This window comes from Gossypium arboreum, chromosome 10 (genome assembly GCF_025698485.1).
Source record: "Gossypium arboreum isolate Shixiya-1 chromosome 10, ASM2569848v2, whole genome shotgun sequence".
In the NCBI taxonomy this organism is placed as follows: domain Eukaryota; kingdom Viridiplantae; phylum Streptophyta; class Magnoliopsida; order Malvales; family Malvaceae; genus Gossypium; species Gossypium arboreum.
Window position 1 is genome coordinate 11,784,246 of NC_069079.1, and position 60,948 is coordinate 11,845,193.

General features: G+C 36.3%; 2 protein-coding genes and 1 non-coding gene across 3 annotated transcripts; 2 read left to right on the forward strand and 1 right to left on the reverse strand.

Moving 5' to 3' along the window:
• The first annotated feature begins 16,546 nt into the window (after window positions 1–16,546).
• On the forward strand, window positions 16,547–16,653 carry LOC128282781 (small nucleolar RNA R71). The gene has a single exon (XR_008273135.1). It is a non-coding gene; the product is annotated as a small nucleolar RNA R71 (small nucleolar RNA).
• Window positions 16,654–36,337: 19,684 nt separating this feature from the next.
• LOC108487969 (uncharacterized) lies at window positions 36,338–40,149 on the forward strand. Its single transcript, XM_017792295.2, has 15 exons — window positions 36,338–36,691; window positions 36,777–36,871; window positions 36,970–37,083; window positions 37,157–37,261; window positions 37,346–37,417; window positions 37,553–37,665; window positions 37,835–37,954; window positions 38,190–38,258; window positions 38,501–38,588; window positions 38,681–38,752; window positions 38,837–38,937; window positions 39,062–39,179; window positions 39,295–39,354; window positions 39,437–39,547; window positions 39,624–40,149. Exons 1-15 carry the CDS (start codon window positions 36,580–36,582, stop codon window positions 39,735–39,737), a joined length of 1,464 nt encoding a protein of 487 aa, XP_017647784.1. The 5' UTR covers window positions 36,338–36,579; the 3' UTR covers window positions 39,738–40,149.
• A 293-nt stretch (window positions 40,150–40,442) lies between these two features.
• Window positions 40,443–42,445, reverse strand: LOC108488508 (UPF0496 protein At3g19330). The gene is made up of 2 exons (XM_017792785.2): window positions 42,116–42,445; window positions 40,443–42,023 (listed from the first exon to the last, which is right to left on the reverse strand). Exons 1-2 carry the CDS (start codon window positions 42,225–42,227, stop codon window positions 40,960–40,962), a joined length of 1,176 nt encoding a protein of 391 aa, XP_017648274.1. The 5' UTR covers window positions 42,228–42,445; the 3' UTR covers window positions 40,443–40,959.
• Between the last annotated feature and the right edge of the window lie 18,503 nt (window positions 42,446–60,948).

Consider the following 60,948-nt stretch of genomic DNA (forward strand, 5'->3'; position numbering starts at 1 on the left):
ATACGAATTTGTTGTGGGATTGTGTAGATTTTGTTAATGAAAGAATAAATGTGGAAATGCAAATTAGGAAAAACGCAGGATTGAGTACGTTCGTATCGTGACGTGTGATGAATTGACGGATAAGACCATGGTTGTTCCATGGCAAAGTGTGAAATGTAGGTATGGTATCATCCATACTGAGTTGTGAAATGTAGGTATGGTATTATCCATACTTGAAATGTGAAATGTAGGTATGGTATTATCAAATCCATCTTGAGTTAAGAAATGTAGGTATGGCATTTCCCATACCGAGTTAAAAAAATGTAGGTATGGTATTTCAATGAGGAAAACCATACTGAGTTGTGAATCGTGGCATTGAGCAACGACGTACTCAATTTCGTAAGCCGTTTCCTAATTTGATTATAAGAAATAAAAGAGAAGTGATCCAAATGAAAGAGATTGAGTAGTTATTCTTGTTGAGCTCAACTATGTGAATTATTATAACAATGGTTGTGAATCGCAGAAACTTTAGTAAATGTTTTGGTATTGTTTGGAAATATTATGTTTGGTAAGCATTACTTTTAACCTATGAACTTACTAAGCTTCAATAAGCTTACTTGTGTGTGTTTAATATTTTTATGTAGATTGACTTGAAGTGAAGTGGGTAGATCGGATCAACACAACAAAGCACACTATCCGGATCAATTCCGGTAGCTTTTGTTTTATGTTTGAAGATTTATATGGCATGTATAGAGTTTGAATGAATTGAAGTAAAGATGTTATAAACTAGTTAACAATATTTGTACTAAAATAGTTTTCTGTAAGTAGCAGTAGTTTGACTTTGAAAAATCACTAAAAATAGTAGAAATGGAATTAAATAATGAATAAATTATGGAATCGAATCTCGATGAGTCTATTTTCATATGGAAGAAGCAAAACAGGTATATGAGCTATATTTTATGAGATGTTTAAATTTTTGTGAAACAGGGCCAGAGAAATTTCTGGATCCCCTATTCTGACTTTGGAAATTCACCATAAATTTTACAAAGATAATTAGAAGTCATACTTTATATGTACAGATTCCTTATTGAGTCTAGTTTTATTAGAGACAAACGGCATAGTCATTGAAGCTCTGTACAGAGAGATATCTGATTCGTAATACAAAAGGTCAGAGTAGTCAAACCCTGAAACAGGGAGATTTTAAATAATAAACTGTACTAATTGGCTTGACCAAAATTCTAGAAAAAATTGGTAAGTAGATATATGAGTATAAATTCAGAGAAAATTTACGGATTTGGATTTCGAGTTTTATAACTCGAGATATGAATTATTTAGCAACTATGACACAGTTGGACAGCTTGTCTGGAAAGTGTGATATAAATTGTTTGAATTTGTTTAAGTGCTCAAATAAGTTTAGTAATGCCTCGTGCTCGACTCCGGCGACGGTCTCGGGTAAAGGGGGCGTTACATATGTCATTGCTAAATCCCCTTTTTTGTTATCTTATGTTAATTTCAAATCATGTCGTTCGTTTCCAAAAAAATTAATCATTTTCAATTCGATATTCAATTTCCAAAACGTTTTCCATTACGAAAGCTTTTAAACAGTTTGTGTATTTGTGGTATTTTTGATAAAACATCATTTTCATTTGAAAACCTGAGGTTTACCTAACACTAGCAGACATGAATCATAAACAGTGTAAAAGGAGTCGTGTGGCCACCTTGAGTCCTCCGCTGCACCAACCCGCCTATATTTGGGGATTACCGGTACAGATTAAACAGAAGGGGTGAGTTTACGTAAACTCAGTGTGTAATCCCCATACAAATGAACAGACAATAACCAGATAATCACAGTCTGGGCTTAAGCCCTTTTCGGTATCAGTAGTAGTAACAGATATGCAGTCATAGAAATCTTACCCGTCCAGCTTCTACACACCATCTCCGTCCAACCCTACACTCAATGTGGGGATATAATCGACCCACCCATCCCTACACTCTAAGTAGCATTGAATGCGGCACTAGACAGTAGTTTGTAGCTACCAGTAAATTAGGCTCGAAGCCTTTCAGTACACTTCCTCTGAACAATATCAACCCCCAACCCAATCGATGCAATGCAATATATAAATATGACATGCTATAACATAATATCATGAATGTAATCAGGGCATACAGTATCAAATCAGTGGGACATCATCATACTTTTTCCATATCAGTCATACAATCCTTTCAGTTAGTTAAGTGTCTAGGTAATGCTTACCGACCTTACAGTAGGTTCACAGTCGACTTGGGCAACCTTAGAAAACATTTCAGCAAAATGGCCTCACACGCCTATATGGCTTGCCCGTGTGGGCCCATACCCCCGTGTGGCCCACACAGGCCAAATTGGCTTTGGCTGTGTGGATCACAGCCTGGCCCAGTATCCCACATGCCTATATGGTTTACCAGTGTGGGCCCACACGCTCGTATAGCCCACACGGACCAAATCAGTCGAGCCATGTGTTGACACGGCCTACCTAGCCATCACACGGCTGTGTTTGGTGTACACGGTCTGGCCTCGTCAATCACACACCCATGTTACGGCACACGGCCTACCACACGACCATGTGGCATTGACAAAATGGTTTTTGGCTTTCGCTGAAACCTTGTTTTTCAAGTTTCCCAGTACACACCTAGTATCGAATTGATGCAATAGGACTCCCTTAAAGACCAACACCCTAAAAAATTATAGCAACTTCTAAAATCAGTCAGAAATCTCGATTAAACTGAAATCTCGAAAACGAAAATAGTCCAAATAGGGTGTTTATCACTTACCCTAAACACCCCAATCGATTCCCACAAAAGTTCCACCAAAGAGGAGCTTCGAACTTCGCAAATCGTTGCAGCCAAAATTTAGAATTAAACTAATGAAAAGCACTGACACAATAATGGTCTAAAAAGAAAATCCCCCCTTAAAATGAGTAAAACCTTACCTACACTACCAAAGCACACGCAGTTGGAAAACCAGAAAACTGGAGTTGAACACCACCAGAAAGACGAAGAAAGAAAGAAAAGGAAGAGACGAGAAAAAAAAAGAGAAAGAAGATGTCAGGGAGGTTGGGAATTTTCGGCAGAGAGAGAAAAAGAATGAGCAAAAGAAAAATCAAGGGATATTTCCATAATCCCTTAATTCTCTCCACTACCCACACAATGATAACTTCCGCAGAATTTTGGTTTAATAGAAACTCTCACCGCCACACTGGGCAAAAACAAACTCCCTTGCAGGGATTCGAACTCAGGACCTCTAGCTCACTAACTTTCCTCCTATCCACCAGACCAGTAGGCCCATTTTGATATGAGATTACAAGTATTTAAATAAAAGCCTATTGAACAAAGTTAAGGCTTTACTCAGAAAAATCCAAAATTTTACCAAAGGCAAGGCTTAAACTTGGAATCTCTCACACACACTCAGAACACTTAACCACTGAAGTAGATACATAGTTGTGTCACAAACACACAGAAATAAATATACAAACTTTGAGGCGTTACAGAGGGTTAAGTCTCATCATTATCTCATTCTAGTTGAAACTATTATCATTGTTCTTGAAATCAACCATCGTTATATTGAAAAGCATCTCATCTATCTTTAATAGGTTTTCTCTTGTTCTCTGTTGAATGGGCACCCAAAACTTGAATGTTTAAAATCTACATCTTTGATACTACCTTCAATGAGCCACTCTTTTAAAACCAGGTGGCAGTCCATAACAAAGTATGGGACGATACCTAGGGCCTTCATATTATCTTTTTTCACTTTTGAACACTAATAGAGATATGTTCCTTTCTAACTTGTACACCTCGAATGGTCGTTCAATGGACTCTTATCTCAGTTACGAAGTCGAAGAGTCTGGTAGGAGCCCCGACCCTAATAAAATGGAAATTTTTTTCTTTTAGGCCTCTCTATAATTTATAAAATTTTAAATTGGTAATGATAAAATTGCACTTTGGCCTCCCAAAATGATAAAAATTTGATTTAATCCTTTAAAAATTATAAAGATATAGGATTTTAAAATGGTGAAATTTTGTTTTTACTATCATAAAAATATACAATTTAATTTTACCCCCTAAATTTTTTTCTAGCTTCGGCCTTGTAACACCCCTCACTTGGCTCGGTTGCTGGACTTGAGTTACGAGATCTACTTCTGTTACTAGAGCATTTCATATTCAAATCTCAATAGTAAATCATTCAATCCCTAATTCTTAAAGTAAATGCATGCACAACGCATTATACCAATAAGATTGAAACTCAATCAAGCTTATGAAAGCTCTAAAGTTGACTCGAGCATGAATGAGGACCAAATTGCAATTTTTTCAAAATATGAGTATAGGCATCAATATCCAAGTTAATACCGATAGCATCTTTAGCTTCGATGTTTCAAAAATCAAGTTAAATCATATGAGTATCGATACTAAATTTGGTACGCTACCGTTTTGCCATTCTGCCACTTTCAAAATTTTGAACACAAGCCAATTCGTATTGATACCTTTATAAAATGTCGATCTTTGGGGTTAAATATCAATAATTTATATTGTTATCGATACCAAATTGGTATTCTGTCATTTTAAACTAATATTCATTTGGTAAAGCACCAATATTTCTATCTATAGTATCGATACTTTTTGCTAGTAGGTCAAAAATCTCATGTTTTGGTACTCTTCCATGCCCAAATCAACATCAAACATAAATAGTGCCTTAACCATACTACAACTTGCATAAAACCTATTCTAAAGCATACAATGTAACACCTCTAACCCGTATCCGTCGCCGAACTAGGGTGAAGAGGTATTACCGGACTTATCGGAACATTTTATAATCAATTCCCAATCATCATCCACACATCATAGCTTCATAGTCACACATCATCACTAAGTCCCTTTTTTAGATCAACAGAACCTTAAACATGCTTTAGGAAGGGGTCGGGACTAAACCACACGCCCGTGTGAACAGGCCGTGTGACTTACACGGTTACCAGACACGCCGTGTTATAGGCCATGTAAAAATAGGGTATACATACTGACTTGTACCACACGGCCAATGACACGCCCGTGTGTCAAAGCCATGCTTAAAACTGACTTGGGTCACACGACCGACCACACGCCCGTGTGTCTAGCCCATGTACCCTTCGAAATGGCCATACACAGTCATATGCCAAGGCTGTGTGCCTCACACATCCACCAGACACGCTGGTGTGTCTAGGCCATGCTCGAGACTGACTTTTAATTGTAGGACTACCCCAGGGGACACACGACCGTGTAACATGACTGTGTGTTGCACACGGCTGAGACACACGCCCTTGTCTCTACCCGTGTGGACAAAAATAGGCCATTTTCAAAGCCAATTTACCACCCTATTCACAAGGATTCAAGTAAACCAATATAGCACTATTGTCACACACTTATAGACAACCAAACATATCAATTCATACACAAATTATACCATTTCAACATGTCAAAATCATGAAGCATGAATAATTCTCAAATGCATTTATTAACATAGTATTACCTATTTCATGTCATATAACTTATCATATTCAAGCCAACATAAAAGACATTATAAACATCATATAATTTACTTACCAAGCACATAACTTAAGCCAACTTATAAGGCTAAAAACATAACAACATTTCCAACCAAAAATAAGCCAAATCTCATGGCTTTAATCTTAACGCAAAACATATCATTTACTCACAAGCCTATACATGCCATACATTAATATTTACAATTTCAAAAGTACCAAAATGTCGTTCGATAGTGTGACGATGATCCTTAACAATCCCCTAGGTTGCGGTAGCTTCGATAATCTATGAAACAATTGAAAAACACACAAAGTAAGCTTTCCAAAGCTTAGTAAGCCATATACAAATAAACTTATCACATAAACAATTATAGACCAATTTATTTATATGAATCATGGTAAAATACAATTACAAGATCATATTTCTCATATAGCTTATTTGTTCATAATCACTTGCTTATAAACACATTACATTTTCATATAATTCACATATCAATTTGATCATATTCATTTTTACCTCTCATTGCCAAATTTTATATGCCTTACATGCGTACCTGAATCGAATACACATTCACTTAGTCACTTATTTCTCAATAATGCCCATTGAACTATTCGGAAACAATAAGGATACTCGGATAGCTCGAAAAGCTTGTATAATGCAATTGTCCCAGACGTGGTCTTACATGTAATCAAATATCGATACCACTGTCCGAGATAGGGTTGTACACGAAATCATATATGATGCGAATGCCTCAAACATGGTCCTACACGTAAACCACAAGTCGATGCCAACGTCTTAGATGTGGTCTTACACGATATCACACCTCGGAATCCTATGTCATGACATATGTATCCTATACTATTCCTATGGTTCATACGGGGCTTTCGGATGTTGTAACTTTGTCGATACTTTCTCGGATTCAATTATTCAGCTCTCATAGCAATTCAATACATTTCCACAACAATCAAACATATATTATTCAATTGAAATACGTTTATTTGCATATGAACTTACCTTGGAAATGAGAACGACTAAACAAGTCGGTTATTCTACAACCTTCGACTTTCCCCAATCTAATTCTAATTTCTTTCATTTTTAATCTATATAAATTTAAATTTCACTAATTTAATCACACATTTATTCATTTCAATCCACAAACACATAATTAAGGTATTTTACACTTTAGCTCCTAAAATTTCACATTTTAACATTTTAGTCCTTATTTTATAAAATCACAAAATACACATAATTTCATATTTCTCATGCTTAGCCGAATTTTCATATAGTCTCTAGAAACTCATAATTTTCATTTATTTCATATTTTAACCATTCAATTTCTCATTTTCACAAATTAGCCCATAATAATCAAATTTATTAAAAATCCCAATACAAAACATATTAACCCAACACCAAACTTTCATATTTCATCAATTAACATCACAAAGCTCACAAATTCAACTATAATATCTTTCAAAATCATAATCAATTTCATGAATTAGGTCATGGGCTTGATAGAAAACAAAGTAACAATCACAAAAACGTAAAAAATTATCAAAAACAGATCAAAAACCATACCTTAATCACAAATTTTCTTAACCGAACCCTAGGAACTCTTTTTTTTTCTTTTTTTTTTTCAATTTTCGACAACAAACATGAACATAACCATGTTTTTATGTTTTATTTTATTTAATATCATATTAACACATAATTTAATATTTTAACCTTTTTAATTTTATTTAAAATCCACTAACCTTAGGCTTTTGTTTCCATCCATAATTTCAATGGTATTATAACAACATAAGGACCTCACATTACAAAATCCATAGCAATATAGCACTTTAACAAATAGCGAGTCACTTTTGCATTATACGCGATTAAATCATTTTAGCAAATTGAGCACACAAACGATAAAATTTTCACACGAAACTTTCACACATATCAATTAACATACTTTAAACACATAAAATAATATTAAAATAATTTTTTCGACCTTGGATTTGTGGTCCCAAAATCACTGTTCCGACTAGGGTCTAAACCAAACTGTTACAACTCTCCCCTCTTAGGGATTTTTGTCCCCGAAAATTTTACCGGCGAATAGGTTTGGATATTGTTCTCTTATAGCATTCTCGGGCTCTCACATAGCTTCTTCAATCCCATGTTAATGCCATAAGACTTTCACTAAAGAATTTTTTTTCTCAATTCTGTAACCTCGCAAGCTAATATTCTGATCGGTTTTTCTTTGTATGTTATATCAGACTGAATCTCGATCTTAGACGGGGAAATCACATACGAGGGATCGGATCAATATCGTCGAAGAATCGATACGTGAAACATGTTATGAATCTTTTCTAACTCAGGCGGCAACAATAGTCTATAAGCAACCGGCCCAATTCGCTCGATAATTTCATACGGCCCGATGAACCTTGGACTCAATTTGCCTTTTCTGCCGAGTCAAAGTATTTTATTCCACGATTAGACTTTCAAAAACACTTTGTCTCCAATATGAAACTAAATATATTTCCATTTCAAATTTGCATAAGATTTCTGACGATTTGACGCTGCTTTCAGACTTTCACGAATCATTTTCGCTTTTTATTATGTCTTTTTAATCAAATCGACCCCGCGTATCTTATTCTCACTGAGCTCAGTCTAATACAAAGATGTTCGACATTTGCAACCGTATAATGCTTCACAAGGTGCCATTTTAATACTCGATTGAAAAACTATTATTATACGCAAATTCAATCAATGGCAGGTATCGTTCCCACGTACCTTCAAACTCAAGAATACAACATCTCAACATATCTTCAAGTATCTGAATAATTCGCTTGGATTGACCATCCGTCTGTGGATGAAAAACAGTACTAAAGTGTAATTTTGTACCTAATGCATTTTGCAATTTCTTCCAGAAACGCGATGTAAATCTAGGATCTCTATCTGAAACAATAGAAATAGGCACTTTGTGCAATCTCACAATCTGAGAAATATACAACTTAGCAAGTTTATCAAGCAAATAATCTATACGTACTGGAATGAAAAGAGCCGATTTAGTCAGTCTGTCAACAACCACCCAAATTGCATCTTTCTTACTAGTAGACAAGGGCAAGCTGGATACAAAATCTATAGTGATTTTGTCCCATTTCCACTCGGGAATCATAATCGGCAGAAGTAACCCAGACGATACTTGATGCTTAGCTTTAACTTGCTGACATATTAAACATTTCAAAACAAATTCAGAGATATCACGTTTCATACCATGCCACCAGTAGAGTTGTTTCAAATCATTATACATTTTCGTACTTCCCAGATGGACAGATAAAAGACTATTGTGAGCTTCGTTCAAAATTATCTAAATCAATTCTAAATTTTTTGGAACACAAATTTGATCTCGAAATCTCAAACAATCATTATCATCAACTCTAAATTTGAATCAGAATTCAATTCACACTGAGCTCGTTTTACTATAATCTCATTCTCAACCTTTTAAGATTCGCAAATCTGTTGCATAAATAACGATCTCACTTTCAATTCGACTAATACGGAACCATCATTAGATAGAACTAATTGAGTATTCATCGCACGTAGCGCAAATGATCGCGTGGTTTCGTGATAGGTTTTAAATATTTATAATTAATTGTTCTTGAAACTAACTATAAGTGTGATGTAGGCAAGTGTACCTATCGAACAGTAGTATAGTTTTAGCAATACCAAATTGTCAAACCCAAAGGAACTAAAAGTACTAGTAATGACTGTCTTTTTATTATCTAGCCTAAGAATAAAGGGGTTTTGTTTTCACTAACTAATTAACTAATCTAAGAATTTACAGAGAATGAAATTGGGGGATTACTTTTGGAAAGTGATTGAATTAAGACAATACCTAAGAAAAAATCCACCTAGACTGTACTTGTTATTCTGGCTCCGAATCGGACGATTTATTCATTTAACTTGTTCCGTAGATATCCCTAAGTTATGTTATTATCCCTATTCAAGATTAATAACATCTAATCCCTAGATTGAATAATTGAGACTTTTCTCTAATCAACGCCCTAGGGTTGTATTAACTCGATCTATGGATCCCCTTTTTAGGTTTCACCCTAATCCGACAAAATCTTGTCACCCTATGTCTAGGCACGCAGACAACTCCGCTTAATTATGACAAATGTACTCTTAAACAGGGTCTATTCCTCCTTTGAATAAGAGCTTATCTTGAATCAATATCCTGGGATATCAAAAAAAGAATTAAGAATACATAATTAAGAACAAGTGAAATATTTATCATACAATTCAGAAAATAATAACAAGATTCGTCTTAGGTTTCATCCTCCTTAGGTATTTAGGGGATTTAGTTCATAACTAAAAATGAAAACATCTCAGAAGAATAAAAAGAAAACATCTCAGAAGAATAACGAATACAAAACATAAAGAAAACCCAAAACTCCTGAAGAGAAATTGAGGGGAGATCTTCAGTCTTGATGGTGACTCTGACTTTTAAGATGGATCAATCGGCTTCCTCGAGTAATTCCTTCCTTCCTCTCTGTGTGTCCCCTTTAGTTTCCTCCTCTAGGGTGTATTTATAGGCTTTAGAATGCCTAGAAACCCTCAAAATTGGCATTTTCTGAATTAGACTCAACTTGGGCTGGGCAGGGACACGCCCGTGTGAGTTGTGCTTAGAATCTATCAAATTGACAAGGCCATGTGGTCTACCCGTGTGAGGAGGTCCAGGCCGTGTTGAATTCGTACTTTGGCCTATTTTTCTCTGTTTTTGGCTCGTTTCTCATTCCTTTCGCTCTCCTATGCTCTCCTAAGTATAAAACATGAAATTAAAGCATTAGGAGCATCAAATTCACCAATTCTAATGGGAAATCATCCATAAAATACGTTAAGCATGGGGTAAAAATATGTATAAATTACGGTTTATCAAATACCCCCACACTTAAGCATTTGCTTGTCTTCAAGCAAAATTCTCAACTCATAATCAAAATAAATTCTTCTCAATTTATATTTTCTATTGATAATATCTCAAAATAATCCATAGGTAATCATATATTGAGAATTCAACTAAAAGAACATAAAAGTTTCAAACATTCCAAGTTGAGTATTTAATCATGCAAACATAGGTGTCTACCCTTATCTAAGTAATTACCTTTGATTCAGAATATCACAGAGTTTCATATCCTCACTAAAGATTCACTCAAATCACTCGAGGTGTTTAAGGACAATAATTGAAGCACTCAATAGTCAATAATGAAAAATTATTACCATAGGCTTGCATGAAAATCAAATATCTACCACTAGAAATTGAGATGATACATCAATCAAAAGGTCTTTAGAGGGTTGTAATGAGGCTTGGTTAGGGGGTGTGGTCACAAGGTGAAAGAAAAGGTTAGAATCGAGATTGACTTGAAAAATTTGCCTAACTAGAAAAATGGCTAGTCATCAATTGCGTACAACAGAGCTTTTCTCAGAATATGGAATTTTAACTTCTTTAGCTCAGAAGATTACTACTATTAAGATCTATACACATTTTTTTTAAGAATAGGTTAAATACAAAGTAGAATAAAACTTAGCTAAGCAACTATTTCAATTCCAATCTCGACAAAAAATTAAGGATCAAATTATTTTAAGGGATTTCAACAATAATGGGTTAAGGGTTAATATTAAGGGTAATACAAGAAATGGCTTGTTAGCTCAACGGGGTTTACTAAGGGTTAATTGTGGAAGTAGGCTTTTCATGGCACGAGTGGGTTAATCCTAAGTGCCTTAATCATTTTGACATATCAAATCAAATGGTGTGGACTTGACAGGCATAATCAAGCAAGTTCTAGAATAACAGTTTAATACTGACGCTCTCAAAGCAATAATAAAAGGGAGCATGAAAGAATTAATAGATGCTCAAAAGGCTCAAAAATCTCACAAAAATTATGGCTTTTTGATGTTTAGAACTTGTGAATTCCAACTAAAAGTAATACCTAAACTTTGGGAAAACAACCTAAGATTTTAAATTCTTAAAAATCAACTTATCATACTTGATTCTCTAATGTCTTAAAGTTTAAACAATCAATGCATAAATGCCTATGTTTTAATTCAAGATAAATCAATCAAAATCATAAATCAATCAAAATTTATCCTAAATATGATATGAGAGCTTTTCAAGAGAACAAGCCAGTCATTCAGGGATTTTTTTGATAATGAAATAAATACCCCCCACACTTATGATGTATATTGCCTTCAATGTACAAAGATAGATAGGAAAAAATAAATTTGTAATCGTAAGATAGGGGGAGAAGTGAAACTTCCTGTATGATGAATTCCTCGAACTGGAGTTTTGGAGAGTGATCGGTGCGAGAGTGGAGGAGGATACTCCGTCGGTGGTAGAGGTTCATTAGTCTATAAGTCTTGCACCAAAAGAATATTATATCTAGTGATAGCTATGGTTGTGGTCGACCAGGACATGGCAGTCGTGGAGAACCTTCCGCGGTGGAGTTTTTAGTTCCTATGCGATGAGGAGCTTCGGAGCTCTATATAACTGTGATAAAATAAGGAACTTTTTTTTTAGGGGATATTAGGAAGAATAATTACTCATAAAGAAATAATCGAAATTGATGATTAAAAAAAATAAAATTCTAAAGTCTAATAAAAAATAAAAAGTAGTTTTAATAAAAATTAAAAACATAAAATAATAAATAAATATTTTTAAACATCTTCATCACTGGATGGTTCGCGAGGTGGGACTGGCGATGAGATGTGGAGGTGCTGACAAATTTGCTGGAGAGTAGCGTCAATGTTGTCAAATTTTTGAAAACACTGCTGCTCAAATCGAGTGAGGCGCTCAGAGATGTCAGCATATGAAGCTGCCGCATGAACTGGACGAGAAGGTGGTGGTGGCTGAGACGGTGGGTCCTCGTGCTGTGGAGGGACATCATCATGAATGTCCTCGTAGGCCTCTTCCTCGGTAGATTGGGCGAGACGATATTGAGGAGGGTAGGTTCCTCGGCGCTTTTCGATCATCCTCATACTAAGCATGCTCGAGATGCCTTGTGGAAACATCAGGCCAATGAGGGTTAAGGATGATTCTTGGGTTGTGGTGCTGAGGAGCACAAAGTGTTGAGCCAACCGAGTAACATAGGGGCCAATGGAGATGACCCCCTTCCTATGCCGCTCCGTCTGGTGCTGAATCGTGAGGGCGATGAAATAGGCATGGTCGATGATGTGGACGTGCAACATACACCTTAAAAAGTGGCGTCGTGAGTGTTGACGACGCCAGTGCTTTCTCGCTGTCCTGTAATCGTGTGAGCCAAAATGGCGTGTAGGTACCTCAGAGATGGATGGAGAGCCGATACCTTGGAGTGGTTAAGATTGTAGGTGGCCCCAACTGGTACTAGTGCATCCCAGCATCGTGAAGGAGAACGATAGATGTGGCGGTTGAGAGCATGTAAGTCATTCTCCTCCTTGACTTCCTCCGTATATAAGCCCGGCACAGTACCTAATTCTGGGACGCTGAGCTGGCGGACTAATCCACCTAGGTAAAATTGGACAGTGCCAGGATCATCATAGATCGTCATCACGGTCTGAAGATAAAATGTGGAGCATAATTCTATCGTAAGCTCGAGATACATCAGCTCGACGATCCCAAAAAAAAGCTCCCAAGGGTCAGTGGTTAGGAAGGCTTGAATCGCTTCAGCCAACTGAACTTGTTCTACCGCAGCCTAGTCGATGCAGCGGCCCACAATTAAAGGTCAGGCCCAGAGTATTTGGAATAGTTCTTCTTGGGGCCTGACGGGGAACCTCAAGAAAGGATGACGAACTTTCGCGCTAGGACCGGAGGAAAATGACGCTCCCTTCCTTTTCTTTGAAGCAAGGACAACGACCTTTTTACCACGTGAAGATGACATGGTACCTTCAAATAGAATCATCAAGTCGTCTTGATGAGTGGTCAAAGTAAAACAAAGACAAATTTTAAATAAAAATCATAATTTCAGCCACAACTACTGAAACTAACTAAAACAATAAGTTCAATGACATACTTTTGTGGCACTAGCATGGTGATATGAGTAAAAATGGCTAGGAATTTAATGGAAATATAAAGAGCATAAATTTAGCACATGGCATGAGTTGTAATGCTAAATAACAAGAAGCAATTGAAAACTGTGAATATTGATTTAGAATAAGAATAAGGCATGAGAGTTTCATAAAAATATGTCATGTGGAATAAATGATAACTAATCTAAAAGAAATGAAACTTGAATGATAGTATAGTGTGAGATACATGAAGATTATAGCATTAAAAATAAGTGGAGTTAAAGGGGAAAGAATGAACAAACGCTAAAAAATAGAGAAGTAAGCGTCAGGGATGAAGTTGAAAGCGGCGCACGGGCGTGACGGAAAGACGTGTGGACTTGCAGCGGCTAGGGTTAGGGTTTTTGGGTGAAGAAAACAATGAATAGTGTAGCCTATTTGTAGATTTTGGGGCACACAACCAGGTAACACACCTGTGTTCCCCAATTTCAGCCCGTGTGATTCGCGAATTTTGAGTTTGGGCATGTCTGACATTTAGTACACGCCCGTGTTCCTTGGGCATGTTGGCGCACACGGTCGTGTCACACGGCCGTGTCTGGTGTTGTTCGCTTCTCCCACGCCTGTGTAGGTAGACCCATGCTTGTGTCAATCTAACAGGTTCGACCATGGGTGCTAGATACGGGCGTGTTGCACGCCCGTGCTGTTTTAACAAGTTCACCCACGGTTCTTCCACACGGGCGTGTCACACGCCCGTGTTGTTTTGGCAGGTTCGACCACGGTCATGTAGCAAGACCGTGGCATTTTATCGTAGCTTGTGTTTGGGAAAATTGTTGCCTTGTTTTCACAAGGCCCTAAGTACGCCTGTGCTCTTGGCTGTGTCTCTGTGGAAAACCTGTATTCAAGAGATCCGTTAGTAAGTTAGGAGTTGATGACTAAATTTTAAAGAAGTTAATACAGTTAGTGCTCGGGTTGCCTCCCGAGAAGCGCTTATTTATAGTCTAAGTTCGACTTACCTCTCCGTTCAATGATCATGGTGGTTTAAGGAGTTTATACTCCTTATTCCTGCTATCAAGCTTATCAAAATAATGTTTTAAATTGGTGTTGTTTACCTTAAAAGTGCTGAACTTGGGATGATTCACCTTGACTGTACCGAATGGGAAAATGCTGAGTACTGTAAGAGAGATTTCTTCATTCGGTGTGGTAGTGACAATGTGGGGATCTGCGGCATCTAATAAGACTCTATCTCCAACCTTAAGTTGATTTGGAAAGGTATTGAGCTCGTCCTGGCGTAGTTTTAGTTTATCGTGTGTTCTCGGTTTATGTGCTCGCCATTCATCTAGCTCCTCGATTTGTAACCATCGATCTTCATGAAAAGGTCCTTTACTATTGCTCTAGAATGACTCATGTGCTTCCTTCAGACTTATTTCCTGTAAAGTAGGTTGTACCATATTGTCAGTTTTAGTAGAATGGGTGAAATGATCACCTTCAATTTCCGATGCGTTGCCAGAATTGCGAGCTTGAAGAGTGATTGTTTCATCTCCCACACGGAGTGTGAGTTCACCTGTGCCAACATCAATAATCATTTTAGCAGTTGCTAAAAAGGGCCTTTCTAAGATTAAAGGAGTGTTGCTATCCTCTTCTATGTCTAGAACAACGAAGTCAACAGGAAATATAAGTTTATCTATTTTAACTAGCACATCTTCAATAATACCCCTAAGAAATCTTCTAGTTTTATCTGTTAATTGAATGCTCATCCTAGTTTGTTTAGGTTTCCCAAGACCTAATTGCTTAAACATTTTGTAAGGCATGATGTTGATACTAGCACCTCAATTAGCTAATGCATTATTAACATCCAAACTACCAATTATGCAAGGAATCATAAAACTCCCTGGATTTTTTAGTTTGTTGGGTAGTTTATTCTAGAGAATAGTTGAGCAAACTGCGTTTAGCTTTACATGCGATGCCTCGTCCAACTTCCGCTTATTTGCTAAAAGCTTCTTTAAAAATTTCATTGCGTTTGGCATCTGCAATAGGGCTTCAATAAACGGTAAGTTAATATGTAATTTTTTAAGAGTTTAAGGAGTTTACCAAATTGTTCATCTGAGTGGTCTTTCCTTGTCGCGTTGGGGTATGGCACATGAGGTTTATATTCGACATTCACTGATTTGTTTTTATTATGACCTACCTCACCTTGACCTTTGTTTACCATAGTTTCTTGCCTCGGTTCTGGCTCAGGCTGAATGACTCCTTCGTCATATTGAATATTAATTGTGTTGAGCTATTCCCTTGGGTTGGGTTCAATATTACTTGGCAAGCTACCTTGTGGTCGTTCGAAGATTAGTTTAGAAAGCTGGCCTATCTGAGTTTCGAGCCTTTGGATTGACGCTAGTTGATTTTTAAGTGCTGTCTCGGTGTTCTGGAAATGGGTTTCTGACACCGAGATAAACTTTGTGAGCATCTCTTCAAGGTTCAGCTTCTTTTCCTGTTGATTGGGTGGTTGTTGAAAACCCGGGGGATGTTGTGGTCTTTGATGTCCTTGACCGCCCCACGAGAAATTGGGATGGTTCCTCCAACCTACATTATAAGTGTTACTATACAGATTATTTTGGGATCTAGAGTTATTGTTACCCATATATTGGACTTGTTCATCTCGATGCTAGGGTTGAAGGGTTTATACTCTGTGCATGCTCCTCTTCCATTCGTCCCGTACCTCATTACTGGATATACCTGTGTAGAACCAAGTAAACCATCAATATTTTTATTTAGAAGTTCTACCTAGTTTGACAGTATAGTAACTGAATCGACGTTATAAACGCCTACTGTTTTAGTTGGTTTTGTCCTCATGACTTGCCACTGATAGTTATTCAGTGACATCTCCTCTATAAATTCATAAGCATCGTCAGGTGTTTTATTATTGGTGGTTCCCCTAGCAGCTGCATCAACCATTTGCCGAGTCGAAGGATTCAGGCCATTCTGGAACGTTTGAACCTGTAGCCAAAGCAGTAACCCATGGTAAGGGTACCTTCTTAGTAAGTCCTTGTATCTCTCCCATGCATCGTAAAGAGTTTCTAAGTCTATCTGTACAAACGAAGAGATATCATTACATAATTTGGCCGTTTTAGCGGGCGGGAAATATTTTAATAGAAATTTTTCGTTCATTTGTTCCCAAGTAGTGATTGACCCTCATGGTAACGAGTTCAACCACTATTTAGCTTTGTTCCTCAGCGAAATGGGAAACAACCGAAGATGTATGGCATCATCAGAAACGCCATTGATTTTAAGTGTATCGCATATTTCCAAAAAGTTTGCTAAGTGAGTGTTGGGATCTTCATCCTGCAAACCATCAAACTGAACAAACTGTTGTATCATTTGAATTGTGTTAGGTTTTAGTTCAAAAGTATTTGCAACTACAACAGGTCTAACTATGCTTGATTCAGTTCCTGTTAAAGAAGGTTTAGCATAATCATACATTGTGTGTGGAGCAGGATTTTGATTAATCGCAATTACAGGAGGTAGCTGATTGTCTTGGTTTTCAGCCATATCTTCGGTTGGGGGTTGAGTATCATCCTGTTGCTCGTTCTCTGTGTATCTTAAGCTTCACCTTATTTCTCTTTGGTTTCTGCAAACTGTGCGATCGATTTCTTCTTCAAAAAGTAGTGGTCCTGACGGGTTTCTTCTAGTCATAAACTATAAAAACCTGCCAAGAGAAAGAAAAAGTAAATAAATAAATAATAATAATAAATAAAACAAAATTAAATTTCAAGAAAAATAAATGGCTAAAGTAATAAAAATTGAGCGTTCCTAATATCTTAGTTCCCTGGCAACGGCGCCAAAAACTTGATCGCGTGATTTCGTGATAGGTTTTAAATATTTATAATTAATCGTTCTTGAAACTAACTATTAGCACGATGTAGGCAAGTGTACCTATCGAAGAGTAGTATAGTTTTAGCAAGACCGGATTGTCGAACCAAAGGAACTAAAAGTACTAGTAATGACTGTCTTTTTATTATCTAGCCTAAGAATAAAAGAGTTTTGTTTTCACTAACTAATTAACTAATCTAAGAATTCACAGAGAATGGAATTGGGGGATTACTTTTGGAAAACGATTGAATTAAGACAATACCTGAGGAAAAATCCACCTAGACTGTACTCGTTATTCTGGCTCCGAATCGGACAATTTATTCGTTTAACTTGTTCCGTAGAGATCCCTAAGTTATGTTATTATCCCTATTCAAGACTAATAACGTCTAATCCCTAGATTGAATAATTGAGACTTTTCTCTAATCAACACCCTAGGGTTGCATTAGCTTGATCTATGGATCCCCTTATTAGGTTTCACCCTAATCCGGCAAAATCTTGTCACCCTATGTGTAGGCACGCAAACAACTCCGCTTAATTATGACAAATGTACTCTTAGACAAGTCTATTCCTCATCTGATAAGAGCTTATCTTGAATCAGTATCCTGGGATATCAAAACAAGAATTAAGAACACATAATTAAGAACAAGTTAAATATTTATCATATAATTCAGAAAATAATAACAAGATTCGTCTTAGGTTTCATCCCCCTTAGGTATTTAGGGGATTTAGTTCATAACTAAAAAGGAAAACATCTCAGAAGAATAACGAATACAAAACATAAAGAAAACCCAAAACTTCTGAAGAGAAATTGAGGGGAGATCTTCAGTCTTGATAGTGACTCTGGCTTCTAAGATGGATCAATCGGCTTCCTTCGAGTAATTCCTTCCTTCCTCTCTGTGTGTCCCTTTTAGTTTCCTCCTCTAGGGTGTATTTATAGGCTTTAGAATGCCTAGAAACCCTCAAAATTGGCCTTTTCCAAATTGGACTCAACTTGGGCTCTGCAGGGACATGTCCGTGTGAGTCGTGCTTCGAATCTACCAAATTGACACGGCCGTGTGATCTACCCGTGTGAGGAGGTCTAGGCCGTGTTGAATTCGTACTTTGGCCCATTTTTCTCTGTTTTTGGCCCGTTTCTCGTTCCTTTCGCTCTCCTATGCTCTCTTAAGTATAAAACATGAAATTAAAGCATTAGGAGCATCGAATTCACTAATTCTAATGGGAAATCATCCATAAAATACGTTAAACATGGGGTAAAAATATGTATAAATTATGGTTTATTAGGAAACAGTGATTTTTGACTTAAAGCATCAGTAACAATATTTGCTTTTCCTGGATGGTAATCAATAACTAGCTTGTAGTCTTTTAACAATTCTAGCCATCTTCTCTGTTGCAGATTCAAATCTTTCTAAGTCATTAGATATTTCAGGCTTTTATGATCTGAAAACATGTGTCATTTCTCACCAAACAGATAGTGACACCAAATCTTCAAAGCGAACACAATCGCAGCTAATTCCATGTCATGTGTTGAATAATTCTTTTCATGCGGCTTTAATTGTCTCGAGGCATAGGCTATAACTTTTCCTTCCTGTATCAAAACACAACCTAGGCTGTTCAATGAAGCATCACTATAAATCACAAATTCTTTACTCGATTCTGGCTGTACTAACACTGAAGCTTCAGTCAATAGGGCTTTTAATAGATCAAAGCTTTTCTGGCACTTATCTGACCGTTCGAACTTAACATCTTTCTGAAGTAATCTCTTCAACGGAGTCGCAATCATCGAAAAGCCTTTCACAAATTGTCGGTAATAACCAGCAAGTCCCAGAAAACTGCGGACTTCAGACACATTTCTCAGAGGCTTCCAATCTAAGATAGCTGAAATTTTGCTCGAATTGACTCGTACACCAGGTGCTGACACAATATGCCCCAGAAAACTGACTTCTCGCAACCAGAATTCACAGTTTCTAAACTTTTCAAATAACTTTTTATCACGTAGAGTCTGTAACACTATTCTCAGGTGTTCAGCATGCTCGGATTCATCACGAGAATATATCAAAATATCATTAATGAACACAACAACAAATTGATCTAAATATGGTCTGAAAATTTTATTCATTAAATCCATAAAGATTGTAGGAGCATTCGTTAGTCCGAAAGGCATAACTAAAAATTCATAATGCCCGTACCTCATTCGAAAAGTAATTTTCAGAATGTCTGAATCTTTTACTCGCAACTGATAGTAACCCGGCCTCAAATGTAACACCCCTATCCCGTAACCGTCGCCAGAATAGGTAAGGGGCATTACCGGACTTGTAACTCATGTCAGAACAGTAAAATTTTGAACTTTTTCTTGAAATAAAGATCATTCATTTAAATAAGTACTAAGCACAGCCAGAGATAAAATTTAAACTTCATTAAGTAAACATTCAAAAGATGCCATTTTCGCATGGCTTATATATACATTAACCAAAAATATTCTTCCGCCACTAGTCTATTCTATACATGCTATAAAATAATTCTAAACATAACAATAACAAGCAGTGGATAGTGATAGTGTGACTAGTTGCTGACGATCCCCGAGCCTGTAGCTTCACAATGAGATCTATAAAACAGAGAAAACAAAGTAAACGGAGTAAGCATTACAATGCTTAGTAAGTTTTAAGCGAGGTCGATAATAATCAAATTATAACATAGTTGTTCGTATTTTATTTCACTCTTCCTTCGGGCATACCATCCCTTTGCCGAATATGCACATCTCATCATATACAATAGGCGGATAAACTTTCACATAAAAGTGAGCTCATGTGACATAGATATATTGTATGATTTCACATAACCTCTCACATCGATCCGATGTCACATAATCATAGGAATAGTCTCATAGATTGCTCTCGTATGCATCACATAACTACCTTATGATTTAGTTCAAATCAAGCTCACATATAAACTTGGAGTACATACTGCTTAACCTTTCGCATTGAATATATTTATAAGCAATTCTTATTACGTAGTCTTATAGCTTTAACCTCTACTCGGATTATCGGTGAGACCTTTAGCTCGCACAAAATCTCCACACGGTTATCGGGTCTTACCGGACAAAATCTCCACACGTAGTCATCGGGTCTTACCCAGACATAATCTCCACATGTAGTCATCGGGTCTTACCCGGACATAATCTCCACACGTAGTCATCGGGTCTTACCCGGACATAATTTCCACACGTAGTCATCGGGTCTTACCCGGAATATATTTCCAAGTTTCATGTACATTTTTTCACATGTTACAACATTCACATCGACTGTCATATTTGTAATTCATTTGCCTCATCAAATATCTAATAATACACACCTTTCACATTTGGTCGTTCGGCCACAATATACGCACATCGCCTACATATTTCACACTAGCCATTCGGCTTTACCACATATACATATCTCACACATATTTCACACTAGCCATTCGGCTTTACCACATATACATATCTCATACATATTTCACACTAGCCATTCGACTTTACCACATATACATATCTCATATATATATTTCACATTGACCATTCGGCTTTACCACATATACATATCTCATACATATTTCACACTAGCCATTCGGCTTTACCACATATACATATCTCATATATATATTTCACATTGACCATTCGGCTTTACCACATATGCATATCTCATACATATTTCACATTAGCCATTCGGCTTTACCACATATATGCATGTTCATATTCATCACATTGGCCATTCGGCCTTATCACACATATGCATGCTCACATTCATCACATTGGCCATTCGGCCTTATCACTTATATGCATGTTCACATTCATCACATTAGCCATTCGGCCTTATCTCATATATACACATTCACATTCATCACATCAAATCCTAAATCAGAATATAAATTTGCAAGTATTCACATCACAATTATCCAAATATACTTCACATACCACATATACTATCATGTATACACTTTGTCTTGGCCGAATCTACATCAATCATTTTCCAATGAATAATTCAATTTCACGCCATACTATCATTTCATATTCGAATACTCATATATCGTTTTACAATATCACGATTTAGAATTCACGTATGGGTTTAATCAATAGCTTATGAGCAACTAAAACAAGTTTTATCCATGTTTACAACAAAATCACATATTCACTACGAGCTGTTTTTCCTGAGCAATAGTCACTAAATTATTTATAACTGGAGCTACAAAACTCCAAATCATTTGCCGTTAATTTTCCCTGAATATAGACTCGTATGTATTCCATCCATAAAATTTCCAGAATTTTAGGTTTGGCCAATCAATACCAGATTTTTCTTAAAGTTTCCCCTGTTTCACTGTTTGACTAATCTGACCACTCTTCACTACGAATCAAATTTTTCATTGTACAGAATTCAAAATGTGTTCTATTTGATTTAATTTGAAACTAGACTCATTAAGGAGTCTAAGCATATAAATTTTATCTTATAACCATTTTTGTACAAATTATAATGATTTTCTAAATACCGAATAGGGGATTTCGGAGTCATTTTGACATTGTCCCACACAACTTTAAATATCTCTTTATAGGGAATTTCTTTGCTTACACGGTCTCTTTTATAAGAAACTAGACTAACTAAGATTTGATTACATATTTTATTCAGCCTGTAATTCCGCACCAACAATTTATAGTGATTTTCTAAAATCACGTTACTGCTACTGTCCAAAGCAAATTATTACAATTTGCTCTTAAATTTCCAAGTCCAAACACTTATGAACTTACCATTTGAGTTTAAGACATATCATGGCCACATCATATCTTATCAAATCAACTCATTATGTCCTATTATGATTGAATTTACTCAACGTTTAATCACTTAAAACTTACCTCGGATGTGGTCGAACGATCTCGGCGGCTATTCGATCACTTTTTCCCTTCCCTTATCCAACTTTGGTCCTCTAAGCTCTTGAGCTAATTCAAACAAATTTAACTTATTAAAGTCTCATTATGCTAGCTTATGGCTGAATATGACAAGGAGTTTGATAGGTCATATGGCCACCTTTAGCTCAAACACAAAATGGTCATACGCATTTTTAATCACATTGAGCAATTTAATACAATTAATCTAACATTTCCTCATGTGCACCTTTATGACCGAATACATGCAACACCAAGCTATTTATTCATTCATGTGTGCATCTTATTTAAGCATGTATATCCACAATCAATTCATCATATAAATATCTATGATTTCACTCAAATAATCTCATTACAACACATGGTGCTCCAACCATTATTTAAATTCAAAGCTCGGCTAGTACACATATATACACTAGAAATCAAATACTAACATTTGCACTTCATCTTAATAGCTAGCTTAGCAAACCTTAATTTAACACATAATTCATACATATCACATTCCAAGCATTCACTCAATTCTATCACTTAAAACACACACATTACTCAATAACTTCATAGTTCAAATTCGGCAACTACACCACTAATATTCAAAATCATATTCGGCCTTAGTACTCCCTTGTTAGCCGATTTTTCTTCATTTAGCAACTAGTGCACATATGTGCTCATTTGCTAGACTCTACTTCACCCAACTACCCTTTCTCATCCAATTAACATGAACAGCATTTACTCATGACATCAAGCATTCTTTAATTCGGCTATTACTAGTATGAGCTTTAACCATTCATATTTTTAGAAAGACCAAGTTCTTTCCTCAATACATTCATCATCAAGATTCAAGTAAAGCAATCAAAATTTCTTCCTTATAACCTTAGCAAAGGCTCTATTCACCATCATTAGTGGAAATTTTTGCATGGGCTAAGCAAGAACCATGATAATTTACCTAAAACAAGTAATTATTTCACAATTTCAACACAATGTACTAACCTTCCTAAGGATTCAAGTGACCGAAATTTCTTCCCCTCCTTTGCTTCTTCTATTCGGCCAAGTTGAACAACAAAGAAAGAACTTTGTTTTTCTCCTCTTTCACTAGTCACGGCAATGGGGAGTAAGGGGGAGACAACTTTGGTTTCTCCTCCCACTCACTTCATGTTTTATCATTCTTAATTCATTCTTTTATTTTCTAAACTCATAGTGCTAATAAAAGAATTCATATTATCATCAATGACCCATCCATGGCCGGCCACTACTCATTAATAATGGATATTTGACATGCAAACCCTTTATTCATATGACATGCATTAATTGATCCTTATAGATTAACTATCACATTTTAAAAGTGTCATACATAAGTCCTATTAACTAAATTCACATGCAATTAACTAAATCGAAGCTTAAAACTTTCACACATTCATATTCAAATATTTTAGACAATAAATATCATATTCAAATAATTTGGTGACTCGGTTTAGCGGTCCCGAAACCGCTTTCCGACTAGAGTCAATTTAGGGGTGTCACATCAAATCTATCTTTGAAAACACGGTAGCCCCTTTTAACTGGTCAAACGAATCATATATTCTGGGTAGAGGATATTTGTTCTTAATAGTCACTTTATTTAATTGATGATAATCAATACACATTCTCGTTGTGCCATCTTTCTTTTTCACAAACAGAATGGGAACACCCCAAGGCGAATAACTCGGTCATGCGAATCCTCTATCAGTCAACTTTTACAGTTGGGCTTTCAGTTCTTTTAATTCGGTCAGTGTCATTTTATATGGAGATATTGATATCGAAGTAGTTCCCGGCATTAACTCAATACCAAACTCAACCTCTCGGATCGGTGGTAAACCCGATAACTCATCAGGAAACACATCCAGATACTCACACATAATAGGAACTGATTCAATCTTCTTTTCAGTCATTTTTGAGTTAACACATAAGCCAAATAAGCTTCACAACCTTTTCTCACATATTTCTGAGCTAACATTAAAGAAATCACTGATGGCAAACCATTCAACTTATTAGACTCAATCCAAATTATCTCATTATTCTAACATATCAGATCAATCGTCTTTCGTTTGCAATTCACTATCGCATCATACAATGTTAACCAATCCATCCCATAATTGTATCAAATTCGTTGAATGGCAACAACATCAGATCGGCTAGAAAACAGAGATCTCAAATCATCAACGGACAGTTCTTACAAACTTTATCATCCAAGACACATCTGCCTAAGGGGTTTAATACTCTAATAAAGAATTCAGTAGACTCTACATGTAAAGTCTTACTGGATACTAAAGTTTCACATACATATGAATGAGTTGATCCTGGATCTATCAATGCAATCACAGTAGTATCATAGAGAGTGAAAGTACCGGTAATAACATCTGGAGATAAAGTTTCTTTGCGAGCGCGAATAGCATAAGCTCTGGCAGGTGCTCGGGCTTCAGATCTCACAGCTGTGTGTTTAGTCATTCTCTGACTGCCACTCACATTACCCGTATTTCTGGGTGGAATACCTCGAGCTGTCGTGTTACTCCGCCTCTTATTCTGCACTATCTCTTGCTCAACCAACTCGAGATAATCACGGATGAAATGATCTAATGATCTATATTTGAAACAAGCTCGATCATTCAATCTACACTTTTCGGGATATCGTTTACCGTAATGCTTGCTCTCAGGTTGATTAGGCCTAATGTTACCAACACTAGCTACTAAGGTAGCTTTCGAACTCAGTAGTGGTCTGTCTCGATCACGTCTAGAATAACCCGCTGTAGCCTTTGAACTGCTAAAATCATCCCGGAATTTTTTTGATGCTGAATGAAATGACTTATTCATTGATCTTTTTTGCACCTTTCTAGCTTCTGAATCGAATTTTCTTTTCTTTTTCCTAAGTTCCTCAGCTTTACACGCTCGTTCAACAAGCACAACGAACTATTTTATTTCCAGAATCCTGACTAACAAGCGGATATCTTCATTCAACCATCTTCAAATCTCTTACACATAATTGCTTCTGTCGAAACACATTCTCGTGCATATTGACCCAATCTCACAAATTCTCGTTCGTATTCTGTAACAAACATACGACCCTGTTTCAGCTCAAGAAACTCTTTGCGTTTCTGATCTATAAATGTTTAACTGATGTATTTCTTTCTAAACTCTGTCTGAAAGAACTCCCAATTAACTCGTTCTTTTAGAACCACAGATATCAGTATTTTCCATCAATGATACGCCATATCTCTCAGAAGCGAGATGGCACATTTAAGACATTCGTCCGGAGTACATGACATTTCATCAAACACTCGTATCATATTCTCGAGCCAAAACTCAACTCTCTCAGCATCATCATCCGTAGTAGCACGAAACTCTTCAACCCCATATTTTTTAATTTTTTCAACCAGAGGCTTACTCAACTGAATCGGATTCATAACTTGGGGCATGACAGGGACTTGTGGAGGATTAGGCGAGGGTGAAAGTTGTGGCACAGCCGGATTGGTTCTAATGTACTGAGTGAACAAATTATTCATCATTTGGTAAAAGGCTTGCTTAGCCTCTCCCTCGTGGATACTCGAAACAAGTCTAGAATTAGATTACATTGCCCCTTGAGTGGGAGCGGGTACGGGTTTATTACTTTCAACATCGACAGCTACGGCTCGATTGAGTTCCATTTGCTATATAAAGACACATTTTTAACTGTCAGGAATCATCACACTATCGTAGTTTATATATATGACATGTATAGCTAGAGTTTCACACGTTACATTAGTCCTAGAATCGACTAAATCATAGCTCTGATACCAATAAAATATAACACCCCTAACCCGTATTCGTCGCCAGATTAGGGTTAAGAGGTATTAAAGGACTTATCAGAACATTTTATAATCAATTCACAATCATCATCCACACATCATAGCTTCATAGTCACACATCATCGCCAAGTCCCTTTTTTAGATCAATGGAACCTTAAACATGCTTCAGGAAGGGGTCAGGACTAAACCGAGTACATACAAAAATTTTCTGAAACTTAACAAATTTTTCTAAGTTACAAAAGTCACACGTTTGTGTAAACAGGCCGTGTGACTTACACTGTTACCAGACACGCCCGTGTCATAGGCCATGTAAAAAGAGGGCATATATATTAACTTGTACCACACGGCCAAGGACACTTGCTTATAAACACATCACATTTTCATATAATTCATATATCAAATAATCATATCCATTTTACCTCCCATTGCCAAATTTCATATACCTTACGTACGTACCTGAAGCAGATACATATTCACTTGATCACTTATTTCTCAATAATGTCTGTTGAACCGTTCGGAAACAATAAGGATACTCAAATAGCTCAGAAAGCTCGTACAATGCCAACGTTCCAGATGTGGTCTTACATGTAATCAAATATTGATGCCACTGTCCCAGACAGGGTCTTACACGAAATCATATACAATGCCAATGTCCTAGACATGGTTTTACACGTCAATCACAAGTCGATGCCAACGTCCCAGACTTGGTCTTACATGATATCACTCCTCAGAATCCTATGTCATGACATATGTATCATATACTATTCCTATGGTACGTACGGGGCTTTCGGATGTCGTAACTTTGTCGATACTTTCTCGGATTCAATTATTTAGCTCTCACAGCAATTCAATACATTTCCACAACAATCAAAAATATATTGTTCAATTGAAATACGTTTATTTGCATATGAACTTATCTCGAAAATGAGAACGGCTAAACGAATCAGTTATTCTACAACCTTCTACTTTCCCCGATCTAATTTCGATTTCTTTAGTTCTTAATCTATATAAATTTAGATTTCACTAATTTAATCACACATTTATTCATTTCAATCCAAAAACACATAATTAAGACATTTTACACATTAGCCCTTGAAATTTCACATTTTAACATTTTAGTCCCTATTTTATATAAAATACACATAATTTCATATTTCTCATGCTTAGCCGAATTTTCATATAGTCTCTAGCAACCCATAACTTTTATTTATTTCACATTTTAACCCTTCAATTTCTCATTTTCACAAATTAGCCCATAATAATCAAATTCATTAAAAATCCCAATACAAAACATATTAACCAACACCAAACTTTCATATTTCATCAATTAACATCACAAAGCTCACAAATTCAACTATAATATCTTTCAAAATCATAATCAATTTCATGAATTAGGGCATGGGCTTGATAGAACATAATGCAACAATCACAAAAACGTAGAAATTATCAACAACAGATCAAAAACCATACCTTAATCACAAATTTTCTTAGCCGAACCCTAGGAACTCTTTTTGTTTTCTTTTTCTTTCAATTTTGGTAACAAACATGAACATAACCATGTTATTATGTTTTATTTTATTTAATATCATATTAACACATAATTTACTATTTTAATAATTTACTATTTTAACACATAATTTACTCTTTTTCTTTTTTTTCTTTCAATTTTCAGTAACAAACATGAACGTAACCATGTTTTTATGTTTTATTTTATTTAATATCATATTAACACATAATTTACTATTTTAACCCTTTTAATTTCATTTAAAATCCACTAACCTTAGGCTTTTGTGTCCATCCATAATTTCAATGGTATTATAACAACATAAAGACCTCACATTACAAAAGCCATAGCAACATAGCACTTTAACAAATAGCAAGTCACTTTTGCATTATACGCAATTAAATCCTTTTAGCAAATTAAGCACACAAACAATAAAATTTTCACACGAAACTTTTACACATATCAATTAACATACTGTAAACACACAAAATAATATTAAAATAATTTTTTTGACCTCGAATTTATGGTCTCGAAACCACTGTTCTGACGAAGGTCTAAACCGGACTGTTAAATACCAAAAACCTCAATTCACCAAATCCAACATAACTCATTTTGGCAATTACATCATCACAGTCAAACTTTTACCTAAGCAATTCATACCAATTGAATTATGCACTTATTCAATACATGACAATTTCATATACCAACCACGCATACCATTGACCATTTACAAGTCAATCAAACCATTGAATATCAAATAAGTATTTTGCTAAACATGTCAACTTATGAAATCATTAACCATTACTGACATAGAGAATTGATCTGTCGTAATTTGATATAGCAAATTAGGCTTTCTTGTTATATTTATAGAACTTATTTTCGAGCAAATTAGTATCTTTTTTTAGTTTTTAGAATTTTGATTTAATAAGTGTAAATGTCTCTTTTTACTTATTTTGAGACCCAAATTGGCCAATTGTGCCATTGGGGGTCTTAACATGTGACTGAGTGGATATCGCGATATCCTACCTTTGAAATTGAGTGGGTATCACATTAGAGGTCAGATCGAGTAAAAACATCACCAAATGAGAGGCTATCGTGATATCCTACCCTTAGAATCACAATATCCCCGACAGGTCCCAAAGATGAAGGCTACCTACAGTGGTATCGCGATATCCACTTTGGGTATCATAATACTTATTTACCAAAGGAGCACTCCATGTCAAGCCTGTCAATAGTATTGCAGCATCCTATCCTTGGTTATCGCGATACCAACATCATGAGGGTATAAAAAATGATGCCAAGGGTTGTCTTGTTTCAATCGAAACACCAATCATTAAAGGCTCGTTAAGGGCATTTTGGGCACAAAGAGGGTTAAAACATTCTTGTTAAAAACTGCCACACCTAGTTCTCTTAAGGATTTATTTTTAAAGAAGAGATGGGAAGTTAATTGAAGAAGACAAAAGTTAGCGGGATTTTCTAGGAAATTGAGAAATTTAAGTGGTTGAATTGTAAATAGTTGGATTTCAATTTTGGTTTGGTTACATTTGAATCCCCTGATCCATTAGTGGGGGAGAAAATGATTAGCGATGGATGGCTATGATGAACTATAGAAATTGTGCAAAATTAGGATATATATATGTACGTGTGTAAGAAAGGAATTCTTCTCAATTAGCTTATAATTTCCTTCTCATTTGTAACATCTTCTTCGGTTGCTCTGAAGAAGAAGAGATTATGGAAGCTATGTATAGGGTGATAAATGTGATACTCAAGTCTGGAAAGTAAAGAATATAAGGAACTTGTAAGCCTTCTTACGTTTTTTGTACTTGTGGTTTTGAGGAATGGAGAGGGTAAGGATTCTTGATAAGTTTTTATAAGCTATGTTTTGGGATTTAAGGTTTGGATTACTTTGGTTTAACCGATAAATGGTTGTTATGCTTAGCTGCTAAGACAAAGAAGGCTCTAGTGTTTGGACAAACTAAGCTGGCGAGGACAAAGGATATAAGGTAAATTTTTGTACTCTATTCTTGGCTGATTAGGGATGATTGTTGCTTGAGTAATTTGTGTTTTCATTTACTTTGAGTTTCATTTGAAACTTATGATAGTATATGATTTCAGTGTATAAGCATGACATGCATGTATAAGGTAGTTTGAATTCATGAAAATATGCAAGTATGTATGTATGATAGAACTGAATATGGTTGTAATATAGTATGGCGTACTCCTTAAGGTAGTATTATCTAGATTGTAATGCATGATTATGTCATATGCGGAGTACGGAGGGAAATAAATTGGCGAGTTAGTTGAAGATAGGAAAAATTGATGTATTGGAGGAATGGGCGGATTATTTTAGGACTCATGGGAGTTTGGGCGGAAACGTGGAATGATATCTATTAGCTCGCTAGAGCAACATCGTGACAATGGTCTATCGACTCTACGGAGCAACATTGTGGCAATAGTTATCGACTGGTCTTTCAGGGCAACACTGTGTAAACAACATATAAGTCCTTCGGAAGGACACCTGAAAAGAGGTATACTGATTCTTCAGAATCATAGGTGCATAGAACCATATTGTGTAAGACCATAGCTGATAGCTAGGCTATGGCAACATATGAAGTCCGCCAGGATATTGAACCAGAAAGACCGCTAGGGCATAAAAGGGGGAATTTTTGTATAACTCGCGCAGTGAGTAGTAAGATAGAATGATCGTAGCATGACTGAGAACATGAAGAAATGGAGTAATAAGAAGTCTGCTAAAATGTGATGGTATGGGAATTGATAAAAGTGTCTTGACGCAGTTATTTGTAAGAAGAAAGGGAAATTCGTTTAATGTATTAACAAATCTAGTGTTTGCCATTAAGAGTCCACCTAAGTTGATGTAGAACCATCATCACCTTAGAAAATATAGAATGAATCATCATAGTTGAAATCCTATTTGGTGGTCGATAAAGTGGTAGCCAGAAAAATGGGTAGATTGCGAAAGGACCCCGAAGAAGTGAATGTCTCAAAGCTAAAGGATCGATAAAGTCCATCAGGGATTTTCAAAGAAAAAAAGGTGTCCGTTAAGACTTTCTAGCATGGGATAGTCCATAGGGGACTAGTAGATGTAGAAGTTTGCCAAGGAAAACTTAAGAAAGAGATAGTCCGCGATGAAGGCCATCTGACATTGGGAGTATCTTAGTAGGATGAACTTAAATAGGGAAGTCCTATGGGATTATCTGGTAGGTAGGAGTCCGTCGAGAAAGTGACGTACCACTCTACCATACATGATCCATATCCAAGGCGACCAATAAGGGTGTCATTAAATAAGTTATCCTTTAAGGAGAGATTCGTACATAAAATAGGTCACAAGAATTACATTGTTGAGAATAAGCCGACAGACTTGGAATTAGGCTCGGTGTGGAATAAGGGGATTAAGGTAAGAAGCCAATAGTCATGGCGAGTTATCTGATTAGTTTTCCAATAGTGGTCGTCAATATAGGTATTCACACATATAATTACTCTACGAAGAGTAAAATCAAAAAAGAAAACATGGAGGTCTGAGCTAACGCCACATGGGTCAAGCCTCATAAAAGGGCGTTTGGAAAAGTATGGTTATGACTACACTTGTTGACATGTCTGCCGATGGTTAGTTCAGGACTCGTAAAAGTGTTAGCGATGCCATGTCAAACATGCTAGATCTCTTAAGTCATTCAAGGAGTTTCAACTCTGTACATTAATTCTTATTTACTCGTCAAATTAAGAGTTTTCTATGAGTACTGTTGTATAGAACCTCATTAAGTTCATCTAGGATTTCTTTTGTACTGTTCAGAATGCAAGATTAAGGAATGATTCAAAGACCATGGAGGGACCAAGCCAGATACCCCAAGTCCACTCAAATGGCACTGTAGCTGTATCATGTATATAGAGGGGCACCCTTAAAGGCTGTACCTTGGACTTTAAGTTCCAAGTCATTGTAATTTTATATATACAAGTCCAATAGGGCAAAATAATTGTAAGAATCCTAATAATTGTATAATAGGGAAATTAAATTGAAGTTTTAAAGTCAGGAAAAGGTTATCATTTAAAAAGTTAAAATAAAGTTGCATGGATTACATTGGGCTTGAAAATTCGCATGGTTTAAATTGTAATTAAATCATGTTAGGAAGTCTGTTAACTAATACGATTTAATTGTGACATTGGTACCCAGACCTGACGATTAGGTTGGGTATAGGGTGTTACAAAAACAACCAAATTTTTCTAAGGAGAGAGATAAGACACACTTAGGCTTAGTTTTTGATGGTGTTCTCTTATGATTTCTTTAGTTTTCTCTACACTTTTCTAGGGTTTCCTATTTTCCATCTTCCTCCATAGTTGTAAAGTTTATTTTTCTGCATTTTTTCTTATTGTTCTTGTTGTCCTTATAGCTTGTTAAGTTAGTTAATATTGTAGCTTAGGTTTATTTAGACCTTTAGTCTTTTTTTTTTCTTGTAATGACATTTCAACCTTTTAATTTAATGTATTTCAGTTTCTTATGTTTCTTAGCTTTCATTTCACCATTGAATGCTCATCTTTATTTTTATTTCAAGTTTTATAGTTTAAAAATCCAATTTTTCATCTTTTTCTCAAGTTTTATGTTAATGGCTGCAATGGTTTCTTTTTTCATTTTTATTAGCTTAGTTTTTAATATGGGTAAGTAAACTCTAAATGGGTTGGTTGATGTAGATATGGATAAACTGATTTTTGGATGAAAGACTAAATTGTAATAAATTAGACTAATTTGAATGAACCTAAAAACTTAGGGTTGACATCCTTAAGGAAAATATAAGGTCTCAGGTTAGCTGTTGAGATCAAGAGATAAACCGAATTAACTTGTCTAATTTGGTAAAATAGAGATCGAGAGGTAAAATGGAACCACTTTAGGAGTTTAAACAATATAGATCCCTAATTCGAGGATTGGTGAATCACATCGAAATCAATCAACCACCGTTTGTTATTTATCTGCTACTTTCATAACTTTGCATGTCTTACAATTTAGTCCTTGGTAGCTAGCTCATAATTTAGTATAATTGTTATTGACTTTATGGTTTGTTGTATTATAATGTTTAGCGACTAGTTGGTTAGACTCCATATTTTTCATGCTCATTAGTAGAAAATGTTCAATCATCGACTCTCTTGAGTTCGATCCTTAGAGTACTCTTTTACTTCATTTTACAATTATATTACAACTGACCTGTCAAACTTGCAGATACCGCACATAATATTATATTCAATTGTTTTCTTTATTTTTTTATTTCTTTATCCCCTCACGAGGACAAGGTAGAGGCGGTCAAAAATGCCATTTACTATCAACAAGTATTCAAACATCATTAGACATTCAAAACATATATATATATATATATATATATATATATATATATATATATATATAATCATTTGAAGTTAAGCCACAATTGAGATTCAAAAACACCATCATTCAAAGTAAATACACATGAACATAACATTGCCTATATACATGCCACATAACCGTATTCAAAACATTTAAAGATCTATCGATTTAGAAGCTAGATAGTATGAGCTCCAAGGTGATCTGATCGACACATTCCATAAAATGACCTCTACAAAAAAAAAAAAAAAAAACAAAGTAAGCATTATGAATACTTAGTAAGTTCATTGGTATTTAAGCGGTAACTTACCTCAATTCATAACTAAACATATCAAAATAACTATGTTAACCCAATTTCCTGTTATAAAATTTCACAATAACAATATGAGCTCATTAGACATTCAAAACATGTAACATTTCACATTTACATGTTATTTTGATTTAGTACTTTTCAACAGAGTAAGCAACTATATATCATTAAAATCAATTCATCATCGCATAAACATATCATGTCTGATTACATGTTAACAATTAGTCATTTTCCCTTTTCTTTAACTGTTTAATCTGAGGTAATAAATTAGACAGATATGGATACGCGGGTAACTACATCATGCTAGGTTTCTTGTCAGAGTAACTATACCACAGCGGGGCACAGAAGTGCAAGGTCCGTAGGCACCCATATCATATAATAGTACATCTCTCCACCACACCAAAGTCTCTGTAGAGACATAATTCAGTAACCCGCAACAAATGCAAGATTCCGGTATAATCAATGATTTCTCTATACATAAAAAAACTTTATATCATCTCTTTTACAATCTCGTATAGTGCAAAAATAGCCCTATTGGCATGCCAATTGTATCCAATTCTTTCTTACAGTCATCCAAGTGCATTTAACACATTAGATCAATTCTTTACAATTTAGTCCATTTCTAACCGTTTTTGTATCAATTTGCATACAATTCAAAACACATTTACAAAATATAAATTCATAATTCAAAATAATATTATACTTACAGATATAACTTACCATAAAAACTTACCTGATCAAACCAACAATAAGTGCGTTGTTGGGGACTAATTCATAATTTTCCTTTTTCCTCGATTAATTTTCGGTTGATTCAAATATTGATCTATATGGTAATTCATTACAAATTATCAGTTTCAAACACCTTATACCATCTTATTTCATGCATATGATAATTTACTTTAACTTTTCACAAATTCCCTAAATTTTTGTATTTTATTCAATTTAGTCCCTAAAACCGAAACAATCATATCTTTCACATTCAAGCATCATTTTTTTAATCTGATTTCAATCATATCCTTTTACAACCTGCAAATATCTATAATTACATAAATTTAACATAAATTACAAATTGTTTACAATTTGATCCATATGTCCAAAACTAACAACTTTCACTTTATAAATTAGTCCTTTTTCATAACTAAGCTTAAAATCTATCAATTTAGTATCAAAAGCTTCAAAATAAAACAATGAAAAATTTTAAATCTTTAACAGTTTTGCGAAATAGTACCAGGATTAACTAAACCAAACTACAACTTTATCAAAAACATAAATTTTACGAAAAATGGACTTCAAAATTACTTACATGCAAGGGCCAAATATTATGGAATTTTTGAAGCTCTCTCTTCTTCCTTCAATGGTGATTTTCGGTGGAGAAGATGAGAATGAAACTCTTTCTCTTTCTTTCCACTTTTGTTTCTTTTAATTAATGTCTTGATTTCAGTATTTTAACTTTAATTATTTTTTAATAAAACAATGCTAAAATTATGCTCTAACCGTCCATGCTATTATATTATGGCCTAATTTCTATTTAAACTCTTGACCAATTTCTATTTACTAATAAAAATCAATAGCGATTAATTTTTACGGCTTTTATGATTTAGTCCTTGTACCTTAATTACTTACTGTTCAATAAAATTATCGGACCTTAATTCAATATAACACTATAATATACTCATAAATATTAATTAGTAATATTTACGAACTCGATCATTAGAAAAACGGGGTTTCAAAATCGTCGTTTCCAAGACTATTAAAAACAGGCTGTTATAAAAAACAGGCTGTTATAACCCCTGCCTCATCTCATGTCTCTACCAGATATCATTCCCAATGAGAGATAAAGTTGTGATGCGATCGTGCAATCTAACATTGGTCTCTAGATTGAAAGTAATGAGATAATTCTTTGGTTTCCCATCATAATAACGTTCATCACTTCCTCGTTGTCATTATCTAGAGCCATGTAGATAAAGAGAATGATTGTGACTAACGACAACAAAATAACACAAAATGAAAACATTTAAAAGAGACAATGACAAGCCTAAAGATAAAGGTTAAGGAATTTAAGGTAAGTGAAATAAATGAGAGACAAATTTAAACATCGAGAAACAAATTATAAATAGGAGCAAAAGGTCTTAGAAGGTTCCATTAAATCAGTCGAGGCATTTCAACTTTTAAAACACTCCCCAACATCAAATAGAAGGATAATGCGTTTTAGCATACTTAAACTCACGTCCTCTTGCACTAGAACAATGCAAATGTCAATCGAATTAATATTTAGTCGTAGTGTTATTAGAAGTCGTAGTGTTAATTTTCATTATTAGGATTAATAATACCGTATGCAATCTTAATTTAAATTGCTAAAATGATTTATTTATAAGGGTTTTATATTGATTTATAATATACAAAATTACTAACTTGTTCAAAAATGGCTACATAAATATCTATTAAATACTTTATATTAAAATATTTATCATTTATTATGTTATTTTTATAGTAAGTTATAATATAATGTTAAATTATTTAAATGCAACATAACTGGGAAAAAAACTGATACTAATCTGATTTTAAATTAACCCAAATACATTTTGACTTTAATTTTTTTTTAAAAAACTAAATTAAAATTGAATAAATTTTTATAGAATAAATTAATGCATGCCATTTTTATTTAATCTAAATAAAAGGAACATAATACTACAGAAATAAATAAGGTACTATATGTTGATAATTTCTTTATATATAACTACATAATACTAACAAAAATATAGCATAAATCTAAAAAGATTACAAGATATTTTGAACTTAAACTGAAAGTGACATATCGAGGTAGGAAATAGTAATTAATTCCAGGGACTGAGAAATTAGAATTTAGTTCTCATATTTTACAAAAGTTAAGAAATTGGTCCAATTGAATAATATTATTAAATCTTGTAGTTAAATTTATGACCTGGAAATTTGCAGTTAAGTAATTTATATGCATTAAATTAGCAAAAGTCAGCTGTTCAAGTTCATTGTTTACCAACAATTAGATGAACTTCTCAGTTTTTGTAAAATACGAAAACCAAATTCTAAGTTCTCATAAAGTAGGACTAAATTGAGAAGTAACTGTAAAAAGTAATAGTTAAGATGGTGGTTACGAGTCTTACGTTAGGAACTAGCCTTGCGGCCTTGGTTTCCGGCCCTTTCCATGAACCTCTTTATAAAACATGGAAATTTGGATATGTTAGTTGTTGCTTCATCCTTGGATTGAATTGCTGACATTTTGAAATCAGAGGAACAATGTTTAAGTCCAAGGCCAATGGCATCAAGAAGGAAGTCATTCGATTAGAGCGTGAATCTGTGATTCCCATTCTCAAGCCTAAGCTCATCATGACTTTGTCCAACCTCATTCGTATTAATCCATTTTCCCTCCTCATGTTGCATTTTCTTCTAACACTACACAATCCTATCATCATGTTCATTTTATGTCTTTACAGAACATAGTGCAGATAGGGCTGAGTTTGTAAAGTTCTCCAAGAGAGTTGAGTACACAATTCGAGCATGGTATCATCTTCAGTTTGAGGATTTGATGGTATTCATCTTTTTCTTTACAAACATAACATAACCCCCCCTTTGTTCCTTTTTTCTTGTTTTGTTTTATAATTTCGGTTGAGTTTATTATGTTTGCAGCAATTATACTCCCTCTTTGACCCTGTATATGGGGCTAAGAAATTGCAGCAACAGAATTTATCTCCTGAAGAAATTGATGTACTTGAGCAGAATTTCTTGATATATTTATTTCAGGTAAGGGATTCTTGCTTGTTATACAAATTGATACTACTAGTACCATATCAGATTGTGTTTGTTTGGAATACAGGTGATGGAGAAGAGTAATTTTAAGATAGTTTCAAACGAGGAGATTGATGTTGCAACTGCAGGGCAATATCTTCTTAATCTTCCCATAACAGTGGATGAAGCTAAGGTCATCCGCAACTTCATGTCTTATGCATATTTATCATTAGGATTTGGATTCTCTTACATTATGGTGTTTTTTTACTGAATTCAGATTGACAAGGCACTTCTAAAGAAATATTTTGAGGAGCATCCCAAAGATAACCTTCCAGATTTTGCTGATAAGGTTGTCATCACAATCTTAGCATACAAGCCAATTCAGTACCAGCATACTAAGACATCTTGTACATAATTAATTTACAAGTATTAGTTCAACACTCTCTCTTTGTCAAGCTAAATATAATTTTTTTGGTTGTCTTAGTACGTTATCTTCAGACGTGGGATAGGAATCGATCGAACAACTAATTTTTTTTTCCTGGAGAAGATAGACATTATCATTGCACGTCTTTGGACACTTCTTATGAAGCGAACTAGGTGAGAATGTTTTGGACAGTCATTACCTTATATGAGTTGTTTATGTTTTATTGCATAAACTATAAAGTTGGTCATGACTATGAGATGCTTTTAGTATCTACATCTTCTCTTGATTGCTTCATGCATTTTGTCTTCCTTTTGATGCCCTGGAGGTATGTGTTGGTTGCAGGTTGGACAAGATTTTCGGCAAAAAATTAGGAAGGGCACGTAAGAAAGTACCAAGGAAGGATGAGGACATTAGTGCAGATTTGCATGTTGAGCGCATCCGTCTTGAAAAAATGGAACTAAGGTTGTCACTTTGCCATCTTATATATTCTGTTCTGTTATTTTGGAAAAGAGTTTTCTTCTTTCAGGATTCAGGAACATATATCTACCATAGTATTTTTCTAAGCACCTTCAAAGATGGTTTACATTTTGAACAAGTTGCAAAAAAATTTACAATACATGCAGTTAATATTTAGCTTGAGTTTACTAATATTTATGCATTTGCTTCCTCTTAGACTCAATAACTTTTCTTATTCCAGCATCCGCAACTTGATTAGCAAGACTACAATTCAAGAACCTACTTTTGATAGGATAATTGTTGTTTACAGGTACTCTGTATTGCATCTTATCCTACTTGGTTTCTTGATATGGCATTTATTCAGTAACATATTGATTATTGGAACAGTATCCTGAAAGGAGCCTTAGCCATAGTTTCTTAATTGCTTGATATGGCATTTAGTCATTGCTGGCTAACCACAATTTTGTTGTGGAAGTGGAACTGGTGTATTTCTATATTAGTTTTATACTGCTACACATGAAGAGACATCTAAAAAGTATGATGAAATTGCAGGAAAAAAAGTGAAGGAAGAGAAAAGGAAAGAGGAATAAATATAAAGCATTTTAAAAATATTCCAATGGCAGATCTGGAAATTGTCCTTGTGAGTCTCTCTTAGCTCTTTTTAGTGCTTAAAGTTGTTATACTGCTTGTGGCATTGTGCATCACATTCCTTTCTGTTTGTTCTTTTAACAGCCTGAAAAGAAAAATCCTGGATTAACTCCCATGGACTGGGTCACATTCATTGCCTCTGCTCTAGTGGGACTGGTCAGTTAATCAGTCATCTCTTTTCTCTTCCCTTCACCGTATTCATATTAATACAATGGGCTATTACTCTGCCTTACTTCACAGGTTGCAGTAATAACTTCTCTTGAAATGCCTAAAGCTGATCTTTGGGTTATTTTTGCCATTTTGTCAACTGTGGTTGGTTACTGTGCTAAGACTTACTTAACGTACGTTTTCGTCCAGCTTCGCTTATTGTGTAATATGTCATATGCTGCTCTTCACCATGTTAATGCATAGTAAATTATCAGGGGCCTTGATTTATATATTATTGTTTCTCATATTGCCACATAGGTTTGAAGCAAACTTGGCTGCATATCAGAATTTAATAACACAGTCCATGTATGAAAAGCAACTTGATAGTGGAAGGGGCACTTTACTTCACTTGTGTGATGACGTGATTCAACAGGAAGTAAGTTGCTTCCTTTCTTTAGTATGCATTCTTCAATTGTTTTATAATTGTATCACACATTGATAGCAAGAGAAGGTTTATAAGCCTTAATTCTGAATGATAATGTTGTGTGCAGGTGAAAGAGGTAATCATTGCATTCTTTATACTAATGGAGCAAGGTAAAGCCACAGCCAAGGTATGCTAGGCTAGGCATCAACATCTTTTTAAAGTTTTTATGTGGATATCCTTTAGTAATTATATTGCATAATATGATATAGGAATTGGATCAACGGTGTGAGGATCTACTTAGAGAGGAGTTTGGGGAGAGCTGTAACTTTGATGTGGATGATGCACTTGCAAAGCTAGAGAAGTTGAAAGTTATTTCTAAGGTCCAAACAAACTGGATTATGTTTACATGGGTTATGCTTATACATAGATATTCATTTGTTGGATATTGAAATGCAGGATCCTACTGGGAAATATGCGAGTCTGGGATTGACACGTGCAAATGATATAATTGGAGTGACCACTGAAGAACTAGTGCTGAAGGCAAGACAGGGTTCATTTCAAACTGAATGATGAAGCATGCTGCCTTGCTTGGTAAGTAATGTGGAGAGTGGTGAGATTTGTAGTAGTAACCACATTATATGCAACTTTTCCTTTTGGTTTCAGATGGAAGAGAAGGACGGCATGTTTGCATTGCTGCCACCCTGACAATTCAGTTTAATAGCTTCAGTAAAGCTTGTTATTTTTATACCATTAACAAGCATGCTCTCTATCTTTGTTGAATTCCATTCAAAAACCCAGGAGTGTAGGAACTAACGTGCTTGTAATTTATTTATTTGAAAAAAAAATAATAAAGTAGTAGGATGTTAGTGGAGTTGATATAATTGATACGTTATTCTTTGTAACGAATTGCAAACTTGTATTGTATAGAGAAAAACTTGCAAAACAAGGAGTAGAATTAGTTGGTTGCACCCAATCATTAAAATTACTTCTTTTTCTAGCATGTTTAGCTGTCGAATCTGCTACTCTATTGATAGATAGATAGATAGTGTATTTGAACTGTTTCAACTACTGGCATCCACATGGGGTCTCACAAAGTAGAAGCAACCCAACTTACCTCCTAAAACATAACATTGATATGTTAGGAATATAGAACCCATTTGCCTTTTTATAAATTTTGATAAAAGGACTGGATTAAATTAAGTTGACAATGTTTGATTCTCTTGTATTAAAATATTTTAAACAAAACTTATAAGAGTTCAAAGGAGAACAGATGTGGAAATCAAAAAAGTTCAACAAGTTCAGTTTATGGTCTTAAACCACTACCAATTTTGGTGGCCTATACGATACAAAAGCCTTTCACTAATACTAGGTATTGTATTTTATCTACATTGCTTGTGCATTAACTATACTACTTAGCTGATGAAAGAGATGAAAATCTAATGCAGCAAAGCAATCATAAACATCCACTCCATATCGGTGCTCTGCTTCACATTCAAGTCATCTCACATTGTAGGAACTGAGATGTAGGAGAACTTGAAGCAGAACAATGCTTGGCTTGATGTCTCAATGAGTAATGGAGGTAACCAATGAACAAACAAACAAACAAATGGAGGTAAGCAAGAGCCTGAGCTATTCCATAGTTGTCTTGTACATCACTGACATCACTGTAGACAATAGTGACCCCAAAGATAAAAAGCAGGGCTAGTGGCGATAGTCAGAGCATGTTATGTTGAGTGTATGGCTATACACATTGACAGTGAAAGTAAATAGAAAGAATATAGCTACCAATCCATCATGAGTCAGTAGATTGATGAAGATGAATCTGGTTGAGAAGCTTAGCTCTGAACTTATTGACAGCATTAAAGCATAGGCATATATGCTCCTCAAGTTCTTTGAGCTGATCAAAAAATTTGTTGTGGTTATTGCGGAGATGTTTCACAACTTCATATATGGGGTATATGTCCCTACCCCTCTCCAGTCCAAACCGTACAAGATCCCTGTCGTTCTCAACTGAAGCATGTAACCAGTCAACAAGGCAGACAATAGTGTCAAGGTCTTTGATGTGGAAAAAAGTTCCACTGGAAGCAGCATCCAGTTGAGCCGTACGAGCAAGCTGTTTCTTCTTGAGATGACTTGGTATATTGATGGGACAAAGTGGGGTAGCGATAAGGCCCACAATTCCACCAAGGGCATGAGTGGATATAACCACGGCCGTAACGGCAACCGCAACGACAGTGCCAATCAGGCAAATGGCAGAACGAGTAGTTGCACGGTGCAGGTAGCGACCTCTAGAACGGGATTTCTGGAGACGCTGATCAAGCTGCTCCTTGAGCAGGGAGAAACTGCGACGCATTTCGTTGAAGTTATGGGATTCAGGAGAAGGGAAAGGGTTGTCGAGGCTATCGAATTGGAGGAAAATATCGAAGGCCCAGTTACATTGTGAGAGATTGGTGGAACTTAGGTCATAGGGGAATACTTGAAGAAGGTCAGTTATAGGAGCATAAAGAGTACGAGCACGAGATATGCATTGGTAGAGCGCGAGGCAGAGAGTGCTGATGTCTTCGCTGTGATCAAAGTAGGTAGAAACCAAGCGAGTGAGGGTAGCCTTAGGGTTGGTGTGGCGAAGAGCTTGGTGGACGCATTCTCTGTTGGGGTGCAGTACCTGAGACAAATGCAGCTGATGGCTATCCATATCCTCGCTTTCAATTGCATTCTCAACTAGCACTTGATCTTCAATTCTGGAGCGTATCTCATTGTAAGAATTGGCCTGCAAAGCGAGAGTGTATTCATGACTGATATTGAAGGAGGGCGAGGGCTGAGTGGAGCTGGATCTGGGTGTTCCGTCAGTGGAATTCCCTGATACAAGAAAGCAAGTCTGATTGAGGTATTTACACAAACGCTACCCGTGCCAACGAAAATAACACCGAGATAGGTCATAGAATCGTTACCTTGGGATTGTGGGGGACAAGAATTGAGACCGATTTGAGTTTGAGATTGAGACTGAGGCGAGGTGGGAAATGATGGGGACGATGAATTGATGTTGAAGGAGAGGCACTGCATCTTCTTCTCCAATGGCCAAGGGGGGAAAAGTAGTATAGGAAAATAGTAGATGAGCAGAAGGAAACACAATGAAGCAGCGATTTTTAACGACGGACAAATGAAGTACGAAAAGTCGACGACTGACTTTATTACTACTCTTAATTGAGTCCTTCGAATTATATCCAATTTCTTTCATTTTCTCTGCCCAATTAAGGTTTAATAACGTAACTTTTGAAATATATTTTAATTTTGAGATTTATTAATTTAAAACTCTTGTCATTTTCCGGCCAATATTTCGATTTCTTTTATTTGGCCTTACGTCGGTTTTTTCATTATTATTTAAATTTTGGGAAATATACTGTTTTTAGGAGAGTGTTTGTAAGCATCTCTAATTATTAAGGTTATTTTTTGAATATTCGTAATGGTAAAATTTTTAAGGGCTCAACCATAAGTTTTCTTTTTTATAAATATCAGATAATTTTTATTTTTTCACTCAAATTCAATTCTCTCAACTTTTTAATTTTTAAAATTTTTGTTCTAAATTTTTGATACACTTGTTTAAAAATATTATAGTTTTATTTAATTATTTCAGATATTATTCGTTTCAATTAAATTCCCACGAATGACAATTAAATTTTTACGAATGACAACTTCTCTGTTTTGTTTCGACGACAATCACATTTTTGCCGCTCAAGCGATAATGGTAAGATAAAAATTTAAATTTCGTTATTTTTAATTAAGTTAAATTAAAAGTATTTTATTTTTGAAAATATTTTAAATTAATTTTTTATCGATATAAATAGGCAGATAATCATATTTTGGAGGGGTTATACATAACCTGTCAAAAAGCTCAAATACCAAATTTTGTGGTTATTTGCTTAACACGAGATTCTTGTACGTGTCTCGTATGCTTAGGGGTTGCAAACTCGATCCTACACTCATCAATGCATTGGTGGAAAGATGAAGGCCGAGACATACACTTTTCATTTTCTATGCGACAAGTGTATAATTACACTCGAGGATGTAGCTTTACAACTCGGTTTACCGGTGGATGGGCCAGTCGTCACGAGGTCAACGGTCGTTCCGATAAAGAGGACCTTTATGAGGCATTTTTGGAGAATGTGCCAAATAAGTTTTATGATGGTTGAATAGATATAAAGTGGTTGGAAACCAAATTTCAAAAAAAATCTTACTAAGGGCGCGTTTGACATCGTCAAAGAATAATACGCTCGAGCATTCATATTGAGGTTAATTGGGGGTATTTTAATGCTCGATAAATCTCGAAATTTGATACACATAAGGTGGCTACTGCACCTAGTTGACTTCAAAGAAAACATACGAATGAGTTGGGATCAATTATGTTGGCCATATTTTACTGGTAGTTGTGTCGGGCTATGGAACCAGATAAGATGTCAATCGGTGGTTGCCAGCTCCTGCTGCATTCATGGGCCTAGTGGCGACTACTATTTCTACGTCCTCGAGTGAACGACCCATATATGTTCCCATTGGTGACAAGGTAAAAATCATTTTTTAATAAATATGTAGTTCGTATAGTAAATGTTGTTTATTTATTATATACTTGAATTAACATATCGCGTTTATAGGTGGAATCATAGGTTTAGTTACGTGGGACTACCTGAGCAACTTGAAGATATCAGGTTGTTGTTAGATTAACGGTCAGAAACCAAGGTTAGTTACTTATTTTTTTCAAACCTATAATAATTGCGCAATGATTTGTAAAATAAAATTGCGAACATAACAAATGTAACACCCCTTACCCGTACCCGAGACCGGAACCAGGTACAGGTCATTACTGTGTATGGACATAACATTTTCGGAAAATTTCGGGCTATAAAATTTTTTTCCCAATTAAAACCAATCAAACATATTCATAATGTCTCTATTATGGACCTACGAGGTCAAAACATACATTAAGAATGGTCCGGGATAAATCGAGAACTTAAGAAAGTTTATGGAAAATTTCCTAGGGCAATCCTCACACGCCCGTGTGGAGGCAATGCACACGCCTGTGTACTTTAAGATACACTCGTGTCCCTTACCCGTGTGGAATTAATTGAATTTATTTCTTATTTCGAACCTACAGGGGTTTTTACACGGCCGAGCACACGTCCGTGCCCAAAAACTCGAGTATTCTGTTTATGACGTCATCATGCATTGAGGGACACACGGCCAAGGCACACACCGGAGTGCTCGGCCGTGTCTTCCACACAGTTGAGACATACGGCCGTGTCTTTACCCGTGTGTTTACTACTATTCATTCTAACCTAAAAATTTTAAGTGCAGGGGACACACGATCATACCACACGTCCATGGGGCTGACCATGTGTCACACACGGCCAAGACATAAGCCCGTGTGTCTATCAGTGTGGACATTTTTAAGGCTACAGATCTAAGCCAATGGTCACCCACAATAACCACTCACATTCGTGAACCTCAATGGTGTTTAACATGGCCTAATTATGCCCGAGTACTACCATAAATGGTCTATTGCATGTTAACCTCATCTCATCGGTTATGTACATGCTAATTTATCCTATTTGTATTTAAGATTTTCCATCTCATTCAAAAACACATTTAGACTTGGCTCATTGTTATAACTCATTGCCAATTAGGACTTAACCATCCCAAACAATTTGGCCACATTTCATATGTCTATTTATAATATACTACATTTATCACAAACAAGCACAATGAGTAGGTCTTAGCCTACATCAAAATGAGCCATGTCTTATGGCCATATACAAAAGAATAAGTTTAACATTTAAGCCTTTACATAGGCTAACCAATGACACATATCACAAAATAACAAGACCTATACAAGTCATTTAAAGCAAAATAAAGTATATATATACCAAAGCAAGACAAGTTGATAGTGTTGACAATGCTCCAATCGTCTTCCAATCTTCACGAGTCCTCGAGCTCTGTAAGACAAGGGAAATGAAAGGGGGTAAGAATTCACATGCTTAGTAAGTTCGGATAACGAGAAGGTAAACTTACCGGTTATTTAGCATACATCTATAATGGATATTCATGCCAAACATACATAGTATAATTTCCCTATCACATACACTCAACCATCAAGTTAGTCTCGTACAAGTACATTATAGTATTAGTCTTAGATGAGCTCATCATTTCAAACATTTCCATTTTCGTTCCTCATGTTAATCCCGTTGAACTTCTCGGAATCTCGATGGATATCTCTTTTACCGTTAAATCATGTAAGCGATCATTTTAAATACGCACTCACGTGAACCTCGCTCTTACAGCAGGATTACCAGTCTAGGCTAAATCCTCGTAATGTAAACTCATAGAGTAATGTTGGGATTACCAGTCTAGGATAAATCTCTTTCAATGACATATACTCTAATGAGCTCGGATCTAAATTACCAGTCCAAGCTAAACTCAGACCCTAATCGGATTACCCGCCCGGGCCAAATCAATTTCAGCACACTTATTCTTTGGGAGGCTCGATCACTAAAGGAACACCCGTCCGGGCTAGATCTTTTTTACCGTCAAATCATTTCGAGAATCCATCAGATATCTTTTTTATTCAACCGAGACATTTATCAACATAATATTTATCATACCTTATTTCACAAAAATTTTCATTATCATAATGCATACATGAATATGCATTTTTAAGTATATTAAGAGTTTACTTCGAGTTATACGAACTTACCTGGTACTTGCTTCGGGTTCGTATTTCGGTTATTCTAAAACCTTTAGTTTTCCATGGCCGACCTCCGAAATTGGTTCCTCGGGGTCTATATTAGTAAAAATAAATTATTAATACCTCACATTGTTCATTTTCGGCTTAAGGCTCATCCCCAGGAAAAATGACCAATTTGCCCCTAACCTTTTACACCTTTTACAATTTAGTCCTTAGCTCATAAAATGAAATACATGCAATTTCTTGGTTACCTAAGCCTAGCTGAATGTATTATAAACTCATACTAGCCCATTTTTTTTCTATTTCACATTTCTACCACATATTTTGTACCTTTTTCAAAAATGTCATTTTAGGGGTTTTTCATGAAAATCACTTAGAAAAAGATGTTTAACATACATCTAACTTTCATATTCCTCCATAAATCATCAAAGAACAAACATGTCACACATGGTCATTTTGCATACATGAACCCTAGCTTAAAATATGGGTGGAAATGGAGAGAACATATTACAAGGATTTCAAAAATACAAAGAACATTAAAAACGGGGCTAGGAGTCACTTACTATTGAGCTTGAAAAGTGAAGAAACCCTAGCTATGGTGTCCTTTGAAATTTCGGTAGAAAGGGGGAGAAGAATGGCTGATTTTTGCCATCATTTTCCCTTTTTATTGATTTTATTACCAAATGACAAAAATGCCCTTCCTTAATAACCTTTCAAAATTTTTCATGCATGCCTATTTTTGTCCAAAAACTTAGAAATTGGGCAAATTGCTATTTAAGGCCTCCTAATTAATAATCCATAGCAATTTCATACTAATTGCTTCTAGAACCCAAGTTTTGCAATTTATTCAATTTAGTTCCTAATTTCTAATTAGACACCTTATACTTAAAATTTCTTCATAAAACTTTAACAAATGCTTATTTTCATATCCTAGACCTCATAATAATCATAAAACAACTTTTTTAATGTCAAATTTGTGATCTCGAAACTACTATTCTGACTAGGCCCAATTTTGGGATGTTACATTTCTTCCCTCTTAGGGACTTTCGTCCTCGAAAGTCTTACCAGTAAAGAGGTTCAGGTATTGACTTCTCATGGCTTCTTCAAGTTCCCATGTGGCTTCTTCCACTCCATGTATAAGCCATAAAACTTTCACCAATGCTATATTCTTGTTCCTTAATTGTTTAACTTATCGAGCTAAATCTTAACCGGTTCTTCACCATAAGTCATATCCGGTCTAATCTCAACTTTAGTCGGTGAAATCACATGTGAGGGGTCCGATCTATATATACGCAACATGGACACATGAAATACATCATGAATCTTTTCCAATTTGGGAGGCAACGCTAATCGGTAGGCTAACGGTCCAACTTTCTCAGTAATCTCATATGGTTCGATAAACCTTGGACTCAGTTTGCCCTTTTTACCAAATCTTAAGACATTTTTCCATGGAGACACTTTTAAGAATATTTTATCTCCGACTTGAAACTCAATCTCTTTTCTCTTCAAATCAGCATATGACTTTTACCTATCCGATGCCTCTTTCAAACAGTCGTGTATCACCTTAACCTTTTCTTCAGTTTCTTTGACTAAGTCAATTCCATGAATCTGACTTTCCTTGAGCTCTGTCCAATACAGGGGAGTTCGACACTTTCGGCCATATAATGCCTCATAAGGTGCCATTTTTAAACTCGTCTAAAAACTGTTATTGCAGGAAAATTCCACCAAAGGTAAGTATTTTTCCCAACTACCGTGAAATTCAAGGATGCAACATCATAACATGTCCTTGAGAGTCTGAATCGTCCGTTCAGATTGACCATCAGTCTGTGAGTGGAATGTTGTGCTAAAACTCAACTTTGTACCCAATGCTTCTTATAGTTTCTTCCAAAATCTCGAAGTGAATTTCCGGTCCCTATATGAAATAATCGATAACGGTACCCCGTGTAATCTCACAATTTCAGTAATGTACAAGTCGACCAGTTTATCAAGAGAGTAATCAATCCGTACCGGGATGAAGTGAGCTGACTTCATTAGTCTATCAACTATAATCCAAATAGCATCTTTCTTTTTCGGGGTTAACGGTAATCCAGTCATGAAGTCCATAGTGATCCTGTCTTATTTCCATTCGGGAACCATTACAGGCTGTAATAAACCTGAAGGTACTTGGTGTTCAGCCTTGACCTGCTGACATATCAAGCATTTTGACACAAATTCAGGATATCTCTTTTCATACCATTCCACCAGTACATGGTTTTTAAATCATTGTACATCTTGGTACTTCCTGGGTGAATTGACAGACAACTGTCATGTGCCTCTTGCAAAATTTTTCGAATAAGCTCATCATTTTTGGGTACACAAACTTTATCACGAAACATTAAAAACTATTTGAATCAATCCAAAAATCTGATTCAACTCCCGTTTCACATTGTGCTCTTTTGACTTGCAAGTCATTATCATTAATTTGAGCTGCGCAAACCTCTTTCAGAAATATCGGTCTGGCTTTTAACTCTGCTAAAACCGAACCATCATCATACAACGTCAAACACGTATTCATAGTCCTCAGAGCAAACAAGGATTTTCTGCTTAGTGCATCTGCGACTACATTTGCCTTTTTCAGGTGGTAGTCAATGATCAATTCATAATCTTTAATCAACTCTAACCATCTCCACTGTCTCAGGTTCAATTCCTTTTGAGTCATCAAGTACTTCAAACTCTTGTGATCAGTGAATACACAGTATGTCTAACCATACAAATGGTGTCTCCAAATTTTTAAGGCAAAAACAATGGTTGTTAGCTCCAAATCATGTGTCGGATAATTTCTTTCGTAGGGCTTTATTTACCTCAAAGCATATGCTATTACTTTACCTTTTTGCATAAGCACGCAACCCAGTCCATTTAAGGACGCATCGCTGTAAATCATAAATTCTTTCCCCAGTTCAGGTTGTACCAAAACTTGAGCTTCTGTCAGTAATGTCTTCAATTTATCGAAACTTTGCTGACATTTTTCTGACCATTCAAACTTAACATCTTTTTGCAGTAACCTCGTCAAGGGAGTTGCAATAATCGAAAATCCTTTCACAAAGCGTCGGTAATAACCGGCTAATCCCAAAAAGCTTCTAACTTCTGTTACATTCTTTGGCGGCTTCCACTCGACAATAGTAGAAATTTTATTCGGATCAACTCGGATGCCATCACCCGACACAATATGACTGAGAAATCTGACTTCTTGAAGCCAAAACTCACTCTTGCTAAACTTAGCATAGAGTTGCCTATCCTGTAAAGTCTACAAAATAGTCCTCAAATGATCAGCATGTTCAGACTCATTTCGGGAATAGATCAAAATATCATCTATGAACACTACTACAAACTTGTCCAAGTACGGCCGAAATACACGATTCATTAAATTCATAAACACAGCTAGGGCATTTTTTAGACCAAAAAGCATGACGAGGAACTCTTAGTGACCATACTTCGTCCTAAAGGTAGTTTTAGGCACATCTGCCTCTTTAACCCATAACTGGTAATAGCCGGATCTCAAATCTATTTTTGAAAATACAGTGGCTCCCTTAAACTGATCAAACAAGTAGTTAATCCTTGGCAAGGGATATTTATTCTTAATAGTCACCTTATTGAGTTGCCGGTAGTCTATGCACAACCTCATCGATCCATCTTTCTTTTTCACGAATAAAACGGGAGTACCCCAAGGTGAAGAGCTCGATCTTGCAAAACCTTTGTTAGTCAATTCTTGCAACTATGATTTTAACTCCTTCAATTTAGTTGGGGCCATTCTGTACGGAGCAATAGAAATAAGCATCGTTCTCGGTATTAGCTCAGTACCGAATTCCACGTTTCTAACAGGAGGTAACTCTGGTAGCTCTTCTGGGAACACGTTCGGATATTCACAAACTATCAGTACCGACTCAATCTTTAATTCAGATTCTTTAGTGTTTAATATGAATGCAAGGTAAGCTTCATATCCTTTCCTCATATACCTTTGAGCCATCATAGAAGTAATCACAACTGGCAGTGCATTCAACTCATTCGAATTAACCCGGAGAATGTCACCATCTGAACATTTTAATTCCATGTACTTGCTACCGTAGTTTACTATCACATCATGGACGATCAACCAATCCACACCAAGTATTACATCAAATTCATCAAGTGGAAAAAGTATAACATTTGCCAGAAAACAATGTCCTTGAATTGTCAAAAGACAATTCTTACAAACTTTATCTACTAATACCGACTTGTCTAGAGGGTTCGACACCTTAATTACAAATTCTGTTGATTCCGCAAACAAGTTCATGCTAGACACCAATTTCATGCATATGTAGGAATTGGTCGATCCCGGATCAATTAAGGCAATAACATGAGTATTATGAAGAGAAAATGTACCCGTAATGACATCAGGAGTTGAAGCTTCATCTCTAGCGCGTATCGCATAAGTCCTCGCCAGGGATCGAGCCTCTGATTTTGCAGTTGTATCCTTGGCAGTAGTTTGATGACCACTTGCACTTTCAGGATGTCTTGGAGGTCTACCTTGAGAAATAGAAGCGTTCAAATTTGGGGCTAATTCAACCCCTTTATCAGCTCGTTCCGGGCAATCTCTAAGGAAGTGGTCAAAAGAACCACACCTAAAACATACCCCACTATTTATTCGGTATTCCTTGAAATGAAACTTGTTACAGCTTTTACATCTCAGTTTTTGATCATCTACACTTCCCACACTAGTTATCTTAGGGGAGGAAGACTTTGGGTTATGTCGTTTAGAGCTTCATGTCTTGCACGAATATCCCACTGATGAAGTGGAGTGTTCTTGTTGACTCTTCGATTTCTTCGTGAAAAAGGAGTATGTTCTGCACCTCTTACTCGGAGTTTTAGCTTCTCTCTTTGCTCGCTTCCTTTCATTATTCAGTTCCTCTGCCTTCTTGGCTCGATCGGCTATCGTAGCCAACTCCTTTTTTCAAGAATTTCAATTAACAGTTTGATTTCTTCATTCAGACCTTCTTCGAAACACTTACACATTTCTGCTTTCGATTGAACCCACTCACTTGCATACTGACTTAGTCTCACGAACTCTCTTTCATATTCTGACACGGTTCTGTTTCCTTGTTCGAGTTTTAGGAACTCCTTCTGCTTCTGGTCCAAGAACCTTTGGTTGATATATTTCTTCCTAAATTCCGCTTGGAAGAATTCCCATGTGATACTCTCTCTCGGTGCCACTGAGGATACTGTCTTCCACCAATGATGTACAGTGTCCTTCAATAGCGACACCGCACATTTCAAACTTTCCTCAAGAGTACATGACAGTTCATTGAGAACTCTCTGGTATTCTCAAGCCAAAATTCGATACATTCTAGATCGTCATCAATTGTGGCCCTAAACTCTTCGGCTCCATATTTCCTACGTTTGTCCACAGGGGCCTTACCAATTATCACAGGTACCCCACCTTGTCCCACTTCTCTTTCGGGTTGAACAGGGGGTGGAGGAGGTCGTGGTATATTGGGAAAATTTCTCAAATAATCCCCAAAGCATTCATCCATCATCTCAAACAAGGCTGCTCTTGCCTCTTCTCAATTTTCAGACACAGGCCTTCTACTACTAGTAGTAGTAGTTCGTTGAATGGAAGTTGGAGCATGGCTCTTGGCTCCCTCGGACTCATCTTGAGCTTGATTAGAAGACATTTACTATATTCAAATACAATTAAAAATGGTTAGGAGATGTCACACTATCATTACCTGTATAATGGCATGTATAGATATACTCGACATATGCTACGTTAGTCCTAGAATCGACTAAACCGTAGCTCTGATACCACTAAATGTAATACCCCTTACCCGTATTCGAGGCCGAGACGAGGTACAGGGCATTACTGTGCACGGACATAACATTTTCGAAAAATTTCAAGCTATAAAATTTCGTTCCCAATTAAAACCAATCAAACATATTCATAATGTCCCTATTATGGACCTACGAGGTCCAAAACATACATTAAGAATAGTCCGATCGAGAACTTAAGAAAGTTTATAGAAAATTTCCTAGGGCAAGCCTCACACGCCCATGTCCCTTACCCGTGTGGAATTAATTGAATTTATTTCTTATTTCAAACCTACAAGGGTTTTTACACGGCTGAGCACACGCCTGTGTCCTTAGCCTGTGTCCTTCACACAGCCTAGACACGCCCGTGTTGTCGCCTGTGCCCAAAAACTCGAGTATTCTATTTATGATATCATCATGAATTGAGGGACACGCGGCCAAGGCACACGCTGGTGTGCTAGGCCGTGTCCTCCACACGGTTGAGACACACGGCTGTGTCTTTATCCGTGTGTTTACTACCATTCATTCTAACCTAAAAATTTTAAGTGCAGGGGACACACGATCATACCACACGCCCATGGGGCTGACCGTGTATCACACACGACCAAGACACAAGCCCATGTGTCTATCCATGTGGACCTTTTTGGAGGCTACAAATCTAAGCCAATGGTCACCCACAATAACCACTCACATTCGTGAACCTCAATGATGTTTAACATGGCCTAATTATGCCCGAATACTACCATAAATGGTCTATTGCATGTTAACCTCATCTCATCAGTTATGTACATGCTAATTTATCCTCTTTGTATTTAAGATTTTCCATCTCATTCAAAAACACATTTAGACTTGGCTTATTGTTATAACTCATTTCCAATTAGGACTTAACCATCCCAAACGATTTGGCCACATTTCATATGTCTATTTATAATATAGTACATGATAAACCGTAATTTATACATATTTTTACCCCATGTTTAACGCATTCTATGGATGATTTCCTATTAGAATTGGTGAATTCGATGCTCCTAATGCTTTAATTTCATGTTTTATACTTAGGAGAGCATAGGAGAGCGAAAGGAACGAGAAACGGGCCAAAATCAGAGAAAATGGGCCAAAGTACGAAATCAACATAGCCTGGACCTCCTCACACGGGCAGACCACACGGTTGTGTCAATTTGGCAGGCTTGAGCACGGCTTGAAGTAATCGCGCATGGGCGTGTTACAAGGGCGTGTCCCTACCGAGCCCAAGTTGAGTATAATTCGGAAAAGGCTAATTTTGAGGTCTTTTTGGCATTCCAAAGCCTATAAATACACCCTAGAGGAGGAAGAAAAGAGGGACACAAAATAGGGAGTAAGGAATTACTCCAAGGAAGTCGATTGATCCATCTCAGAAGTCGGAATCACCATTATGACTGAAGATCTCTCCTTAATTTCCCTTCAGGAGTTTTTGGTTTTCTTTATGTTTTGTATTCGTTATTCTTCTGAGATGCTTTCCTTTTTAGTTATGAACTAAATCCCCTAAATACCTAAGGGGAATAAAACCTAAGAAGAATCTTGTTATTATTTTCTGAATTGTATGATAAATATTTAACTTGTTCTTAATTATGTGTTCTTAATTCTTTTTTTGATATCCCAGGATACTGATTCAAGATAAGCTTTTATTTAGAGAAGGAATAGACCCTGTCTAAGGGTATATTTGTCATAATTAAGCGGAGTTGTTTGTGCGCCTAGACATAGGGTGACAAGATTTTACCGGATTAGGGTGAAACCTAATAAGGGGATCCATAGATCGAGTTAATGCAACCCTAGGGTGTTAATTAGAGAAAAGTCTCAATTATTCAATCTAGGGATTAGACGTTATTAGTCTTGAATAGGGATAATAACATAACTTAGGGATCTCTACAGAACAAGTTAAATGAATAAATCGTTCGATTCGGAGCCAGAATAACAAGTACAGTCTAGGTGGATTTTTCCTTAGGTATTATCTTAATTCAATCGATTTTCCCAAAAGCAATTCCCCAATTCCATTCTCTGTGAATTCTTAGTTTAGATAATTAGTTAGTTAAAACAAAAACCTCTTTATTCTTAGGCTAGATAATAAAAAGACAGTCATTATTAGTACTTTTAGTTCCCTTGGGTTCGACAATCTGATTTTGCTAAAACTATACTACTGTTCGATAGGTACACTTGCCTACATCGTGATAATAGTTAGTTTCAAGAACGATTAATTATAAATATTTAAAACCTATCATGAAATCACGCGATCACTACATTTAATCACAAACAAGCACAATGAGTAGGTCTTAGCCTACATCAAAATGAGCCATGTCTTATGGCCATATACAAAAGAATAAGTTTAACATTTAAGCCTTTACATAGGCTAACCAATGACACATATCACAAAATAACAAGACCTATACATTCCATTTAAAATAAAATAAAATATCTATATACTAAAGTAAGATAAGTTTATAGTGTTGACAATGCTTCAATCGTCTTCCAATCTTCACGAGTCCTCAAGCTCTATAAGACAAGGGAAATGAAAGGGGGTAAGCATTCACATGCTTAGTAAGTTTGGATAATGGGAAGGTAAACTTACCTGTTATTTAGCATACATCTATAATAGATATTCATGCCAAACATGCATAGTATAATTTCCCTATCACATACACTCAACCATCAAGTTAGTCTCGTACAAGTACATTATAGCATTAGTCTTAGATGAGCTCATCATTTCAAACATTTCCATTTTCGTTCCTCATTTTAATCTCGTTGAACTTCCCAGAATCTCGATGGATATCTTTTTTATCATCAAATCGCGTAAGCGATCATTTTAAATATGCACACTCCTGAACCTCGCTCTTACGGCAGGATTAACAGTCCAGGCTAAATCCCTCGTAATGTAAATTCATAGAGTAATGTCTGGATTACGAGTTCAGGCTAAATCCCTTTCAATGACATATACTCTAATGAGCTCGGATCTGAATTACCAGTCCAAGCTAAACTAAGACCCTAATCGGATTACCCGCTCGGGCCAAATCAATTTCAGCACACTTATTCTTTGGGAGGCTCGATCACTAAAGGAACACCCGTCTGGGCTAGATCCTTTTTACCGTCAAATCATTTCGAGAATCCATCAGATATCTTTTTTATTCAACCGAGACATTTATCAACATAATATTTATCATACCTTATTTCAAAAAAAATTTCATTATCATAATGCATACATGAATATGCATTTTTAAGTATATTAAGAGTTTACTTCGAGTTATACGAACTTACCTGGTACTTCTTCGGGTTCGTATTTCGGTTATTCTACAACCTTTAGTTTTCCATGGTCGACCTCCGAAATTGGTTCCTCGGGGTCTATATTAGTAAAAATAAATTATTAATACCTCACATTGTTCATTTTGGCTTAAGGCTCATCCCCAGAAAAAATGACCAATTTACCCCTAACCTTTTACACCTTTTACAATTTAGTCCTTAGCTCGTAAAATGAAATACATGCAATTTCTTGGTTACCTAAGCCTAGCTGAATGTATTATAAACTCATACTAGCCCATGTTTTTTTCTATTTCACATTTCTACCACATATTTTGTACCTTTTTCAAAAATGTCCTTTTAGGGGTTTTTCATGAAAATCACTTAGAAAAAGATGTTTAACACACATCTAACTTTTATATTCCCCCATAAATCATCAAAGAACAAACATGTCACACATTGTCATTTTGCATTCATGAACCCTAGCTTAAAATATGGGTAGAAATAGAGAGATGTTACAAGGATTTCAAAAATACAAAGAACATTAAAAATGGGTTAAGAGTCACTTACTATTGAGCTTGAAAAGTGAAGAAACCCTAGCTATGGTGTCCCTTGAAATTTCGGCAGCAAGGGGGAGAAGAATGGCCGAGTTTTGCCATCATTTTCCCTTTTTATTGATTTTATTACCAAATGACCAAAATGCGCTTCCTTAATAACCTTTCAAAATTTTCCATGCATGCCTATTTTTGTCCAAAAACTTAAAAATTGGACAAATTGCTATTTAAGGCCTCCTAATTAATAATCCATAGCAATTTCATACTACTTGCTTCTAGAACCCAAGTTTTGCAATTTATTCAATTTGGTCCCTAATTTCTAATTAGACACCTCATACTTAAAATTTCTTTATGAAACTTTAAACATGCTTATTTTCATATCCTAGACCTCATAATAATCATAAAAAAACTATTTTAATGTCGAATTTATGGTTCAAAACCACTATTCTGACTAGGCCCAATTTTGGGATGTGACAACAAAATTACTATTATGCACTGTAGTTTGAATGAATGTCATAGAACGACCTAGATATCATAGAATTCATCTGCTAGAATTTTTGGCCAATTGGAGTATATAGTACATGAATGTGTCATTGATAGTATATGCGACAGTGGAAATGCACGAATCAGATCGAGTGATGCAACAGTTTAGGTAGAGGCAATAAATTCCACCGCCACTACGAGACATAAAAGCATTGTACAAGCTGGATTTGCAGGGGAAAAATGACGAGAATTGATAAGATTACTATAAAAAGTACATCGACATTTAGGATCGTAGGAAGGAATTCTTACCCGTCCGTGAACCTTTTTTCTTATCAGACACGACGGCCTGTTTGGAGTACATGCTTTGGTTTAGAGTCACCAACAAGTTGTATCTACTATTAGTGGAGGCGAGGGGTAGGCAACTTCGTTAGAAGATGCAATGACGAGCATCCTAGAAGCATAGGTTCGGAAAAGGTGCCACGACGAGTTCGTCATCGGCTTCGACCCAACATGCGCCACTTATGTCTATGCTACATGCCGATCAATTCACTCCACTTATTCCTGTTCATTTTACTAACCTCGTGTTTTTTTCACAAGCACCACATCATGCACCACTGTAACTCCCTGCTTCTACCCCTTCTCTAGGTACATATTTCGGGGCACTTTCATTCCCAGCATTCTACGCCCTCATGCCAACGTCGATGCTGATGCAAATGCTGAGCCAAATGCCAATGCTAATACCATTTTCGATGGTGAGACCGAAGCCATCATCAATACCAGTATTAACTCAGATACTGAAGTATCTGGGTTTTGCGACATCATATGGTTATTCCTCGGTCATCTCTGTATCAGCCTGATTTTAAGTTTAGTCAGCCTGGCCTAGAATGCCACATGCCCGTGTGGCCCATACGTCCTAATTCAGTTTATCCCGTGTGTCACATACGGCCTATCTGGCCATCAAATAGTCGTGTCATGCGCTCACGGCCTGGCTTGTCGGTCACACGCTTGTGTTCAGTCACAGGGCCTACCACACGAACGACCACACGCCCGTACGGCTTCGACAGAAAACTTTTTTGACTTTTCCCAGAATCTCATTTTCTGTGTTTTGGGTACACACCTGTATCGTTCTTGATGCCTAAACACTCTCGAGCACTCCAAGGCCTAAAAACGAGATATTCAACATTGCAATCGCCTAAAAACAAGATATTCAACATTGCAATTTGTCTTACTTTGCGATTAATCAAAAATTATGAAACCAAAATACTCACTCCATAAAGTTATGAACACTTACTGCAAATCTTCCAATCGATTTGCTGTGGAACAACACGAAGAGAGCCTTAAACCCCATGATTTGCTGCTATCAAAACCTGAAAATTAGTCCAACGAGAAGATGACAACATCTAAGAATGATTCCAACACTATTTCACTTACCTCACGTGTGGCCTATGTTGCAAAGAATAAGACGAGACAACCACAAAAATGAAAGAGGGAGAAAAGAATACCAAAAAAAGAGAATCAATAGCAGCTTTAGCAGAAAAAGAAGAAAGGGACGTCAGAAAATTTTGGGGAAATTCTGAAGGAAAGAGAAAATTTTGAAAAAACTAATCAGAATATCCCAATCCCCTCTTTTTCTCCCACTAACCCACTTCTCTTACTTTTAGTTTGACCGAAACTCTCTCGGTCAAATGAGCAAAAAATAAACTCCCTCGCTCGCGCAGGGATTAGAACACAAGACATTTAGCAATCTAACACTTAACTTAACCACCATACCTGCAGGCCCATTCTGATATGGTTCTACCAATAATTAAACTTAAATCTACTGGCAAGGTTAAGGCTTTATTTAGAAAAATTCCAAAAATTTGCCAAAGATAGCTTGAACTTAGGACCTCTCACACACATCTAAAACACTTAGCCACTGAAGCAGATACACAATTGTGTTAATTAATAACAAAAGTAGAAACATAAAATTTGGGGCGTTACAAATCTACCCCCTAAAAGAAAATTTCGGCCTCGAAATTTACCTGACCAGAACAGATGAGGATACTACTGACGCATCACATCCTTAAGCTCCCATGTAGTCTCTTCAGTGCTATGCTTCCGCCACATTTACTAGAGGAATGGATTTCCTTCGCAGAACCTTAACATCGCGATCCAAAATCTGAACTGGCTCCTCCTCGAAGGTCAAATCTAGTCATACCTCAATCTCCTCAACAGGGACAATATGCGTGAGCCTAGAATGGTAGAACCTCTATATCAAGATGTGGAACACATCGTGAATGCGGTCTAGCTCTAGAGGTAACTCTAACTAATAAGTGACCGGTCCCACTCGTTTCAGAATTCAGTACGACCTAATAAACCTAGTGCTCAACTTGCCCTTGCGACCGAACCTCAAGACCTTTTTCTATGGCAAAACCTTCAGAAACACGAAGTCCCCCACAAAATATTCAATCTCATGTCTCTTCAAATCAGCATATTACTTTTACCTGTCAGAAGCTGTCTTTAAACAGTCCCTAATCAGTCGAATCTTATCCTCAATCTCGAAAACTAACTCAGGACCCAACACTCATTGCTCACCTAGCTCAGTCCAACACAAAGGAGTACGACACTTACAACCATACGGAGCCATGTAATGTGCCATTTGAATACTCGACTGGAAGCTGTTATTATAGGCGAACTTGGCTAGCGGCGGATAGTCCTCCCAACTGCCTCGAAAATCAATCACACAGCCTTTCAACATATCCTCCAGTATCTGAATCACCCTCTCCGATTGACCATCAGTCTGAGGATGGAACGCAGTACTGAAGTCTAATATCAAACCCAAAGCCTCATACAACTTCCCTCAAAATCGAGACGTGAAACGATGATCCCTATTAGAGATGATCGAAACTGATGCCCCATGCAGTCTCACTATCTTAGAGATATAAAGCTCCGCCAGTTTCTGTAGTGAAAAGTCAGTATGAACCGGTATAAAGTGCGCTGACTTGGTTAATCAATCCACGATGATCCAAACAAAGTCTTTCTTAGTGGTTGTCAAGGGTAACCCAATAACAAAATCCATCGTTACACGCTCCGACTTCTAAAGGGGAATCTTAATCGGCTGTAGCAAACTTGAAGGCAACTGATGCTCAGCCTTAACCTGCTGGCATATCAGACATCTAACCACAAAATCAGTTACCTCCTACTTTAATCCTGGCCACCAATACAACTCTCGAAGATCTCGGTACATCTTATTCCCACCAGGATACATAGTGTAAGGGCTATTATGTGCCTCTGTCAAAATCAACTGCCTTAAATCCTCATCATTTGGTATACAAATCTGATCGCGAAAACAAAGTACCCCATCACTATTTGCCCCAAAATCAGTAGTGCCACCATTCTCAACCTAACGAAAACGTAACTCAAGAGACTTATCCCTCAACTACTTACCCTTAATTTGCTCGATCCAAGCTAGTTTGACTTGCAGCTCAGCCAACAAACTCCCATTGTCGAACAGGCTAAGTCTAGTGAACATCGCTCTCAGCTCAGTCATGGCCCTACGACTCAACATGTCGATAATAATCTTTAACTAGCTCAACCTATCTATGCTGCCTAAGATTCAACTCCTTTTGAGTAAGGAGATACTTGAGGCTCTTATGATCAGTGTAGAGAATACACTTCTCACCGTATAGATAGTGCCTCCAGACTTTCAAAGCGAAAACTACAGCAGCCAATTTCAAATTATGCATCGGATAATTTGCCTCATGTGTCTTAAGATGATGAGACGCGTATGTTACCACCTTACGATCCTGCATCAACACACATCCCAAACCGACGTGTGACGCATCGCTAAAAATAATGAACTCCTTTCTAGATTTCGACTGTATCAGAACAGGGGCTCAGTCAGTACAGTCTTGAGCTTCTCAAAGCTCTCTTGCTGCACTTTTACAAAGCATTGATAGTAACATGCCAACCCCAGAAAGCTGCGGATCTCATATGCATTTTTCGGCCATTTCTAATCTAACATCGCCTCAATATTACGAGGATCAACTCGTATCCCCTTAGTAGAAACTAAATGTCTCAGAAAAGTTACTTCTCAGAGCCAAAACTCAACTTGCTGAACTTTACATACAGCTGTTTCTCACAAAGAATCTGTAGTACCACTCTCAGATACTCACTGTGCTCATCTTCAGACTTAGAATACACCAAGATATCATTGATGAACATTACCACAAACCGATCCAGGTAGGGCTGGAACACTCGGTTCATCAAGTCTATAAATGCCACTGGTGCATTAGTCAATCCAAAGGGCATCACTGAGAACTCGTCGAATAAATGTCGTCTTATACACATCAGCCTCATTATCCCTCAATTGATGATAACTCAAACGTAGATCAATCTTGGAAAACACAGAAGCCCCTCTGAACTGGTCAAATAAATCATCAATCCTTGGAAGTGAGTACTTAGTCTTAATCGGTAGCTTGTTCAATTGTTGGTAGTCTATACACATCCTCATTTTCCCATCTTTCTTTTTCACAAACAACACAGGTGCTCCCCACAGAGACACACTAGGATGAATGAATCCACGATCCAACAACTCCTAAATCTTGGCCTTGAGCTCTGTAAGCTTCTTTGGTGCCATTCAGTAGGGAGCAATAGACACCGAAGCTATACCTAAAATAAGTTCGATCCTAAATTCCACTTCTCAGCTCAAAGGAAAACCCTGTAGCTCTTTAGGGAATACATTTGAAAAATATCTTACAGTTCTGATGTCCTTTATAGAAGAATCCCTAGAATCAAAAACATTTACATAGGCCAGATATGCCTCACAACCTTTTTTAACCAACTTTTTCACCGCCAGCGCAGAAATCATATTAGTCTAAAGATCTCTATGTTCCCCAATCACAACCACCTCATTGTTCCCCTCGGTTCACAAAACAACCCTCTTAGTTGC

Excerpts from the sequence above, each read along its gene's own strand:
- LOC108487969 (XM_017792295.2), top strand. The coding sequence starts at position 36,580 with ATGTTTAAGTCCAAGGCCAATGGCATCAAGAAGGAAGTCATTCGATTA. Across the intron at positions 38,589-38,680 it reads CAGATCTGGAAATTGTCCTT|CCTGAAAAGAAAAATCCTGG; the intron begins GTGAGTCTCTCT and ends TTCTTTTAACAG. Across the intron at positions 38,753-38,836 it reads CCTCTGCTCTAGTGGGACTG|GTTGCAGTAATAACTTCTCT; the intron begins GTCAGTTAATCA and ends CTTACTTCACAG.
- LOC108488508 (XM_017792785.2), bottom strand. The coding sequence starts at position 42,227 with ATGCAGTGCCTCTCCTTCAACATCAATTCATCGTCCCCATCATTTCCC. Across the intron at positions 42,024-42,115 it reads TTGTCCCCCACAATCCCAAG|GGAATTCCACTGACGGAACA; the intron begins GTAACGATTCTA and ends TTCTTGTATCAG.